Here is a 72089-nt window from a genome sequence, read left to right on the forward strand (position 1 = left end):
GATAATTAAGTTCATGAGTCTTAAGTTTCCTAGACTCGAAAGCTATGGCCCTACCATCCTGCATAAGAACTGCCCCTAAACCCTCTAGGGAAGCATCTATACAAACCATGAAGACAGTTGAAGGATCTGGTACAACAAGGATAGGAGCGCTAGTAAGTGCCTTCTTGAGTTCCTGAAAGGCCTTCTCGCACTTCTCTGTCCACTCAAATTTCTTCCCTTTACACTGAAGAGAGGTAATAGGGTGTGCGACTCTGGAGAAACCCTCGACAAAACGTCGGTAGTATCCTGCTAAACCCATGAAACTCCTGACCTCCGTCACACTAGAAGGCACTGGCCAATCCATAATAGCCCTAATCTTTGATGGGTCAACTGAGATCCCATCACCGAAAATAACGTGTCCAAGGTACTTGACCTCAGACCGAAAGAAAGCACACTTCGATAGGCTGCCAAACAACTGGTTATCCAGCAAACACTGCAATACCTGTTTCAAGTGCTCCTCATGCTCCTTCTCATTCCGAGAATATATCAGTATATCATTGAGGAACACAATAACAAAACGGTCCAGGAAGGTACGGAACACCCCATTCATGAGGCTCATAAAAACTGCTGGGGCATTCGTAAGTCCAAAGGGAACTACGGTAAACTCATAGTGACCATATCTAGTGCGAAATGCGGTCTTGTGGATATCACTTTCCACTATTCTCAACTGATGGTATCCTGACTTCAGATCTATTTTGGAAAAGACTTTGGCACCCTGAAGCTGGTCAAACAAATCATTAATCCTGGGCAAAGGATATCGGTTCTTGATGGTTACTTTATTTAGCTGCCGATAATCCATACACAATCGTAGAGATCCATCCTTCTTCTTAACGAAGATGACTGGTGCACCCCACGGGGATACGCTAGGAGGGATATGACCCTTCTCAAGAAGTTCCTCAAGCTGAATTTTAAGTTCATTAAGCTCATTTGTGGTCATTCTATAAGGAGCTCTGGAAACTGGCTCGGCTCCTGGTACTAGGTCTATATGAAAATCAATCTCTCTGCGGGGAGGCATTCCCGCTAGCTCTGAAGGAAATACATCTGAATATCCCTTAAGGATAGGATGGTCATCGAGCGATGTTTCTTTTTCCTCCTCTTCCTCTCTGTCACTGATAGTGATAGCAAAAAGATGACATCCCTTCCGCAAGCTTCGCTTAAGCTGCATTGCGGAGATCATACGAAGAGACACGGACCTCTGAATCCCAGTGATAACTATGGGTGAACCATGGTCATCCTCACACTCGATCTTTTTCAGGCAGCAATCCAGCTTAGCTCTGTGGGCATAAAGCCAATCCATGCCAAGTACGATTCTGTAAGATCCAAGTGGAGTCACTCAAAGGTCTACTAAGGTGGTGATCTCGCCAATCTGCAGCTGACATGCCCTAACCTCTGATTCCACTGACACTCTAGCCCCTAAAGCTAATTCCACTTCCCAACTGACACCTTGCTTAGTTGCCACTAGCCCGCAACGCTCCACAACCGATGGAGATATAAAGGAGTCAGTAGCTCCTAAATCAAACAAAATAGATACATTGTTACCTCTGATTATACCTGAAGATTCGATAACTGTGGCCTGATGATCAGCCTGGCGGTTGTCAACCGCTGCGAATACTCTATGGGACCTGCCCATATCACCAACTGTCGGCTCTGAAGCGGCCATCCGCTGACTCCCTGCTACCTGTCCCTGAGGGCAATCCCTTGCCAGATGCCCCATGGCTCCACATGTAAAGCAAGCACCCCGTGCCTAGAACTGGGCACCCTGAGGCCTAGAGAAAGACTGACCTCCTGTCCTACTGGATCCACTGTACCCACCCCTAGAAGACTGCTGAGTCCCCGTCGGCTGTGTGTACTGCCCCTGTGCTCTCTGATCATGTTTCTATCCCTGACTCTGCCACTGCTTCGGCTTGGAGCCCTGCGGATACTATGGAGGCTTCTGCCTCTGGTTCTGTGGTGTCTGTTGTGGAGGAGGGGGTTTGGAGAACCCCTGAGAATTTCGGTTGTTCCCCTTCCAATGTGGTTTCTGGAATCCATAAGTTTGAGGTGCGGGATTTCGGTTCTGAAACCAATCCCTATTGTCCTGTGGTCTAACCTGAATTTCCTCGGCAATCAGTGCCTTCTCAACAGCAACCCGAAGGCTCTCTGGAGCAGACATCCTAACAGGCCCGGCTATTCCGGCATTCAATCGCCTGATGAAGTGGTTTACAAGAAGTTTCTCATCCTTTAAGTAATCTACATATGGAAACAACTCAAAGAATTTACTCTCATACTGGGTTACTGACAAGCCTTTTTGTTGGAGATCATGAAATTCGTTTATACGACACTGCCTGAAGTGCTTTGATAGGTACCTCTCATGGAACCTCTCAGTGAATATCTCCCAAGTGAGTGTATCAGGAACTAATCCGCATTTGTACTCTTCCTATCTCCACCAGGTGGAGGCTGTCCCTCTCAGAAGATGAACTGCAACATGTGCTTTCAAGTTGCTCTCATAAGAACGCAATGCAAAGCACCTCTCAAGACTCAGAAGCCATGTCTCGGCCTCTACTCCATCCGTAGAACCTCCGAAGGATGGTGGTTGGAGGCGCATGACCTCCCTGATGAGATCCCCTGGATCTCGACGACCTCTCTCAAAATAAACTGGTTCCACCGCTGGAGGTGGTCCTGGCATATGCACTGACTCTGGCTCATTTCCACCCTGACTCTCTATAGGAATCGGAGCTGGGCTCCTGCTTCGCTCCCTATCAACAGATCTATGACTCCCAGAGTCATGACTCCTAACTTGAGGGTTCTCTGCTGGAATCATTTCCTGAACAATGCCAATAAGATTCTGAATGGCTGCTAAGAGGTCTCGATTAGGTTCATTTGGCTGTTCGGGAGGTGCTCCTGGGTTCTCCTCTAGAACCGATGCCTCCCTCTCTTCCTCATCGCCTGCTATGTGCTCACGTCTAGGACCCCGTCTGCGCTTGCGAGCTTGTCGCGTCAACGGAGGCATCCTAAGAGGAAAATAAGACAAAACAATTAATTTATTTCTTTTATAATTAAATTTATTTAAATTCAAATTTCCATTAACAAAATAATTTATTTTTTTTAAAATTCTAATGCGAAACATAAGTGAGTAAGGCTCCTAGTGTGGAAACCTTGCTCTGATACCAAAATGTCATGCCCAAAAGTTAGGACAAAAACGGAGCAAATTTTTTTTTAAAAAACATACTAAATTAATTAACAAGTTCACTCTTGCGACAACGTTAATGAAATTTCCATTATTAAATTCGAGCTAATTCTGAAACGAACTAAGCATCGATAAATTGTTAAATTTTAATTGCGGAGAACCTACTGATTTAATTCTGTCTCCAAGAGATATCTAGTCAATAGGTTTATTAAGTAAATCAAACTAAAGGAAATAGGAGTGAAAAAATTTAATTTATTCTCCCATAAGACTATATAGCCTTTTCAATTCTTTTATATTTCTCTTTATAATTTATCCCAAATTAAAATCAGGATTATATAAATATATACATATATACATATTTGAATATGCATATATTTTTATATTTTTAATTTAATTACTAATTCAAAATACTCAAAAATTCATATATTTACATATATATATATATATATATACCCATATATATATATGGATACATATATATATATACCCATATATATATATGGATACATATATATATATATATATATTATATATTTTGCATAATGGCAAATCTTTTAATTCTAAATTTACAAACCATTATATCTTCCTAAATATTGTTTCTTTTTTTTTTTTCCCCAAACCCTAATTAGGGTTCTAAACTCCCCACTTATATATTATCTAATCTAATTAACTTATTTATTTTTAATAACAACTTGCCCTAGCCCCATTCGGCTAGGGTTTTAAACCATATATAATTTTTAACAGTCAATATTTTTGGCTGGGCCGAAGCCCTTGGCGGCCATGGAACCATTTTATCGCAGGTCACGGGGGAAAGGAAGGCGAACTTGGCCGCGCGCGCGCCACTGTGTGAGCGCACAGTGGGCGCCGCGGCACCACTGTGTGCCCACATAGTGGGCGCCGCTGGCGGCTCCCCACTGTGTGGCCACACAGTGGCGGCCGTGGCCGTCCACTGTGTGCCCACACAGTGGGAGCCGCAAGCGGCTCCACTGTGTGTGCACACAGTGGGCGCCGCGTGGTCATCCACTGTGCGTACACACAGTGGAGTCCGCGGGGACCCAAAACATTATTATTTTTTAAATTTTTTTTTTTTTTAAATATAATATATAAAAATATATATATATATATAAATATATATATTTATATATATATATATATAAATATATATATATATATATATATATGTATATATTTATATTTACTTAACTTTTATAATCATAGTTTAAAGGATGAAATTTATTTCATTATATATTTATATAAATTTTTTAAAAGAGAAATTTACATGCAAAATTTTTAAGCTAATTTAATAAAAGGAAAAACATAAAGTTAAATCAGATTATATATATATATATATAATTAATAAGCTTCTAAATCAATGTTATCTAAATTACAATTTAGAACACTATTCAAAGATACATTATAATTTTTCTGGAATAAAGAAATTCATTGATTTTTTTTTTTTTCTAATAAAATATTCAAATAAAACAACTTTTTCCATTTTAAATACTTAAAATCTTTCAGTATATAAAAACTTCTATTTTGCCTCAAGTAAAAATATAGGTAAAATCCAAATGAAAACAATTCTTTTATTCCTTTCCATAATACAAGAAGCTTTGCATGCAACACAAATTAACTTTTCTTTTTCAAATAAATCAGAAGTAGAAATAACAAGCTTTTCTTTTTTTTAAAACATCTCTAAGATATTCTACCAATTTACAGAATGTTTTCTCTGAATAGTCACAACAATAAGACTTCAAGTCTACTTTCACATATTACAACTTGCTTCTCTTTTCTATGAATGAGGCATATTTCTATAACGACTTTTAACAAACATCTGCAACTGAATTTCAAGTATCTTCAATAACAATCTTCTGTATCTCTTTCATGGTTCCTAATCTCTTTTCTCTGAATTTCCTGCATAATAGAAAACACAATATGACCACGGAGTGCTCACCTCCCAGCCTAGGCTAACTGGTAGCCACCCCCGAGCTCGGAGAACCAATTCCTAGACGGGTAACAAACAGGCAGAACACATAGAAAGCAATGCATACAGATATTCTAGTCACATTCCCAACATGGCTTTCACAACACCACACTTTGGTGATGATCATTTTCAAAAGGGTGGTAGTGGACCAAATACCCTAAGGAGAACTGCAAGTATGATACAAACAAGAAGCCACCTCATGGCACAATAAAAAATATCAAGAATTCTCAACCCCTCATTCCTTATGCCCCCCAAAGGCATTCTAGCCTTATAACCACCCTTATGACCCCCATTGTACAAACAGGCCATGCAGCAAGGGTCACACAAAGATCCCTTGTGATCGCTCTCAAAAGAGAGTCTCTCACTCGAGGGCTGTCACTGCTACCACCCTCAAGATCCTCTTCTCTCCCAAGAGTAAGAGATCTTGAGAAAACTCCCAAAACACATCAATTCATAAAACAAAATATCAAAAGATTCCCAAACATAAACTTCCAAGAATACAGATTTCTTACGCCAACAAACTTCCAAACATGAACAAGAAGAAGATATTAAAAGTAAAAATTGAAACCAACCTTAATCTGCCCAAAGGTTATTATGATATCTGATGAAGAGCTGCCCAATCCACAAATCTCTTTTTTTTTTCCTTCTACCCTTATTCAATTTCTCTATTCCATAACATTATTTTCTTTCCAATTTTTCTTCTGTCTCCAAAAATGGAGAGTGGGTGATTACCCTGCTATTCCCAAAAATCTTCCTTAAGAAGCTCACTCTCTGAGTTCTCACAGGATTCTAAAAAAAAACCAAAAAGAAGAAAGAAAGCAAAAATGCAAAAAGACTCTCATTCCAAAAGGAAAAATCTTGATTAGATTTAACTTCTAATTTTCAATTTTCGCTCAACTCAAAAAAGCCAATTTTTAAAGCATTAAAAAGATCATTATAAAGTAGAAACCTACCTAAAATTACCCCTAACCCCTACGTATACCTTATGGGCTTTAGGAAACCCTAATAAACTACCCCTAGGTGTTCATTTAACCCATTTTAAACCCCTCTGAAGTTTATTTTCCGGTCAAACATAAGTTGACCACTCCAAATATTATATTCCCAAAATATTTTTGACAACACATTATTTTATTTAAGATTAATTATAATTAAACACTTTCCCACCAAGAAACAAAATGAAAATATTTAAATTTAAATACACACGTGTCAAGTGACACTAATAAAATACTTTTACAAAAATAAAACATGAAATTGTCTCTTGAGGTTTTTACACATTAAAATTTAATTAACACTTAACACTCATGCAGCATATACTGTTACGAATAAAATACAACACAAACGGGGTGTTGTCTCTCCAAATAGACAAACCCTGGCTTTACGAACATACATAAGTCTAGGTTTGATTCTCCGTAATTTTCCATGGTCACATGGTAAATTTCCTGGGCATCTCAATTTACACATTAGTACTTCCAAATATCCAAATATAATATAATTCAATAATATAACAATGCACATCATCAGTAGCATACAATTTTCATCTGCGCAGATCAAATACAACTTTTACCAAGCAATTTCACATAAGCAATTTTCATCCCAATTCACATAAACTAAACATACATCATAGTTCTATATTTAGAATAAAGTCCTGCAAATTCAATAACGACATCTATCATTGCAATATCATTCTATCTAATAATCATGTAGTGTTCTATCTCACAAAGCATGTAAGTAACTCATCAAATCATAGCAATGTTATCCAAATCCTGAAATCATAAAAGTTCTAAGTCTCAAAATGCATCAAAATAAAGTATCCATAATAGTCTAAAATATAAAATCCACTCAATGTCAGGCTGAGTTGAGGTGAGGCCTCACATCCTCCCCCTCTAGGCATGAACTTCCTCCTGGAGTTCATCAAAGAGGTGAGGGTACTTTGATCTCATACGTGCTGCGTCCTCCCATGAAGCCGTAACCTCATCATAACAATCCCACTAGACCCTAACCTGGTCCAGCTCTCGACCTCGAAGGGCAAATGTCCGGCGTGCCAAAATGAGAATGGGCTCCAAAGCTAGCTGCCCGTCCGACTCCACCTGCAAGGCATCACAATCTAAAATGTGAGACTCATCATAGATATACTTTCTCAAAACTGAAACATGAAACACATCGTGGATGCGTGACAGGCTAGGTGGCAATGCTAAATGGTAGGCAACTGGGCCTATCCTCTCCAAAATATCAAAAGGTCCTACAAAGCGAGGTGCGAGCTTAGAACCCTTTCCATAACGGATTGGACTCTTATGCGGTCGCACTCTCAGGAAAACTCTGTCTCCAACCAAGTAACTACGATCAACCCTCTTTGCATCAGCATACTTCTTCTATCTATCCTGAGCCTCTCTGAGACGCTGCCTAATCAAATCCACCTGCTGTTCCATATCCCGAACTAACTCAGGACCAATAGCAACTCTATCCTCTATGCGATCCCAACTCAAGGGCGTCCTGCAAGGCCTGTCGTATAATGCCTGATAGGGTGGCATCCCCAAAGAAGTGTGATGCCCATTGTTATAGGCAAACTCCACTAAGGGAAGATACTCCTCCCATCGGGTCTGATGATCCATGACGTACATACGAAGCATATCCTCTAACACCTGATTGACCCTCTCTGTCTGACCATCTGTCTCCGGGTGATAGGCTGTACTGAAATTGAGCTTAGTGCCCATAGCTGCCTGTAATGACTTCCAAAAGGTAGAAGTGAAAAGAGAATCCCTATCAGAAATAATCTTGCGGGGTACGCCATGAAGTCTAACAATGTCTCGCAAGAACACCTGTGCTACTGCTGGAGCTGTGAATGTAGTACGAACTAGTGAAAAGTGAGCTACTTTGGTCAACTTGTCAACTATCACCAAGATAGCATCATGGTGACGAGAAGACATAGGAAGACCAATGATGAAATCCATGGATATAGTATCCCACTTCCACTCTGGTATAGCATGAGACTGAAGCAACCCACCTAGATGGCGGTGCTCCGCCTTTACCCTTTGACACTCGAGACACCGAGCTACTATCTCAGCAATGAGCTACCGCATTCCCGGCCAATGATACAACTGCCTCAAGTCAGCATGCAACTTCTTAACCCCGGGATGCGCTGCATAAGGAGCTCTATGAGCTTCCGTGACAATGAACTCTCGCAACCTTTCGGAGGAAGGTACATAAATACGCCCTCTGTGGCGTAACAGTCCATCGCACTCCAAAGAATAATCCTCATATTTCCCTTCTAGAGTAACCTGAGAACGTAATACCTGACAAACCTCTGCATACCATCCATCCTCTGACAAGTGCCAAAGTATACGGTCTCTCAAGTCTGTGCCCATGGATATAGTGTAAACCTCGTGACGTCTCCTACTCAAGGCATCTGCAACTACATTTTCCTTTCCCTTGATGTAGTGAACGTTAAAATCATATTCGCACAAGAACTCCATCCATCTCCTCTGACGTGCATTAAGGTTCGGCTGAGTGAAGATGTACTGAAGACTCTGATGATCTGAATGCAACTCAAAGTGATGTCCTAAAAGGAAGTGTCTCCACCTCACAAGTGCATGCACTACTGCCGCGAGCTCAAGGTCGTGAGTGGGATAATTAAGTTCATGAGTCTTAAGTTTCCTAGACTCGAAAGCTATGGCCCTATCATCCTACATAAGAACTGCCCCTAAACCCTCTAGGGAAGCATCTGTACAAACCATGAAGATAGCTGAAGGATCTGGTACAACAAGGATAGGAGCGCTAGTAAGTGCCTTCTTGAGTTCCTGAAAGGCCTTCTCGCACTTCTCTGTCCACTCAAATTTCTTCCCTTTACGCTGAAGAGAGGTAATAGGGTGTGCGACTCTGGAGAAACCCTCGACAAAACGTCGGTAGTATCCTGCTAAACCCATGAAACTCCTGACCTCCGTCACACTAGTAGGCGCTGGCCAATCCATAATAGCCCTAATCTTTGATGGGTCAACTAAGATCGCATCACCGAAAATAACGTGTCCAAGGTACTTGACCTCAGACCGAAAGAAAGCACACTTCGATAGGCTGCCAAACAACTGGTTATCCCGCAAACACTGCAATACTTGTTTCAGGTGCTCCTCATGCTCCTTCTCATTCCGAGAATATATTAGTATATCATCGAGGAACACAATAACAAAACGGTCCAGGAAGGTACGGAACACCCCATTCATGAGGCTCATAAAAACTGCTGGGGCATTCGTAAGTCCAAAGGGAACTACGGTAAACTCATAGTGACCATATCTAGTGCGAAATGTGGTCTTGTGGATATCACTTTCCACTATTCTCAACTGATGGTATCCTGACTTCAGATCTATTTTGGAAAAGACTTTGGCACCCTGAAGCTGGTCAAACAAATCATCAATCCTGGGCAAAGGATATCGGTTCTTGATGGTTACTTTATTTAGCTGTCGATAATCCATACACAATCATAGAGATCCATCCTTCTTCTTAACGAAGATGACTGGTGCACCCCACGGGGATACGCTAGGAGGGATATGACCCTTCTCAAGAAGTTCCTCAAGCTGAATTTTAAGTTCATTAAGCTCATTTGTGGTCATTCTATAAGGTGCTCTGGAAACTGGCTCGGCTCCTGGTACTAGGTCTATATGAAAATCAATCTCTCTGCGGGGAGGCATTCCTGGTAGCTCTGAAGGAAATACATCTGAATATCCCTTAAGGATAGGATGGTCATCGAGCGATGTTTCTTTTTCCTCCTCTTCCTCTCTGTCACTGATAGTGATAGCAAAAAGCTGACATCCCTTCCGCAAGCTCCGCTTAAGCTGCATTGCGGAGATCATACGAAGAGACACGGACCTCTGAATCCCGGTGATAACTATGGGCGAACCATGGTCATCCTCACACTCGATCTTTTTCAGGCGGCAATCCATCTTAGCTCTGTGGGCATAAAGCCAATCCATGCCAAGTACGATTCCGTAAGATCCAAGTGGAGTCACTCTAAGGTCTACTAAGGTGGTGATCTCGCCAATCTGCAGCTGACATGCCCTAACCTCTGATTCCACTGACACTCTAGCCCCTAGAGCTAATTCCACTTCCCAACTGACACCCTGCTTAGTTGCCACTAGCCCGCAACACTCCACAACCGATGGAGATATAAAGGAGTCAGTAACTCCTGAATCAAAAAAAATAGATACATTGTTACCTCTGATTATACCTGAAGATTCGATAACCGTGGCCTGATGATCAGCCTGGCGGTTGTCAACCGCTGCGAATACTCTATGGGACCTGCCCATATCACCAATTGTCGGCTCTGAAGCGGCCATCCGCTGACTCCCTGCTACCTGTCCCTGAGGGCAATCCCTTGCCAGATGCCCCATGGCTCCACATGTAAAGCAAGCACCCCGTGCCTGGAACTGGGCACCCTAAGGCCTAGAGAAAGACTGACCTCCTGTCCTACTGGATCCACTGTACCCACCCCTAGAAGACTGCTGAGTCCCCGTCGGCTGTGTGTACTGCCCCTGTGCTCTCTGATCACGTTTCTGTCCCTGACTCTGCCACTGCTTGGGCTTGGAGCCCTGCGGATACTATGGAGGCTTCTGCCTCTGGTTCTGTGGTGTCTGTTGTGGAGGAGGGGGTTTGGAGAACCCCTGAGAATTTCGGTTGTTCCCCTTCCAATGTGGTTTCTGGAATCCATAAGTCTGAGGTGCGGGATTTCGGTTCTGAAACCAATCCCTATTGTCCTATGGTCTAACCTGAATTTCCTTGGCAATCAGTGCCTTCTCAACAGCAACCCGAAGGCTCTCTGGAGCAGACATCCTAACAGGCCCGGCTATTCCAGCATTCAATCCCCTGATGAAGCGGTTTACAAGAAGTTTCTCATCCTTTAGATAATCTACATATGGAAACAACTCAAAGAATTTACTCTCATACTGGGTTACTGACAAGCCTTTTTGTTGGAGATCATGAAATTCGTCTATACGACGCTGCCTGAAGTGCTTTGATAGGTATCTCTCACGGAACCTCTCAGTGAATATCTCCCAAGTGAGTGTATCAGGAACTAATCCGCATTTGTACTCTTCGTGTCTCCACCAGGTGGAGGCTGTCCCTCTCAGAAGATGAACTGCAACACGTTCTTTCAAGTTGCTCTCATAAGAACGCAACGCAAAGCACCTCTCAAGACTCAGAAGCCATGTCTCGGCCTCTACTCCATCTGTAGAACCTCCGAAGGATGGTGGTTGGAGGCGCATGACCTCCCTGATGAGATCCCCTGGATCTCGACGACCTCTCTCAAAATAAACTGGTTCTACCGCTAGAGGTGGTCCTGGCATATGCACTGACTCTGGCTCATTTCCACCCTGACTCTCTATAGGAATCGGAGCTGGGCTCCTGCTTCGCTCCCTATCAACAGATCTATGACTCCCAGAGTCATGACTCCTAACTTGAGGGTTCTCTGCTGGAATCATTTCCTGAACAATGCCAATAAGATTCTGAATGGCTGCTAAGAGGTCTCGATTAGGTTTATTTGGCTGTTCGGGAGGTGCTCCTGGATTCTCCTCTAGGACCGATGCCTCCCTCTCTTCCTCATCGCGTGCTATGCGCTCACGTCTAGGACCCCGTCCGCGCTTGCGAGCTTGTCACGTCAACGGAGGCATCCTAAGAGGAAAATAAGACAAAACAATTAATTTATTTCTTTTATAATTAAATTTATTTAAATTCAAATTTCCATTAACAAAATAAATTTTTTTTTTTAAAATTCTAAGGCGAAACGTAAGTAAGGCTCCTAGTGTGGAAACCTTGCTCTGATACCAAAATGTCATGCCCAAAAGTTAGGACAAAAATGGAGCAAATTTTTTTTTAAAAAACATACTAAATTAATTAACAAGTTCACTCTTGCGACAACGTTAATGAAATTTCCATTATTAAATTCGAGCTAATTCTGAAATGAACTAAGCATCGATAAATTGTTAAATTTTAATTGCGGAGAACCTACTGATTTAATTCTGTCTCCAAGAGATATCTAGTCAATAGGTTTATTAAGTAAATCAAACTAAAGGAAATAGGAGTGAAAAAATTTAATTTATTCTCCCATAAGACTATATAGCCTTTTCAATTCTTTTATATTTCTCTTTATAATTTATCCCAAATTAAAATCAGGATTATATAAATATATACATATATACATATTTGAATATGCATATATTTATATATTTATAATTTAATTACTAATTCAAAATACTCAAAAATTCATATATTTACATATATATATATATATACCCATATATATATATGGATACATATATATATATATATTATATATTTTGCATAATGGCAAATCTTTTAATTCTAAATTTACAAACCATTATATCTTCCTAAATATTGTTTCTTTTTTTTTTTTCCCCAAACCCTAATTAGGGTTCTAAACTCCCCACTTATATATTATCTAATCTAATTAACTTATTTATTTTTAATAACAACTTGCCCTAGCCCCATTCGGCTAGGGTTTTAAACCATATATAATTTTTAACAGTCAATATTCTTGGCTGGGCCAAAGCCCTTGGCGGCCATGGAACCATTTTATCGCAGGTCACGGGGGAAAGGAAGGCGAACTTGGCCGTGCGCGCGCCACTGTGTGAGCGCACAGTGGGCGCCGCGGCACCACTGTGTGCCCACACAGTGGGCGCCGCTGGCGGCTCCCCACTGTGTGGCCACACAGTGGCGGCCGTGGTCGTCCACTATGTGCCCACACAGTGGGAGCCGCAAGCGGCTCCACTGTGTGTGCACACAGTGGGCGCTGCGCGGTCGTCCACTGTGCGTACACACAGTGGAGTCCGCGGGGACCCAAAACATTATTATTTTTTAAATTTTTTTTTTTTTAAAATATAATATATAAAAAAAAAAATATATATATATATATATAAATATATATATTTATATATATATATATAAATATATTTATATATATATTTATATATATATATATATATATATATATATGTATGTATATATTTATATTTACTTAACTTTTATAATCATAGTTTAAAGGATGAAATTTATTTCATTATATATTTATATAAATTTTTTAAAAGAGAAATTTACATGCAAAATTTTTAAGCTAATTTAATAAAAGGAAAAACATAAAGTTAAATCAGATTGTATATATATATATATATATATATATATATATATATATATATATATATATATATATATATATATATATATATATATTAATAAGCTTCTAAATCAATGTAAAATATAGGTAAAATCCAAATGAAAACAATTCTTTTATTCCTTTCCATAATACAAGAAGCTTTGCATGCAACACAAATTAACTTTTCTTTTTCAAATAAATCAGAAGTAGAAATAACAAGCTTTTCTTTTTTTTAAAACATCTCTAAGATATTCTACCAATTTACAGAATGTTTTCTCTGAATAGTCACAACAATAAGACTTCAAGTCTACTTTCACATATTACAACTTGCTTCTCTTTTCTATGAATGAGGCATATTTCTATAACAACTTTTAACAAACATCTGCAACTAAATTTCAAGTATCTTCAATAACAATCTTCTGTATCTCTTTCATGGTTCCTAATCTCTTTCCTCTGAATTTCCTGCATAATAGAAAACACAATATGACCACGGAGTGCTCACCTCCCAGCCTAGGCTAACTGGTAGCCACCCCCGAGCTCGAAGAACCAATTCCTAGACAGGTAACAAACAGGCAAAACACATAGAAAGCAATGCATACAGATATTCCAGTCACATTCCCAACCTGGCTTTCACAGCACCACACTTTGGTGATGATCATTTTCAAAAGGGTGGTAGTGGACCAAACACCCTGAGGAGAACTGCAAGTATGATACAAACAAGAAGCCACCTCATGGCACAATAAAAAATATCAAGAATTCTCAACCCCTCATTCTTTATGCCCCCCAAAGGCATTCTAGCCTTATAACCCTCCTTATGACCCCCATTGCACAAACAGGCCATGCAGCAAGGGTCACACAAAGATCCCTTGTGATCGCTCTCAAAAGAGAGTCTCTCACTCGAGGGCTGTCACTGCTACCACCCTCAAGATCCTTTTCTCTCCCAAGAGTAAGAGATCTTGAGAAAACTCCCAAAACACATCAATTCATAAAACAAAATATCAAAAGATTCCCAAACATAAACTTCCAAGAATACAGATTTCTTACGCCAACAAACTTCCAGACATGAACAAGAAGAAGATATTAAAAGTAAAAATTGAAACCAACCTTAATCTGCCCAAAGGTTATTATGATATCTGATGAAGAGCTGCCCAATCCACAAATCTCTTTTTTTTTTCCTTCTACCCTTATTCAATTTCTCTATTCCATAACATTATTTTCTTTCCAATTTTTCTTCTGTCTCCAAAAATGGAGAGTGGGTGATTACCCTGCTATTCCCAAAAATCTTCCTTAAGAAGCTCATTTTCTGAGTTCTCACAGGATTCTAAAAAAAAACCAAAAAGAAGAAAGAAAGCAAAAATGCAAAAAGACTCTCATTCCAAAAGGAAAAATCTTGATTAGATTTAACTTCTAATTTTCAATTTGCGCTCAACTCAAAAAAGCCAATTTTTAAAGCGTTAAAAAGATCATTATAAAGTAGAAACCTGCCTAAAATTACCCCTAACCCCTAGGTATACCTTATGGGCTTTAGGAAACCCTAATAAACTACCCCTAGGTGTTCATTTAACCCATTTTAAACCCCTCTGAAGTTTATTTTCGGGTCAAACATAAGTTGACCACTCCAAATATTATATTCCCAAAATATTTTTGACAACACATTATTTTATTTAAGATTAATTATAATTAAACACTTTCCCACCAAGAGACAAAATGAAAATATTTAAATTTAAATACACACGTGTCAAGTGACACTAATAAAATACTTTTACAAAAATAAAACATGAAATTGTCTCTTGAGGTTTTTACACATTAAAATTTAATTAACACTTAACACTCATGCAACATATACTGTTACGAATAAAATACAATACAAACGGGGTGTTGTCTCTCCAAATAGACAAACCCTGGCTTTACGAACATACATAAGTCTAGGTTTGATTCTCCGTAATTTTCCATGGTCACATGGTAAATTTCCTGCGCATCTCAATTTACACATTAGTACTTCCAAATATCCAAATATAATATAATTCAATAATATAACAATGCACATCATCAGTAGCATACAATTTTCATCTGCGCAGATCAAATACAACTTTTACCAAGCAATTTCACATAAGCAATTTTCATCCCAATTCACATAAACTAAACATACATCATAGTTCTATATTCAGAATAAAGTCCTGCAAATTCAATAACGACATCTATCATTGCAATATCATTCTATCTAATAATCATGTAGTGTTCTATCTCATAAAGCATGTAAGTAACTCATCAAATCATAGCAATGTTATCCAAATCCTGAAATCATAAAAGTTCTAAGTCTCAAAATGCATCAAAATAAAGTATCCATAATAGTCTAAAATATAAAATCCACTGAATGTCAGGCTGAGTCGAGGTGAGGCCTCACATCTCAGTTTTCGCTTGATAAGAGTTGTCTAACTGTTGTTCTACCTGTTTGATTAAGCTCAAAATTGAGCCAAAGTTTTGCCCCCAACTAAGTGTAGGATTTTACCCCAAGCTTAGAAACAAAGTCGTTATGATATATCCAATGATCCAAACCATGGTAAGAAGCCACCTGGGATGTCTACGTATGTATAAAGGCTTTATGATGGTTAGCATTGATGGAAGAATGAATGCAAGCGGAAAAATGCATGAACTAATAGATGGAAGAGCCAGCCTACAGATAGCGTCGGTTTGCTAGGTTTTCACCATCTGTTTTTATTGCACTTTTTCTGATATTTGATTTTTTTGGATTTTTTTGCTTTTTCACTTTTTAGGATTTTTCTGATTTTTCCCTATTTTTGATTTTTCTGATTTTTCACTATTTTTGATTTTTTTAATTTTTCGTTGTTTTTTATTTTTTGATTTTTCACTGTTTTTTATTTTTTTTATTTTTCAGACATAGAACTTCTTCAGGTGCATGCTATTGATAGGTTCCTCGAGTTGATTGTCATCTTGTGTTGATAACTGATATGCTCCTGACCCAAATACTATTGTGACCACAAACGGACCTAACCAGTTTGGTTCAAATTTTTCTTTCTTTTCTCGATCTGCCTGGGTGCATGGATTTTCCTTTAGCACTAGTTCTCCCACTTTAAATATTTGTGGTTTGACCTTATGATTATAGCTTCGACACATTCTTTTCTGATATACCTTTAGATGATCAAAGGCATTGTGTCTGCGTTCATGGATTAGTTCTAACTCTTGTAGTCTAGATACTCTTTGTTCTTCATCTGTGATGAGTCCTTTTAGTGACACACATAGTGAGGGTATCTCTACTTCGATTGGTAATATGGCTTCTGATCCATATACAAGAGATAAAGGTGTGGCACCTATCGGTGTGTGGATACTAGTGCGGTAGGCCCATAGAGCAGGGTTTAGTTGGATATGCCAATCTTTCCCAGCATCGTTCACTGTCTTTTTAAGAATTTTCAGGATAGTTTTGTTAGATGCTTCTGCCTACCCATTTCCCTGTGGATAATATGGTGTGGAGAATCTGTGATGGATTTTGAACTTCTCGCATAGCTCTTGTACATCTTGATTCTTGAATGGTCGCCCATTATCTGTGATAATAGTCATTGGTATTCCATAGCGACAGATGATATAGTTCAAGATAAATGTAGCAATTTGTTTTCCTGTGATGTTTATGAGAGGTACTGCTTCAATCCATTTTGTAAAATATTCTGTAGCTACAAGAATGAATTTGTGTCCATTAGATGAGGAAGGATTTATCTTTCCTACTAGATCAAGTCCCCATTGACAACAAGGCCAAGATGTTGCTAAAGCATGTAGTTCTTGTGCTGGTGCATGGACCAAGTTCCCATGGATTTGGTATTGTTTGCATGTTCTTGCTATCTTAAAAGAATCTCGTTCCATAGTCGGCCAATAGTAGCCCAAGCATATGAGTTTTTTTGAAAGGGTAAGACCACTTGAATGAGTGCCACAAATGCCATTATGGACTTCATGTAAGGCCTTCTCATATTCTTCTTGTTCGAGACATCTTAAGAGAGTACCATCTAGACCTCATTTATACAAGGTATTCACAATGAGAGTAAAATGAGATGATTGGCGAATAAAGTTTCTCTTTTGGTTCTTCGATAAGTTAGGAGGTAGGATATTATCTTTTAGGTATGTGTAAGTTTGACCATAGCAGGAGGAATCATGTCCAATAAGTTGATAGATGGTTTGGGAATTAGGACAATTAAAGGTGGGATGAAACAACTCTTCAACCAGGAATTCATAATGTTGTTGATTTTCCTGTGTCTGCAATAGAGAAGCAAGTGTAGCCATGGCGTCTGCTGGTTTGTTGTCATTTCTGGGGATTTGTTCAAAAGTTATTTCTACAAAGTACTTCTTGAAATCATCAGCTATCTTTTTGTAAGGCATGAGTTTGTCATCTTTAGTTTGATAGTCATCATTGATTTGATTAATGACAAGCTGAGAGTCTCCAAAGACCTAAAGTTTTTTAATATTCCATTCTACAGCCATTTTGATGAATAGAATGCCTGCTTCTGATTTACGTTGTGTTCCTCTATTGATGCTTGCTCTTGATCCATGATGTGTTCCATTATTGATGCTTTCTCTTGATCCCTGATGTGTTCCATTATTGATGCTTGGTCTTGATCCCTGATGTGTTCCATTATTGATGCTTTCTCCTGGACTGATATTCGGGTGATGTATTGTAAGATATGGATCAAACCCTGGAACATCTGTATATGACTAGGTAAAGTTGATTTGCCACCTTTTGAATGGTTTCAAGTATTTTTGCCTTGCTGGTTCTGATAGAGAAGTTGCTGGATGTAGATTAGTTGTGTCAATGATAGCTGCCTCTGTTGGTTCTATTAGGATAGATAACTTCTCTTGATAACATTCAAGTAAGGTGTCAAATCTCCCATCTTCTGGCACCTCAAGGAGGTTTTCACCATTAGATGCATCCTTTATTTTTACTTTTTCTCAATCTAATGTTGCCAGTAAATGGTTTTCAGCATTAGACCTGATATTGTTTTCTTGATTTTCACTTTTGCGACTAGGAGATTTGACATCCATTTGACTTGAAGATATGTTAGTGGAATCCCTGGTGAAAGTTGTTGCAGGTTTGATTTCATCAAGATATAAGGATATGGTATAGTCATTAGGTAAGGTATCAATAGCAGTATGTCCTTCATTTTCCCAGTCCATAGGTTCAGGATAGCTTACGAATAAATGATCTTCAGGTTGAATAGTTTCAAAGATATTAGGGGTCGTGATAGAGATGTCAGAGCTTTCAGTATGTATTTCCATATCTAGAACGATACTCTCATCAGAATGACCTCGTATAAGAAGTTCTTGATCATCCTCGGTTAAGTCCATGTCAATCGCATGTGACTCTGATTCAAGTAGGCTAGTTCCTAACATTTTTTCTACACGTGTGAACTATATCGACTTCTATATCTCCTTCTTCATCCCTCTCAATTTGCTCTTGTTTATTTTTCCATGATAGAAAATATTCTCCATTTCCCCGATCTTTTAGCTGAATTTTTTCTTCCATGTTTGACAAGATTGATGCAAATGATTGTTCCTTGGATTGTGTTCTTGAAGGTGAAATAATGACCTCTTGAGCTGATTTCATATTATTACAACACTGCACTGGATTTGAGTCTACTGATATTGTGATTTCCTTCCCATTGTAAGGGAATTTCAGGCACTGATGATATTTTGATGTAATAGATTGTATATCCTGTATCCATGGTCCTCCCAAGAGTATGTTATATGGTAGGTCCAAGTCTAGAACTTGGCATGCTGTATCTTTTTGCAAAGGTCCCACTTTGAGGGGTAATATCACCATTCCTTTAGATGAATGTTCTTCTTCACCAGATGTTTTGATTTTTATCCTTTTCTAGGGATCAACTGCATCTTCTGAATAGCCTAGAGCATGGACAAGATTCATAGAGCAAATGTTCAAGCTAGCTCCCCCATCTATTAGGACATATTTAACAAGTGTTCTATGAATGAGGACTTCAATTTGCAAGGAAGCGCTATGGGGATTTTGCAATGAATCAATGCTTGGATATGAAGGAGATGAGCTTTGAATAGGATCCTCTGAAATAGGTTTGATGGCCATTAGGGATATCCCTTGGGGAACTTGATCTCTAGATGCATTATTTGGCAAGGATGCTATGGAAGGTTCTTGCAAGCATTCAGGAGGTGTAAGAATAGATTGCTTTGGAGAGTCAATTTTCTTATGGATGGATGGATCATTGTTAGATATAGGTGTATGATTTTGATCTTCTTTATCCAAATCCTTTAGGGATCTCTTTAAGAGGTGCATAAAAGAGCCACCTTTCTTTTGAGATGTATTTAAATCCTTGTGAGGTTTTAACATAGTTGGATTCTGATTTTGAACTTGTTTGATTGCTCTGATATGTTTGTTTGTCATGTGTTCTTGTGTTTTTCTTTGGCATGTCATGTTGATATGATTTTTAGCTATTTCAAATGTTTTTGTTTCCATTTCAGGGATTTGATTGTCTAAAAGTTGTTTTGATAAGTGATCAATTGTCAATTTCAAGGCAATAGAGTGATATGACACTAAAACAAAATTCAAGAGTTTAAAAGTTTGCAAGTTTTTCGATCTTCGGTTTAGGAGTGCAATGATGGTGATTTGATAAGAACCAAGTCCTGTAGGAATGATATATCCTATGATGCGGGACAAAGTTATCCTGACAAAACATTTCAGTTTCATGATAAAGGATGATTGATCTTGATGAGAAACTATGTTTGAGTGATCAGTTTATCAAAGAGGGTGATAATGCACTTTGAGATGTTTAGATCTTGAACTTGTTGGGGGTAAGCACTTGAAAATATTGAGGTGTATATTTTCTAAAGTCTGATTTTGACATATAATACTTGACCAAGCAAACCAAGCAGACAATCTAAGCACGGATTGACAAATAACAGGTGTTTATGCTTACTGCAAATTGATCAAGCAAAACTGATAAATCTGAAACAGGCATGTAAGACACAGCTCTGGACTGACAGATGCATAGTTTTGTATGACATAAGATTTAACTTAGGATGACACAAGATATAAAATAGAATGATAGACTACTATCTTTATGTGTAAAGCAATGTTTCGTATGACATAGAACCTTGACTCGTATGATAGAAGACCAAGCAGTACGACATAATATCTTGACTCGTACGACAGGTATTTTAACAGGTGTAAAAAGTATTTGTTTGTTTGAGTTTTGATCACTAAATTTTGATGTTTTACTTTGGTTTTCCAGTTTTTAAGTGCCTAATTTTTCAATTTAGGGATGAATACACAACAAACACATGATGTGATACATGACTCTCAATCAAGCTAAACCCTAAGGAAGTTGGCTGAGAATGAAAACCTTTGCTTGCTGACTTAGGTACATACCCAATAGCTAATCAAAATACGGCCGCTGAGTCTCACGCAATGGATTCTCAACGCCATATTATCCGACTCCAAACGCTAATGGGGACACGATATGACAAGTGTCTTGGGAGAGTTACTATCTCTCTTGCACAAATATTATCACCCTTTCGGAGGTGAATTGGGTAGCTTCTATTTTAACCGGCACTAGTAAGGGATCCGTTCAGCACGTCGGGGTATAAACTCAATTAAGAGGTCTCCCAACCCTGAAAACCAAGGTTTGATATACCCGAAGGTACGGAGGAGAGCTATTCTCGAGCACTATCATTGCTTTGATTTTCATCAAAAACACATTTATTTTATAATGGGTTGGATTACTTGGTGTTAGCCGTTCCCACTTAGGTCATTCCCCTCTCACTGGCCTTAAGGGCTAAGAGTTAATGACTCCTCGGGAGGGCAAGCCTGCTAAAGAGATGCACTAATGAAAGCAAAATATGAGTCTAGCTTTCTAATCACCAAAATGTCATGCTTTGTGAAGTGAATCTATACCTGCAAAGACAATGCACTCAATAAATCATTACAAGCATGGTTAGAAGATTTAAATCAAAGAAAGATAAAACCATAGCTAATCGACTTATTGCCTCCTAGTAAATGCGAGTATGAAAAATGCTCTGAGATTTGATTATGCAAATTCCAGTGACTTGACTACACTTAGATGGAGGATTTGAATGCTGAAAATGCATGATCTAGCAAGAATAGCATTATTAAGCTATATGAATCTAGAAAATGAGCTAGAATTAAGATGCAATTAAGCTAAAATTGAGCATGATAACATTGCTAAAGATGATAAGCTATAGTAACAATGCAAATGATGAATCAAAATGATATGAATTGGGACCCATATTTCTCCAAAATGAGGTCTATTTATAGGATTTTCCAAGGCTAAGGGTGATGTGGCAAGAATCAATGGTCAAGATTAATCTAAAGATATCAATGGTTAAATTGGAGGAGGATGGCAAAGGGGTTGGATTAAAGGGAACATTTGTCATCTCTATGGTGACAAGTGTCAAGAGGCTTCTAGAAGGGTTGGATGAAAGGGAATGTTGGTATTTTGGTATGGTTTTATCATTGATGTCAACACCTACTAAAACACTAGCACTTTGGAGATCCAGAAGCATTCACCGGCAAGCAAGTAACTATTGCACAGTTATTGGTATATGGTTCACCGGCAGGATATAATGATCACCGGCACTTGGAATTATGTGGAAGACACTTGATAATATCGAAGACATCTTTTGGACATCTTGTTATGGAGTTTTGTTCATCGGTATATTCATATTTGCATATTTTCTTTTACTGGCAAATAGGTCCAGGGTTACCTAGGGTTACACCGACAAGTTTATCTTTTTTAGATCAGCATGGCACGCTAAGGAAATGATTAATTATTGTTGTAAATGCATTAAGCCAACATGTTCAATTGATTATTGCATCAGATATTATATTGTTGTAAAATGTTTTTATTGTAATATCTTGTAGAGCCGACCTACTAAAATTGGTCTTAGGTTATGGTATAAATGTAAGATCTTAATTGTAAGATTGAATGTGGGAATGCGAAAAAGAATTGTGTGAAGGTATATGTGAGATTAAGCAGAGCTATACATGAAGAAATCATTTGAAGGTGAAGTTAGGTTTTTGTGAAAGCATATTAGCATTACACCGGTACTAAATCCAGCATATGAAGATGCTATTTTGTGCAGTACATTCTTATTGGATTTAACCATCCAACTATAGTCAGTGTGACTCCCATTTTGTAATTGAGCAGTGAGCTCTAGGCTGTTGGCCTTTCTGCATGTGCAGACCCCATTTATGTACACTTACTATCTGTAGTAGTATCATCTGATTGTGGGTAAGGTTTCCCACCATGGTATTTCCCCTTACAGGGTTTCCATGTACAAATATTGGTGTCATGTGTTGCGGATGACTTTGTGTTCATGTTTCATGCATTAATCTTTACCAGTATAGATAATAACTGTTAACACTGTCTACCGACATACTTAACTGGTTTACCGGTATTAAGCATTAAGTTGGTTAAGTTGTTTTTGGTTTAAAATTAGTTGATGACTGATTCACCGCCCCCCTCTCAGTTGTCTCCGAGACCTAACAAGGAACACTTAGTGACAAGTGTCACAAGGTTCTAGAAGATGTTGGATGAAAGGGGACATGGTGGTAGGTAGAATGGGTTAGGTTTAGGAATGGTTAGGTTTAGGAGTGGTAGAAGTTAGGAGAATTTGAATTTAAAAATTCAAATAATAGGAAAAAGGTTAATTAATCTCAACAACTCATGAATTTGATTTGTTTTAATTAATTAGAGGATTAGAAGAAATAATTTTGGATGAGGGAATTAATTAATTTGAATTAATTAATCAAAGGGGATGAAATGAACCTATTAAATAAATCCTTAGATTTATTAATAAGTAGATGAAATGGGAAATTTAATCAAATTGCTTAGTGAATTCAATTAAATTGGGGAGGAGAGATTAATTAAATAACCGCTTATTTAATTAATTATCTTCAAACCATTTTTAGGTGTATACACAACTAGTTACAAATACCAACTTATCCAGCTACCCCCCTTAAGAAGTAGCTCTCCTTCATCAACACCGGAAAAAGGTTTCTTTATAAATTATGTCGGTTTGATGCCAAGCATCAACTATCTAAGTCTCTACTGGTGAGGGTATAACCTCAAGCTGCTCTCTGAGATATTAAAAAGTTTCTTTAGGCAAAGGCTTAGTAAAAATGTCTTCAATCTGCTCTTTAGTATTCACATAAACCAATTTCACATCTTTTGCTTCAACATTCTCTTTCAGAAAATTATATTTGATAGAAACATGTTTAGTTTTAGAGTGAAATACGAGATTTTTAGATATGTCAATTGTTGTTGAATTATCACAATAGATGATTATAGGTTCTTTGCATTTTACCTTTATCTCCTTCAACATTTTCTTAATCCATAATACCTGAGTACAATTAGTTGTTGCTGCAACATATTCTGATTTTGTTGTTTATAATAATGTACAACTCTGTTTCTTGCTCAACCATGAAATCAATCTACTACCAAGAAAGAATGCCCCATCGATGGTGCTCTTTCTGTCATCTACATCTCATGCCCAATTAGCATCAGTGTATGCACATAACTCAAAATTTTCATCTTTAGGATACCATAAACCAAGATTTGTCATGCCTTGTAAATACCAGAAAATCCTTTTCACTATCGATTCATGATTTTCTCTAGGATCACTCTGAAATCTTGAAACAATACATACTACATTCATTATATCAAGTCTTGTTTGTGTCAAATATAGTAAATCTCCAATCATGGATTTGTATCTTGTCAGATTAATAGGAGTTGAATCATCCTTCAATGATAGTTTGTCAGTTGTTGTCATAGGAGTACTTATCGGTTTAGAGTTTTCCATACCAAATTTCTTCAATAATTCCTTCAAGTATTTTGATTGACATAAGTATACCTTTATCAGTTTGAGAAATCTGCAATCCTATAAAAAAAATTATTTCCCCAACCATAGACATTTCAAATTCTTTCTGCATTTTGTTAGAAAAGTCTTTAAACAATCCATCTTCTCCTCCAAAAATGATGTCATAAAAAAAAGCTTCAATAACCAAAATATCTTCATTAGTCACTTTGATATATAAGTTATTGTTAGCATTACCTTTAGTGTAACCAAGTTTTATAATATATTTACCCAATCTAGCATACCAAGCTCTAGGAGCTTGCTTCAATCCATATAAAGCTTTCCTTAACCTACAAACCATATATTTATCATTTGTCAATTAAAATCCATTAGGTTGTTCAATGTAGACTTCCTCTTCCAGATCACCATTAAGAAATACACATTTAACATTCATTTGATAAACTTTATAGTTCTTGTGTGCTGCAAATGCAAGAAATAATCTAACTGTTGGCATTATGTGAACTGGTATGAGGACATAATGACATTGTGTGTTGTCATTGATGTCAATATGATGAAGAGAAGAGAACTGTTATAACATGGTGAACTGGCATATGGTTATGGGAACCGACACATGGAAGCTTTGTATGACTACCGGTTGGTAGTCTCAACTTCAGGGTTTCCGATTGAAGTGCTTCAAGCCTGTGTGGCTCAACCGATGACTTTGTGTGATGAGTTAGCATGGTAATGAAGAATAGATCGTGTTGCCACATAAGCCTTGTGTGCGTGAAGGATCTTGCATGAAGGAGATTGTTCCTATCTACCTTGAGAAAGTGTGAAGTCTGTAAATGGTAATAACATGTGATGGGTTATCAACCGCCATGAAATCGGTGGAAAACAAACGATAGAGAATGTCTTGAGATTCGATCAAGACTGTTGCATTTAATGCAGTGTGCTCAATGGTCAGGATTGAACCGTTTGAATTCCTTAACCTAATAGGTTTAGGGTTTAGGGTTTATGCTATCGACCTATCTTCTTTCCCTATAAGGTTGATGTTGTGTTTCATTCTGAGGTTGTTGGAAAAAGTTGTGTGTGTGTGTATCCAAGAGAAGAGATACATGATTCTTGCTAGACCAGAGGAGAGAAGTGATACCTACAGAGTGTAAGTGTAGAAGGTGAAGAGGAGCTAAAGCGGATCTGCATTGGCATTGAGTGTTACCAGATCATTGAAATACCTGTTGATCTCTAACCACCTCAATAGTTGGAAAATCCCTTAACAGGGTAGCTTTAACCGACTTGCTATAAATCCTTTAATAGGGTGACTCAAACCATTAAGTTCTTGAAATCCTCTAACAAGGTAACCTTTAACAGGGTTTAACCCTTAACCGAGTGATCCCTAATAGGATCGGTTCCTAACAGAACCTATTGTATCAGTCTTTAACCGGACAAGGCTCCTAACAAAGCGGACTTCTAAAGAGTTCAAAAAAAAGCTTGTGGGTATTCATCCCCACCGTGGTTTTTCCTAGTTGGGTTTCCACATGAAAAATATGTGTGTCATATGTGATGTCTTCTTCATGTGATGCTATGTTGTTTTTTGTCAAGCGGTGAATCATATTGATCTAGTTGTTTATATATACATCTTTGATGGTAGATTACTTGTTCATGCATTAGGGTGAAATGGAAATGAAGTGTTAGATTGTATGAGAAGATAAGTGTCAACCGTTTTATGCTTGTCTCAGTTATTCTGGGTTTTGCCAGTTGTACTCTATTTAAAGACTGGTGTTATTGTTTGTCTGTCAACACACAGTGTCTGCTAACAAACCGGTTTAAGATTATGTTTTTATCTGTACTAATTCACCCCCCCTCTCAGTACCAGTTTGGTACTATCCGTTCATCATTGAGTTATCAATTGGTATCAGAGCGTCCTCTAGGTCCTCTGTGTTATAAGCTTAACCACTTGAGGTAAAGATCCTAGTCTAATGATGAAGAGGGAAGGTCCAAAGTTTAACAGGGAAAAATTCAGTATATGGAAAGACAGAATGAAGATATACATCAGAAGCATGGGTGCTCAACACTAGAGCTATGTTGAGAATGCCTATGTTTCCCCTATCGGTACTCTCACTGATGACCAAAAGAGAGAAATGCAGGAGAATGGGCAAGTCATGGAAGCCCTAATTAGTAGTTTATCTGACATTGAGTTTATTGATGTCCAAGATAAGGTAAATCCCAAAGAGGTATGGGATACTCTTTAAAATATCTATGGCGGTGATGAGCATGTTAAACAAGCTAAGGAAGAAAGCCTTAGAGGGAAGTTTGAAGACATGCGGATGGTTGAAGGTGAGACCATTCAACAGTATGGAATAAGAATCAAAGCCATTGTTGGAGATATCAAGAGTGCAGGTAGTAAAATGGAAGATTCCACTATGGTAAGCAAAGTCCTGAGATCCTTATTACCAGTCTATGCAATAAGGGTTGCTGCTATTCAGGAGCTGAGATCAATAGATAAGACTAAGGTATCCCTAGACTCCATGATTGCAAAGTTGACAACCTATGAGCTAAACAATTTTGATGGTAGTGTTCAAAAGACTGAATCAGCTTTCAAAGCTTATGTTGTACCATCAAGAAAAGGAAAAGAAGCTAGCACTAGTGGTGAACCAAGACAGAGCAGAGAAATAGATGATGAGGAGATTCTGATGGCATTTGAAGCTCTTCTTTCTAGGAAACTTCCTAAGGGAACCGGCAAATACAGAGGTAAGCTTCCTTTGAAATGCTTTTCTTGTAACTGGATAGGACATATTGTTGTAAACTGTCCTAATGGTGACAACAAGGACAAACCGGAAAGGTTCAAGAAATTCAAAGGAGGAAACTGGAGAAACAATTTTGTGGCAGTCGATGAAGGTGTCACAGATGAGGAATCAGAAGATGAAGAAAATGAAGATATTGTGTTTGTTGTTGTCAAGGAAGATGTGTCAGACAAGAAGGCTCTTGTCTCCTGGTTTGATAATTCCAATGAGTGGATTATTGACAGTGATTGTTCTCACCATATGACTGGTGACCAGAGCAAGTTTCTATCCTTGGAAGAGTATGATGGTGGTGTGGTTTGTTTTGGCAATGATGCACCATGCATGGTCAAAGGCAGAGGGTCCAACTCTCTGAATGGAAAGAGTAGTGTTGACAATGTGTATTGGGTTGATGGTCTCAGACACAACCTTCTGAGTGTTTCCCAGCTAAATGATAGTGGTCTCACTCTGGAATTCAAGAATGGAGTGTGTAAAATCAAAGGAAAGAATGGTGAATTGGTGGCCATCGGCATGCAGACCAAAGGTAACCTATTTCAGCTGAATGCAAATATAAGTACATGTCTTATGGCTAAATTTGATGATAGCTGGATATGACATAGGAGACTCTGCCATGTAAACTTTTATAACATTGTGAAGGCTAGTAAGATCAAGGTAGTTAGAGGGTTGTTGGTGCTAAGCAAACTGGATAATACCTTGTGCAGAGAGTGTCAATTGGGGAAAATGTCTTCCTCAACCTTTAAAGGTAAATCTTTCACTGCTTACAATTTGCTTGATCTTGTGCATACTGATTTGTGTGGTCCTATGAAAACTAGGAGTGTGCAGGGTGATACGTACTTCATGATTCTCACTTATGACTGCTCAAGAATAATGTGGGTCACATTCTTGAAAGATAAGTCTGAAGCTTTTGTAAAGTTCAAAGCTTTCAGAGCATTAGTAGAGAAGGAAAGTGATAAAAGAATCAAGTGCCTGAGAACTGATCAGGGAGGGGAATTCACTTTCAGTGAATTCAACAAGTACTATGAAGAACAAGGCATCAAGAGACAATTGTCTGCCCCCCGGACTCCACAATAGAATGGCCTAGCAGAGAGGAATAACTGGACTGTGGTTGAAGCAGCTAGAACTATGTTGATTCAAGGAAAGGTAGCCCACACCTTTTGGAGAGAAGTGGTGAACACTGTAGTCTATACAATGAACTGGGTACTCATCAAGAAAGGTAAGGATAAAACTCCTTATGAGTATTGGACCGGTAAGACACCTGTGGTTAGCTACTTTAGAGTATTTGATAGCAAATGTTACATCAAGAGGAGTGAACACCAGAGCAAATTTGATGCAAAATGTGATGAGGGAATATTCCTAGGGTATTCCACCAAGAGCAAAGCTCTCAAGTGTTTCAATAATAGGACTCAAAGAATTATGGAAAGTATCAATGTAAGAGTTGATGAAACCTTTGAGAAAATTGAGGAAACTGGTAGTGAGCAAGAGGTAAATGAACCGGTTGTAACCTTCTGGGAACCGGTTGTCAGTCAACCGAGTACCAGTAACAGTGTTCCTACACTGGTAGATGTAGATGTTGATACTGATGGAGATGAGGATGAAGAAGAAATACAAGAGGAATCTATCAAGACCATTCCTCGGTATGTCAAGTTGAATCATGATCCTAAGCATATCATAGGAGATAAGGATGCAGGAATCCTTACAAGAAGAAAGGTCAGAGAAAACTCATGTATGATCTCTGAATTTGAGTCTAAATCATTCAAAGAGGCACATAAAGATGAAGACTGGATCAAGGCAATGGAAGAGGAACTTGACCAAATAGAGAAAAATGGTACATGGTCTTTGGTACCTAGACCAGAGCATAAAAATGTCATTGGTACCAAATGGGTTTTCAGAAATAAGCTAAATGAGGATGGTACAATGATTAGGAACAAAGATAGACTAGTGTGCAAAGGATATGCCCAAGAAGAAGGAGAAGACTATGGAGAAACCTTTTCTCCTGTAGCCAGATTGGAAGGAGTTTGTATGCTTCTTGCATATGCAGCTTTTAAAAGTTTCAAAGTATATCAAATGGATGTAAAATCTACATTCCTAAATGGTGTACTTGAAGAGGAGGTGTATATAGAGCAACCAAATGGGTTTACCCTATCTAAAGATAGTGGCATGGTATGTAGGCTACATAAAGCCTTATATGGTCTAAAGCAGGCACCTAGAGCTTGGTATGAACGTCTGCATTCCCATCTTATGAAGATTGGATTTGAGAGAACAAGTGAAGATAGCAATATCTACTTGAAGTCTGAAGGAGATCAGATCCTGATCTGTGAGGTATTTGTTGATGACATTATCTTTGGTGGAGATGACAAAATGAGTCATGAGTTTGCAGATGAGATGAAGAAAGAGTTTGAGATGTCATTCATAGGGGAGATTAAGTTCTTCATTAGACTGCAGATCCAGCAGATGAAAGATGGAATCTTTATCACTCAGTCCAAGTATGTCAAAGAGGTGTTGAAGACCTTTGGCATGGAAGATAGCAAACCGGTTGGTACACCGATGGTGACCGGTTGTAAACTATCCAAAAAGGATGACTCAACATTGGTTTATGAGAAGGAATACCGATCAATGATTGGTAAGTTGCATTATGTCATGCATAGCAGACCAGATATTGCACATGTAGTTGGTATTACTGCAAGGTTCTAGAAAAGACCAAGAGAATCCCACTTGGTTGCAGTCAATCGGATTCTTAGGTATCTGAAGGGAACTGTTGATTATGGATTGTGGTATCCATATAGAAAGGATTTCAACTTGAAAGTATACACAGATGCTGATTGGGCAGGTAATGTAGATGACCGGAAAAGCACAACCAGTGGTGCATATTTCTTGGTGGTAGAATGGTCTCATGGATGAGTAAGAAGCAAAGTTGTATCTCTCAGTCTACAACGGAAGTAGAGTATGTTGCAGCTTTCATGAGCTGCACTCAAACAATTTGGATGAAGCATGTGTTAAATGGCTTCAAAGTTCCTGAATCTGAACTGGTAAGTATATTTTGTGACAATACTAGTGCAATTATCATCTCCAAGAATCCGGTTTTACATTCTAGAACCAAGCACTTTGAGCTTAAGTATCATTTCTTGAGGGAAAAGGTTTAGAACAAAGAGATTGCACTGGAACATGTTTCCAGTAAGGAGCAGTTAGTAGACATATTCACCAAGCCTCTCTCAAAGGCTACATTTATGTACTTAAGAGGTGAATTAGAGGTTTTGCCCCTTCAGGAGGTAAACTAAAGGCATATGCTCCACATCAGTCAGGTATTGCATAGTCAATTTTTTTTTGGATTGATGTGTTGAAGGATGCTACTCCTCAGGGGGAGCAGCATAATGGAGTAGAGAAGCTTGTGCCTCCACTTTGGCATTGTTGTCAAAGGGGGAGAAGATGTGAAGCAGAGAAGATATCTGTAGAAATTGGGGGAGAAGATGTGAAGCAGAGAGATATCTTTGTACATTGCCATCAATGCCAAAGGGGGAGATTGTTGGTATTATGTGAACCAATATGAGGACATAATGACATTGTGTGTTGACATTAATGTCAATATGATGAAGAGAAGAGAACCGATATAACACGGTGAACTGGTATATGGTTATGGGAACCGGCACATGGAAGCTTTGTATGACTACCAGTTGGTAGTCTCAACTTCAGGGCTTCTGGTTGAAGTGCTTCAATCCTGTGTGGCTCAACTGGTGACTTTGTAAGATGAGTTAGCATGGTAACAAAGAACAGATCATGTTGCCACATAAACCTTGTGTGTGTGAAGGATCTTGCATGAAGGAGATTGTTCTTATCTAAATCAGGAATGTGTGAAGTCTGTAAATGGTGATAACGTGTGATGGGTTATCAGCCACCATGAAATCGATGGAGATGTCTTGAGATTGGATCAAGACTATTGCATTTAATGCAGTGTGCTCAATGGTCAGGATTCAACCATTTGAATTCCTTAACCTAACAGGTTTAGGGTTAGGGTTTATGCTACTGACCTATCTACTTTCCCTATAAGGTCGATGTTGTGTTTCTTTCTGAGGTTGTTGGCAAAAGTTGTGTGTGTGTATCCAAGAGAAGAGATACATGATTCTTGCTAGACCAGAGGAGAGAAGTGATACCTACAGAGTGTAAGTGCAGAAGGTGAAGAGGAGCTAAAGTGGATTTGCATTGGCATTAAGTGTTGTTACCAGATCATTGAAATATATGTTGATCTCTAACCACCTCAACAGTTGGAAAATCCCTTAACAGGGTAGCTTTAACTGGCTTGTTGTAAATCCTTTAACAGGGTGACTCAAACCATTGAGTTCTTGAAATCCTCTAACAAGGTAACCTTTAATAGGGTTTAACCCTTAACCAGGTATTCTAGCCATCCTTTAATTAGGTGATCCCTAACAGGATCGGTTCCTAACATAACCTATTGTATCAGTCTTTAACTGGACAAGGCTCCTAACAGAGTGGACTTCTAAAGAGTTCAAAAACAAGCTTGTGGGTATTCATCCCCACTATGGTTTTTCCCAGTTGGGTTTCCACGTGAAAAATATGTGTGTCATATGTGATGTCTTCTTCATGTGATGTTATGTTGTTTTCTGTCAAGCGGTGAATCATGTTGATCTAGTTGTTTATATGTACATCTTTGATGGTAGATTACCTATTCATGCATTAGGGTGAAATGGAAATGAAGTGTTAGATTGTATGAGAAGATAAGTGTCAACCGGTTTATGCTTGTCTCAGTTATTCTGGGTTTTGCTGGTTGTACTCTGTTTAAAGACCCGTGTTACTATTTGTCTATCAACGCATAGTGTCTACTAACAAACCAGTTTAAGATTGTGTTTTTGTCTATACTGATTCACCCCCCTCTCAGTACCGGTTTGGTACTATATGTTCATCATTGAGTTATCACTGACTGCCTCAATTCTAGCTACCGGTGCAAAGGTTTCATTGTAACAAATTCCTTCTTTCTGTGAATATCCCTTAGACACTAATCTTGCTTTGTTTCTAATTACCTTACCATCTTTATTAAGTTTATTTCTAAATACCCATTTAGTTCCAATTACATTTTTATTTTTTAGGTTGGGGAACCACTGTCCATGTATTGTTCTTTTCAATTTGTTCTAATTCATCTTCCATAGCCTTAATCCAATGTTTGTCTTCACATGCCTAAATAACAAATGTTGGTTCAATTTGAGAAATTAAACATACCTCTTCATTTGCCAATCTTCCTCTAGTCATAACTCCTTAATACTTATTCCCAATTATCTAACTTTTAGAGTGATTCAATCTAACATACCTGGGTGTGTTCATTTGCTGTCGTTCTTCAATCACTGTGGAATTCTCTGATGATGCTGGTGTGACTGGATCAACATTTTGCACTGGTGCATTCTGTATAGATTCATTTGTGATTATCTCAATTGCCAGTTCAGAATCCATAGACATTGAATTTCTTCTAAAGTATTCATCAGTCTTCACATTTGTACTTTCAATGATTTTTTGCAATCTTTTATTAAAACATCTATATGCTTTGCTTTTAGATAAATACCCAAGAAATATTCCTTCATCACTTCTAGGATCAAATTTTCCAATATACTCATCTCTCATAATGTAACATTTACTCCCAAAATATTCTGAAGTACTTAAGAGTAGGAATATCACAAAACCATAATTCATAGGGTGTCTTACCAATTTTACCTTTGATGTGAACTCTGTTGAAAGTGTAAACCGTTGTATTCACTTCTTCTCTCCAATATACATGAGGTAGATTTGTTTCTGATATCATTCTTCTAGCTTCATCTAGAATAGTTCTATTCTTCCTTTCCGCAACTCCATTTTGCTGAGGTGTCTAGGGTGTTGATAGTTGTCTTCTAATTCCACACTTCACAAAATGTATTGTACTCCTTAGATGTAAATTCACCTCCTTGATCTGATCTTAACCATTTGATTTTCTTGTCGGTTTCATTCTCTACAAGTGCCTTGAATAATTTAAATTTCCCAAAAGCTTCTGAATTCTCCCTAAAAAAAAGTAACCCAACACATTCTAGAATAATCATCAATGATTAGTGTAATACCCTAAAATTGGTCATCTAAACCATGGGCCCCTAATCTCGACAACATCACCAAGGTCCTAACCAAAGGCAATTAAATTAATCTTGAGCACATTATTAATTCTTTAATTATCAAAAATCACATGGCAAATCAACTACTCAACATTAATTAAATATTTATTTAATTAATCAAATCATTTCCAAGAATATCATTTTGATCAATTATCCCATTTTAATTTATTAAATATCCTTGCATATTTAATTAATTAATAAATTTGTCATTCAATCATGCAAAAAGGATTAATTTATTACAAAAGATGAATTAATTTATTACAAAGAGTTGAATTGAAACAAAACAAAAAGAATTGAATTGAGAGAGAAATCAAACTTGAGATATTATTTCTTTTTCTAAATTTAGAATATGAAATCAGAAAAGCAATTTAATTGAATTAGTGAATTATTCTCTAAAATTGGAACTTAAAGCTTTTCAGAAAAAGAAGTTTGTTTGCATTGAAAAAAATCTCTTTCTTGAATGAATCAAATATGTGCATGGAATTATCTATTTTTATCAGATATGCATGGAATTAATTTATTATTATTTTCCAATGCAACTTGGACTTCTAATTTGAATGCATTTCAATTAAACTATAATTGGAATCTATCTCAAGGTTAACTGAACATGATTTCTCAATTATTTTCAATTAATCCTAAATTGAGCTTTTTGTGATTCTCTATAAATTCAGTCTTTAGCTCTCATTCCAATACACCCCAGAGATTTTTTAGAACCCGCTTGGAGATTATTATCACGCTAATTTCGCTCTGGAGTCATTGAAATTATTGTGCTTTTTAGATTATTTACATCCATTTTACATTCATTATTGCTTGCATCCACTGTTGCTTGAATTGGTTATTATTGCTTGAATTATTCATCCATCTCGCATCCATATAGCTTAAATATCATATAGATTAAATCCTTTGTCTTGATGTAGTCTAGTCACTGGTATTGCTTATAAAATCTGAGAGCAATCTTATATCCGCATCTTTTAGAAGGCAATTAGTCGCTTTGCTATGGTTTATTTCTTATTGATTATTGATTACTAACCATGCATATAATGACTTAATTGAAGTGTTGTGCTTGCAGCTACAGGTTCACTTTTTCACACACACATCTCTAGTGACCACCATGGGGCCCGAAGACTACATTTTTTTGGCCTCCAAGACTGACTTCTTTATTTTTTGTTATTTTCCAGGTTTCAAATTTTTTTGGTTTTTCATCCGTACATCTCGTATGACAATTCTTACAACCTGAAACGACAAACTGCAGGTGTCGCACAAATTACGAATATATTATCGTATGATCAGATCCTTTGTCATACGAGCAGAAATCCTTCGTCGTACAAGCCAACATCATCAGCAATCTTCTTTCGTACGATACCGCATCCTGTCTCATACGAGTCAAGTGTTTGTCGTACGATTCTGTATTTTCTGGTAAAAGAGGCAAATTTCATATTTTTTTCATTTTTGATTGATTATTCTAATGACTTACCCTGACTTTTTATCTGTCTATCTCAGAGTTTTTCATAGCCTAACTAGTTTTTGCAGAACGCTTGTCGAAGAATATGCTTATCGCACAAAGACAATATGAAAACTGATTCATTGTCTTTGCAGGTTGCCTGAAGGAGAATCGACTAAACATTGCGTATTCTTTAAATTCATTTTTAGGAACCTAACTTGCTATCTAGTTAAAGAACAAATCTATCTTTTGTGCTTTTAAAAGATTCAGAGAGGTAGGAGAGTATGCTTGTCTTTTTCTAGACAATCAAAAATCGAGACCCTTGAAGCTTTTTCTTTGTTTGAGATTTGTACATCTTTAGCAGGCCTACCCTCCTGAGGGGTCGAAAAACTCTTAAAGCCATTACAGCCGGTGTGAGGGGAACGACCTAAGTGGGAACGGCTAGATGCCAAGTACTCCAACCCACTATAAAATAAATGTGATTTGATGAAAATCAAGTCAACGACAGTGCTCGGGAATAGCTCTCCTCCATACCTTTGGGTATATTAAACCTTGGTTTTCAAGGCTAGGAGACCTCTTAATTGAGTTTATACCTCAACGCACTGAATGAATCCCTGACTAAATCCAATTTAAAATTAGAAGCTACCCGGTTCATCCCCGAAAGGGGGATAATCTTTGTGCAAGAGAGATAGTAACTCTCCCAAGATACTTGTCATTTCGTGCCCCCATTAGCGTTTGGAGTCGGATAATACAGCATTGAGAATCCGTTGCGTGAGACTCAGTGGCCATATTCTGATTAGCTATTGGGTGTGTACCCGAGTCTACAAGCAAATGTTTTCTTTCCTCACCAAATTCCTTAGGGTTTGCATGTTGGGATTGGATTCACTATACATACTACTTATTTTCTGTGTTTTCATCCCTGAAACAAAACCTGAAATACCAAAAATCAATGAAGACTAGAAACAAATCAGTGAGTCAAAATTCTGTCCGTGTCAGAAACTAGTCCATCCTAGGTCAAAACTTTGTCCGTGTCAGAAACTAGTCCATCCTAAGTCAAAACTCTGTCCGTGTCAGAAAATAGTCTATCCTGGTCAAAAACCAGTCCATCTCAGAATTGGTCATACTCAACAATCGAAAAAAACTCAAAATTTCTAGGCTCTGTTCTATGAACAGTCGTATGAGTCTGATAATTCATCGTCCTATATAACATCTTGTGTCATACGAGTTTTTTGGTTTGTCATCCTAAACCCAATTTTGTGTCGTACGAGTCATTTTATTCTATCGTCTGACTCTATATCCTGTGTCATACGAAACAGAACTGCTCTGAGTCTTTTGTCATCCTGCACATGCCCATTTGTCATACGGTATGAGGCAACAACTCGTACAAAACAGAACTATTGTTGTCCTATAGCTGCTAAATTATCGTCCGGTCCGAAAAATCCTATCGTACGAGTCTCTGGTTTTGTCAGAATAGAACAGTCAAACTTGCCTAAAAATAGCTTACAGTAAACATAATACTGGTTATCATTTTCCTGAGCATAAATAGATCAAGATAGTGTACCTCTGCCATTTGCGTTGCACGATTTGGTCAATCACCTTTCAGCTAGTTCAATCAACTACCTATCAAATTTCAGTCACTTAGATAACGTCTTATACAGGATAGATTGTTCCCAAAACCAGACTGAATCTTACACTACGCTTAGAATCAACTTAGATAACATCTTAGATAGGATAGATCATTCCTGAAATCAGACAAAATCTTAGTTGTTTCTCCTAAACAATACTCTAAACAGAACAACTAGCTCTACAATTGATCTTGACCTCTGCATCACAAAACAACTCTAGGTCACACTAATCCATAAAAATGCCTATTCAAACCAAGAGTTCTTGTAAGAAACAAGACAAAGGCAAAGAACAAACCTTCACCTATCAATATAATCCATTCTACATGAAGGATCCACTCACTGACATACCGTCGTCATCAAGTAGACCAATTTTTTATGAACCAAAATCTCCCACTATACATGAGACAGAATACAATGATGGAAACAAATATGACCGTAATATTCCTAAAAATCATAATGACTCCTCATCATGAAGTGAGATTGACAAAGATGCTGAACCTCCAGAAAAATAAATCCTTGATTGTCAGAAAGATAAAGACTTTAGAAAATGATGAAAACTATCATGACCCGAGAAAAGGAAGACTATTTCTTAGAACTAGCAAATCAAGGTGCCAAACTTCCTATTGGATATGATGTTCAGACACTTGTTACTAAAAGGGAAGACTCACCTATAATCATGGTACACAAACAGTTACTAGTTTTGTGGACAGAGCTCACAGAGTTGAAGAATAAGGACAAGTCCCTGAAACAATCTCTGGAAACAATATGTTTGTTTCCATTTGACAAAAATCTACACATGCCTCCATTTCCTTCATGAGTGGAAATCCTAAAATTTGACAAATATGACGGTACCTCAGATCCTCAAGATCATGTTAGGGAATTTAGTGCTTCTTGTATGGAATTCATGCATGATCAAACGTACCTCATGCGTCTCTTCCCAAGGAGTTTAGGGGGTCAAGCAATGGAATGGTTCTCAAGTCTACCCAAAGGAATAAAAAAATTTGAAGAACTAATCCAACTATTTTTACAACAATACTCGTACAACATTCGACATCCTCTGACTATGATCGATCTTTGTAATACTCAACAGAAAACAGGGGAACCTCTTCTTACTTTTCTCCAATGCTAGAGAAGGATGTTCTCTAGGTACCCACGACCTATTCTAGACTCTGAGAAAATGGATATATTTGTCAATAACTTGGTCCCCGAAATGAAATATAGCATACAAATGCAAGTACACCCATCATTTAACAAAATGGTAGATAATGCCATTCGAATGGAGGATGTGCTCATAAAGAAGGGAGATATCACACCTTGGAAAGAAACACAAACAGGATCTAGCTCTAAAGAGAAGAACAAGTATTGGAAATTTGCCAAAGACAACAACAAGAATGTTGTTAATGATGGAGTAGTAGACACTGTCAAAACCAACTCAAAATCCACAATATTCAACCTGGCTAGTGGTACACAAGCACTTAAAGCTGCTAAGATTGCAACAAAGAATCTGCCAAAGAAAACAAAGGAATGGTTCAAAGAAAAGCCTTGGCTTTCCAAGCCTAAGCGTGATTTTACTCCTCTTGAAGAATCATATGAGTTTGCTTTCAAAAATCTATTTGCAAACAACTTGATAACACTACTAGATAACTCCAGACCATATGATCTGGATGTCAAACCAAGATGGTGGAGAGAAAATGAATATTGTGACTTCCATCGAAATAAGGGTCATAACATAAACAATTGCATGAAGCTAAAACATGAGATTCAGGATCTCATAGACGTTGGTAAAGTTGCTATTGGGAATCATCCAACCGATGTTGATCATAAAGCATTTAAAGACCCTTTGCTTGCTTACAAACAAGGTGATTCCTCAAAGACCAAAGGAGGTGCCAAGGTAAATTATGCTTATGCCAGCCAGGACAACATTATCAACATGATTGAACCTTCACACTCAGAATATTGCAATGTGATTATAGTTCAAGATAAACCAAATGAATCACGATATGCAAAATCTCTGACCAGATCTCAAAAGAAAGTTACCCTCCAAGGAGCTAGTTCTTTCAACCCGGCTCAAGAAACATCAAATCCAACAGCCTTGCCAAACAAACCAAAGGAATCAACCTTGGATAAATTTAAAAGATTAACCTCATCATCATCCTCTGGATATAGTGTGGTTGAATAGTTAAAAAGACAAATGGTCAAATTTCAATTTTTGAATTGCTACAGCTCTCATCTGCTCACAAGGAAATCCTAGACAAAGCATTGCTCACTACCAACGTTCCAAAAGATTTAGACATTGATCGGTTTCAGTCTATGGTGGGTCATCTGACTTCACCTCATTATCTGACCTTCTCTGAAGAAAATGACAATTCATTAAATCATCCACATAACCAACCATTGCATATTGAAGCCATGATCCACAAGCATAGAGTTAAATGTGTTTTGATAGATGGAGGCACGGGGTTGAATATCTGTACTTATCATCTGCTTACACAACTAGGATTCTTTGAAAATGTCATTGATCCAAGCAAGAAAATAACAATTAAAGCCTATGATGAAGAAGAGAGGATCTCCAAAGGTCTGGTATCATTACCAATCAGAGTGGGACCTGTAGATAGAGATGTCCTTTTCCAGGTTCTCAATATTGCATTGTCATACAATATATTACTAGGCAGGCCATGGATTCATGAAATGAAGGTAGTACCATCAACATATCACCAATGCTTAAAGTTTCCTTATAACAGAGCTGAAGTCAATATTCCTGCTAATACAAATGTCATCTGTAATGCATTGAAAAAAGGTGCAGATACTTTTGTGCCTCATAATAGGGAAGCCTCTCCAAATGAAGATCCAGAAACATTGATGAAAGACTTAGAAAAGAGATTGAAGATTACAGATACTGGTATGGATGGATACAAGATAGAACTGGTACTATCATTAGTTTCTCTCCCTCCATCACCAAAACAGTTGGGCAAGCCATCAGAGGCTATGAGGACACAAACTTTGGCTCTGAGTACTATATATGATGGTCTCTTCATATAGTCTTCTACCTCCTTCGCGGATGAAATAGAAGAGGATGTTGTGCTTAATTGGCTCTTTAAGGAAGATAGTCCAACTGAGGAGGTACGACATTGTGAGATTTCCTCAAACCAATATGGTCGTGGTTACACAATGATTCAGCGCATGGGGTACTCAGGTACTGGTCCTTTGGGCAAACAAAAAGAAGGTATTACTAAACCGATTCAGCTACAAACCAAATCCACACATGATAAGGCTCGACTGGGATACAATCCTAAAAATACATCAGAACAAAAACATGTTTCTAAGTCTAAAGGCTCGAAAAATATATCGCCTTTAACATTACATGAAGAACACACTAAACAAACAAAAGTAGAGTGTAGAAAAGAGAGAGAGGAATCAATGGTCAAGAAAGAAGAAATAGTCAGTGCTCAAGCTTCGACGGTATCAGCTACGATAATACAAGAAGTTGAGGTTCCTGAGGATATAAGAGATGAAGTTGTGAGAATCAAAGAATTGTTTGCACTATTAAAAGTTCCAGTCACATATACTGGCAGGCAACAAGTAGATGATTCAGAGACTGATTCAAACGAGTATGAATGGGGTCCTAACTATCTTTCAGAGATATCCACTACAGAAACTCCAGAAGAATCTAGTGGTGTCATAGATGATACTCAAGAGCTGATACACATAAAACTAGAGAGGGAAATATAAGAAATTAGAGAAAAGAGACAAGCAAATTATGAACAAGCATTGAAAGAAGGAACAATACCAGAAAGATTCTCATCTATGTGTCCTTATCCTAAAATAGAACAAATCAGTTATAGCACTACACAGGAAGAGTTAGAAGCTCTAGAATAAGAACCAGTTATTAGTCCAGAAGAAGCTGAATGGAGTAGATGACAAAAAATCACAGAAACAATGAGATCATGTCAACAGGTGTGTCAAATACAAATGACAAATGAACCACAATATGAAGGAACTTGTAGCATTAAAGATGTTAGTATTGATACCATACATATGCTTACTAAATCACTTGAAAGAGACTTGGAAACTTCATCCAATAACTCTGATGATTCTGATGACTCTGATGACAGTCTTGTTCATGATGATACCCACTCATCCTCAAATTCTGAATCATCTGATACAAACAATGAAGTTGCCTACTAGTCTTATTGTTGTTAAACCACGATATGACGTCCAGTCCGGTGTAGTAAACGACGTTACAAGTATGTCTATTTGATTAGATCGATTAAATATTAATGTGAACTTTAATAATCATCATCTGATTCTTCCAGGTCTCGAGACACTTACACAAAGTATCATTCTGGAACTCAACTTTTTGATCAGCAATTGTGATAACAATATCGTGAAGGCTCTTGAACCTATCCAAAAATTTTCCCTAGTACATCCCGAATTAATTGACTGTACTTTACAGAATCAACCCATGGATATACCTACTTTTGCCAATGACTATACATTATCCTATTATCTTAATGCAGTCAAACCTATGAACTCTTCCACCAATGAATGGAGTGAAAATATGACTAAAGAGGATATCAAGTATCTTAGTCACAAAAACAAGAAAAATAAAAATAAAAGACCTGATGGTGAAAACCATATTGTGGTGATGTCAGAATCTAAAAAAGAGAAAATAAAGGACGTACCTAAAGGTGAAAACCTCTTTGAGGTGCCTGAAGGTGAGTTACTTGGTATACTGCCCAGTCATTTTCAGGAGCGGTCTTCCATATTGATCGAGCCAACTCAGCCAGTGAATATCAGGAATCAAGAGACACCACAAATTATTCATGTAGCTCAATCACTATCGGTAGAGGAATTGAAGGATTTCACTCAGTTATTCTTAGAGAAGAAAATAAACTTTACATGGATGTACTCTAATATGCCAGGCTTGGATCCTGATCTCATTATGCACCATCTCTCAATCACACCAGGAGTAAAACCAGTTAAACAAAAACTTCGTAAGATGCACCCACATGTCGCACTATTGGTCAAAGCTGAACTAGAGAAACTACTCAAAGCTGGATTTATCAGAGCAATAGATTATGCTAAATGGATTTCCAACATAGTACCTATGTCAAAGGCAGATAAATCTATTAGAGTTTGTACAGATTTTAGAGATCTCAAAAAAGCATGTCCGAAAGATGACTTTCCATTGCCAAATATTGATATGATAGTCAGCATGATAGCTAGGTATGAGATGTACTCACTAATGGACGGATTTTCTGGCTACAATCAGATTAAATTCGCTCCTGGAGATTAAGAAAAGACATCTTTCACTTGTGCATGGGGAACCTTTTGCTGGAATGTTATGCCATTTGGGTTAAAGAATGCAGGAGCGACGTATCAAAGAGAAGTTACAACTATCTTTCATGACATGATGCATAAGAATATTGAAGATTATGTTGATGACACCTTAGTGAAGACTATGAAAAGATCAACGCATATTCAAGAGTTAGGTCCTATACTTGACAGAATGGAAAAGTTCAAGCTCTGATTAAATCCAAAGAAGTGTGCATTCAGAGTGACATCTAGTAAACTACTTGGCTACATCATTTCAAAGAAGGGCATCGAGGTCGATTCTGAGAAGGTCCAAGCTATAATGGAAATGCCACCTCCAAAGAACATCAGTCAAATGAGAAGTATATAGGGACATCTCCAATCCATTAGAAGATTCATTTCTCAACTAGCAGAAAAGGCTCAACCTTTTACAAAAGTATTGGGAAAAGAAATAATATACAACTGGGATCAGTAGTGTGAACAACATCTTCAGCAGATAAAAGAGTACCTGTCTAATCCACCAATATTGATGCCACCTATTAAGGGTGGGCCACTAATCTTGTATATATCAGCAACTGATTCATCACTGGGGGCACTTCTGGCGCAACAAGATGACAACAAAAAGGAAAGAGCTATTTATTACATCAGCAGGACATTGGTGTCTTATGAAATGAGCTATAGTATAATAGAAAAATCATGCTTGGAATTAGTCTTTGCATCACAGAAACTGAGGCACTATATCCTGGCACATTCAGTCAAATTGGTTGTCAAAATTGATCCACTCAAGTATCTTCTTAATAAAGCAACACTCACCGGAAGATTGACAAAGTGGGTAATGATCCTTACAGAGTTTGACATTGAATATGTGGAATGCAAAGCCATAAAAGGATAGGTAATTGCTGATCAACTTGCTGAAGGTCCACTTGAGGATACTCAACCACTACACATCGAGTTCCCAGATGAATCAATAATGCATCTTACTCAACAACCCTGGAAGATGTTCTTTGATGGTTCCTTTACTCAAAATGGTTTAGGTGATGGCATACTATTCATTACTCCTCAGAAGTACTTAATTCCAAAGTCTTATAAAATTTTATTCCCTTACACAAACAACATTGTAGAATATGAAGCTTTGGTGAATGGAATAAAACTAGCCATTGAATGGAAGATTGTTGAATTATATATTTATGGAGATTCTCAGCTAGTCATCAATCAAATCAGCGATACATATCAAACTCAAGATGAGAAATTGATGCCTTACAAGAGGATGGTAGACGATCTCAAGAAGTACTTTGCTTTTGTATCATTCCAACAGATTCCTAGATCAGTGAATAGAGCAGTAGATGCTATGGCTACCTTGGCATCTATACCTGAGCTACAGGAGTCCAATTTTTGCTTTGATTTCCTAGTGGAAGAGTTATATTACCCTGATTATGATTCTTCTGAGACCCAAATAGTTTGTTCTATTATTGGACACGACTCATCCCAATACAGCCACATCTATTCCTATCTATGTGATCAAATTATCCCTGAAAACCTTACTCATAACAAGAAAAGAAACCTAACTCAAAACGCTTCGCGGTATGTTATCATAGCTAATGATTTAGATGAGGTTTGGATGGTACTTTGCTTAGATGTCTAGAAATTGAAGAATCTAAACGTGCATTATTGGAAGTCCATGAAGGTATTTGTGGATCTCATTCGAATGGTTTTACTTTAGCTTGGAAACTATTACAGGCTGGCTACTACTGGCTAGATATGGAAAAAGATGCCATAAAATTTGCTAAGACTTGTGAGAAATGTCAGTTTCATGGAAATTTCATACATGCCCCGGCAAGGGACCTCATACCATTTATAACACACTGGCCTTTTCAGTAATGGGCCTTTAATCTCATTGGTCAGATATATCCGACTTCATCAAACGGACATAAATTCATCATAACTGCCACTGAGTATTTCACCAAATGGGTAGAGGCAGTTCCACTCACCAAGGCAACTGGTAAACAAGTCACCTTATTCATCCTAAACTATATAATTTGCAGGTATGGGATACCTTCATCCATCGTGACTGATAATGGAGGACAATTCAAGAATAAAGATCTGGATGAGCTTTATGAGAAATTCAAAATAAAGCAACACTAGTCATCAGTATATTACCCTCAAGGTAATGGACAAGCTGAGGTGTCTAACAAAAACCTACTGACTATCTTGCATAGAACAGTGAACAAGTCTGGGAAGGATTGGCATCTATAGCTTAATCCTGCACTATGGGCTTATAGAACCAGTATCAGAACACCTACTGGGGCTACATCTTTTTCTTTGGTGTACGGGTCCGAAGCAGTATTACCTATTGAAGTAGAAATACCATCTCTAAGAGTTTTGTTGCAGGGTCTTGTTACTGATGAAGATCATAGAATATCTAGATTGCAAGAACTCAAATTGCTGGATGAGCATCGGCAAGTGGCCTTTGATCATCTCAGAGTGTATCAGAAGAGAATGTCCAGAGGGTATAACAAGAAAGTTCAACAAAGAGAATTTCAAGTTGGTGACCTAGTTCTGAGAGAAAATCCAAAAAATCAACAGTTTCACGATAATAAAGGGAAGTTTGAACCCAACTAGCTGGGTCCCTACATTGTTACTGCAGTATTCGGCTCTGGTGCCTATCAACTCTCAAACTCGAAAGGAGAACAACTCCGTGAACTGATTAACACCATCCACTTGAATAAATTCTTCGCTTAGCACTCTCTGCTCCAACAAACTTGTACAATTGGAAAAATTCCTAAAAAAAAACCTAAAAATTGGAAAAAGTCCTGAAAAAAATCCTAAAAATCAAAAAAAGTCCTGAAGAAACCAAAAAAAAAAAAAAGAAAAGAAAAAAAATAAAAAATAAAAAAGAGAGAAATTGCCCTGGTGAAAACCTGGTAAACAGGAACCTTAGTAAAAAAAAAAAGTGAATCTCTACCAAGTAGGTGAAAACCTAGGAAACAGGCGCCTCTTGTACTCAAGCACTCCATCTATCAACACAATGTTGGCATTTCCCACTTTCAAGCATCTTTTGCTTTCGCTTGTACATATTTTCAGTCACTTTTGTGACATCCTGGTTCGTTGGAACCCTCATGACTTGAAACTGATCAATGTCCTAGTCTTAGGTTACTCGACAAAGTACATTACCTATCCTAAGCAGTGTCAACCAAGTCATTATTCCGTCAGTGAAACCTGGTCATCCACTTCAAATCAGTTACCTGTCTCCTGACTACTACAGAGTTTTTATCACTGAGTTCACAAGCAAAACAACATAATGGAAAACAATCACTAAATAGTTTGAGCTATGCATGAACATTTTCTTTGTGTGTTGTCTTTTAAATTGGTTTTCGATTATTATCCCTCTGAGTAACTCAAGGAAGTCTATCTTGACTAAGAGGAGCAAAGATTGGGGGCATAATATTTTCTTTGTTTTCTACTTGTAGGAATGATCCTGATGATCTGGAAACATATAAATTAGTTGGGTGTCTATGATAGAGAAGAGCATGCGAAAGGGATGCCAGTTATTTGCCATCACCATTAGTGATAGAGAAGAAGAAGAGGAAAAGGAACCATCCATTGACGACCATCCTATCCTTAGAGAATTTGCAGATGTTTTTCCTTCAGAGTTACCTGGTATGCCGCCCCGTAGAGAGATTGATTTTCATATAGACCTTGTTCCAGGAGCCGAACCAATTTCAAGAGCACCATATAGAATGACCACAAATGAGCTTAATGAGCTCAAGATTCAGCTTGAGGAACTCCTAGAGAAGGGCCACATTCGCCCTAGTGTATCCCCTTGGGGTGCACCAGTCATCTTCGTGAAGAAGAAGGATGGATCTCTCCGATTATGCATGGACTACCGTCAGTTGAACAAAGTAACTATCAAGAACCGATATCCATTGCCCAGGATCGATGATTTGTTTGACCAACTTCAAGGTGCCAAAGTATTTTCCAAGATTGATCTAAAATCAGGTTATCATCAGTTGAGGATAGTGGAAAGTGATATCCACAAGACCGCATTTCGCACTAGATATGGCCACTATGAGTTCACCGTGGTCCCATTCGGTCTTACGAATGCCCCAGCAGTCTTTATGAGTCTCATGAATGGAGTATTCCGTACATTCCTCGACCGCTTTGTGATTGTGTTTCTTGATGACATTTTGATATATTCACGGAATGAGGAGGAACATGAGGAACACTTGAGACAGGTTTTGCAGTGTTTGAGGGAAAATCAGTTGTATGGCAGTTTGTCGAAGTGTGCTTTCTTTAGAACTGAGATCAAGTACCTTGGTCATGTTATATCCGGTGATGGGATCTCAGTAGACCCATCAAAGATCAGAGCCATTATGGATTGGCCAGCACCTACCAGTGTGACAGAGGTCAGGAGCTTCATGGGCTTAGCAGGTTATTACCGACGTTTTGTTGAGGGATTCTCTAGAGTTGCTCATCCTATCACTTCTCTTCAGCGCAAAGGGAAGAAGTTTGAGTGGATGGAGAAGTGCGAGAAGGCCTTTCAGGAACTTAAAAAGGCACTTACTACCGCACCTATTCTTGTAGTACCAGATCCATCAGCTGATTTCATGGTTTGCACAGATGCTTCCCTAGATGGTTTAGGAGCAGTACTTATGCAGAATGGCAGAGCTATAGCTTTTGAGTCTAGGAAACTCAAGACTCACGAGCTTAATTACCCTACTCATGACCTTGAGCTTGCAGCCGTAGTACATGCACTTGTGAGATGGAGACATTTCCTTTTGGGTCATCATTTTGAGTTGCACACAGACCACCAGAGCCTTGAGTACATATTTACTCAGCCGAATCTTAATGCACGTCAGAGGAGATGGATGGAATTCTTGTGTGAGTATGATTTTGACGTTCACTACATCAAAGGGAAAGAAAATGTAGTTGCAGATGCTTTGAGTAGGAGACATCACGAGGTATTCACCATGTCTATGAGCACGGATTTGAGAGATCGGATTATGCAGTGATTGCCTGAGGACAGATGGTATTTAGAGGTTTGCGAGGCTATTCGATCTCAGGAAACCTTAGAGGGGAAATATGTGGATTATTCCTTAGAATTCGATGGTTTATTACGCCATAGAGGGCACATCTATGTACCTTCTTCTGGGGGATTGCGGGAGTTCATTATCACAGAGGCACATAGAGCTCCTTATGCAACGCATCCCGGAGTCAAGAAGTTGCATGCAGACTTGAGAGAACTATATCATTGGCCAGGAATGCGACAGCTTATCGCCGAGTTGGTAGCCCGATGCCTTGAGTGTCAGAGAGTCAAGGCGAAGCACAGCCATCCAGGTGGGTTGCTCCAATCTCATGCTATACCAGAGTGGAAGTGGGACACTATATCCATGGATTTCATCATTGGTCTCCCTATGTCATCTCGCCGCCATGATGCCATCTTGGTGACGGTTGACAAGTTGACCAAAGTGGCTCACTTTTCACCAGTTCATACCACCTTCATAGCACCAACAGTAGCATAGGTGTTTTTGCGAGACATTGTCAGACTTCATGGTGTTCCACGTAAGATCATTTCCGACAGGGATTCCCTCTTCACTTCTTCTTTTTGGAAGGCATTACAGGTAGCTATGGGTACCAAGCTCAATTTTAGTACAGCCTATCATCCGGAGATGGATGGCCAGACAGAGAGCGTTAATCAGGTGTTAGAGGATATGCTTCGCATGTATGTCATGGATCACCAGACCAGGTGGGAAGAGTATCTTCCCTTAGTGGAGTTTGCCTATAACAATGGGCATCACATGTCCTTGGGGATGCCACCCTATCAGGCATTATATGGCAGGCCTTGTAGGACACCATTGAGTTGGGACTGCATAGAGGACAGAGTTGCTATTGGTCCAGAGATAGTTCGGGATATGGAGCAGCAGATGGATTTGATTAGGCAGCGTCTTAGAGAGGCACAAGATAGACAGAAGAAATATGCAGATGCAAAGAGGGTTGATCGTAGCTACTCAGTTGGGGACAGAGTCTTCTTGAGAGTGCGACCGCATAAGAGTCCAATCCGTTATGGAAAGGGTTCTAAGCTCGCACCTCGATTTGTAGGACCATTTGAGATCCTTGAGAGGATAGGGCCAGTTGCCTACCGTCTAGCATTGCCACCTAGCCTGTCACGCATCCATGATGTGTTTCATGTTTCAGTTTTGAGGAAGTATATCTATGATGAGTCTCATATTCTAGATTGGGATGCCTTGCAGGTGGAGTCGGACGGGCAGCTAGCTTTGGAGCCCATTCGCATTTTGGCACGCCGGACGCTGAGCCTTCGAGGGCGAGAGCTGGACCAGGTTAGGGTCCAGTGGGATTGCTATGATGAGGTCACAGCCTCATGGGAGGATGCAGCACTTATGAGATCACAGTACCCCCACCTTTTTGATGAACTCCAGGAGGAAGTTCATGCCTAGAGGGGGAGGGTGTGAGGCCCTACCCCGATTCAGTTTGACATTTTCAGTTATTTGCATATTGAGACTATTATGGATGCCTTATTTTATGCATTATGGACTTAGAACTTATATGATTCCATGATTTGGATCACACTGACATATGTTGATGTTTTATTTCATGCATGATGATTATGAAACTTTTGACATGTTACTAGAATAGAATTACATTATGATGGTAAATGTCATTATTGGAAATTTGCAGGATTTTATTTTGATGATAGAAAAATGATGCTTATTTATGAATGGTTCAATTTTGGAAAATTATGTTGACTGCTTATGTGAAATTGAATTTGAAACAAATGAGATATTGAATTACTGTTGCCTAATGTGTGAGTGTTTGATGTGTAATGGAATCCATGTATTTGATTATGTATAAATGTGATTATTTGGAATTACTAATGTGTTAATTGAGATGCGCAGGAAAATTATCCATGTGACCATGGAATTTAATGGAGAACCAAGCCTAGACCGATGTGTGTTTGTTAAGCCGGGAGTTGTCTATTTGGAGAGACAACACCCCATTGTAATGTATTTTATTTGTGAAGTGTATAATGCTTGAGTGTTAAAAATTAATTTGTATGTATATGTGTAATCCTACAAGAGACAAATTCCATGTGTGATTTTTATATTGTGTTTTTATTGTGTCACTTGACACATGTGCTGATTAAGTGTCATTGATTTTGACTTGTCTCTTGGAGGGAGTTTTGTTTCTACCAAAGCCATTCAAAAAACATGAGTGTGGTCCCAAATTGGCCTTGGGTAGGGAGTCTTGGGAGTGGTCAACTCAAGTTTGACCCGTAGGTAAACTTCAGTTGGGTTTCCAAAGGGTTTAATGGACTCCTAGGGTAAGTTTTTAGGCTTTTCCAAAGGTCCAAAGGGTATACCTATGGGTTAGGGGTATTTTGCAACATGTGACTTCTCCCATGTGACTATGTAGTCACTTCAAAAAGTGATATTTCCAAGATGCACGAAAATTCAACTTAGAAAGTCCTTCCTAGGATAGAGAACCTTCCCTTTAGGAGTTAAACTCTCTTCCCCATCTTCTTCCACCTTTTCCCTTTCCAATTTTGGTAATGTGTAAGAGTTTGGGAAGGGCAACCAATGGGAACTCACACCTCACCCAAGGGGTTGGGAAGTGTGTGAGAGGCCTTCTTAGGCAAGAATTTGGAAACTTAGTGAGTAATCACCCACTCTCCTTTCTTGGAGATTATGCTTGCTTTGAAAAAGTTAGTAGGAGTTTAGCACTTTTGGTGGAATTTGGAGAAAGTTAGTGTGGAATTGGACAGCTCATCCCCAACTAATTTTAGCAAACCTATTGGCAGAATAAGGTTGGTTACTTCTTACTTCCTCTTGTTATGATGTAAGTGTTAGTTTATGTTATTTTGTAAAAGAAAAGAGTTGTTGTAAGAATGTGTTTTATGAAGGTTTTGTTGAAGTTAAAAATGTGTAGTTTTCTTTTCTATGTATTTTGTTTTGTGTTCTTGTTGTTTTGGGAGTGTCCAAGATCTCCTACTCTTGGGAGGGTAGGAAGATCTTGGGGTGGAAGGAGTATGACAGCCATGGGTGAGAGGCTCTCCTTGTGGAGAGTGTTCTCAAGGGTGTCCTTGGTGACCCTTGATGCATAGCCTTGTGTATGCATTTGGGGGTCATAAGGGGAGTAAATATGGCCTTGAGCCTTTTGGGGGGCATAAGGGATGTGGGAGTATTTGGTTGCATTTGTATTGCCATGAGGTGGCTTATGTTGTATTGTTTTTGGCATGCATTCTCCCCATTGGTACTTGGTCCACTTCCACCCATGGAAGAGTCACCATGAAAGTGGTGAATGTGTAGCTTGGGAAGGGAAAATTTGAATGTAAATATGTTCCTATGTTTTATTGTGGTTTTTGCATGTTTGTAACCCGTCTAGTGCTTGGTTCTCCAAGCTCGGGGGTGGCTTCTAGTAAGCCTAGGCTGGGAGGTGAGCTTCCCATGGTCAAAAATGTGTTTTATTGCAGGTTTCATGGGAATGGAAAAAGGAGGATTAAAGGATTATGTGGCTGTTGTGTTGCAGAAATGTGTTTCAAAAAGATAGATTCAATGTAATAGTTTGTGTAAAGAATGAAAAGTGAGCATTTGTAGTATTCTCTTTCAAGAAAAAAAAAAGAAAGTTGTATTATTTTCAAGTTATTATAGAAAAAGTATTGTAGGGATTTCATCCCATTTGAACTCATGTTTATTTTGTATCCAAAACTATCTTGTATTTACATTTGTCAATGAAGACACATATTTTACCTACTTGTAGTTTTGCAAAAGAAAATGAAAATGTTAGTTTGCATCTAGATTCTTAATGTTTTGCATAAAGAAAAAAAAGAGAGAGTTATGTATGCACTTTTGAGCAAACTGAAATTTAAAGATTAGATGTTACTCCATTCTTTCTCTAAGTTGTATATGCTACTGTATATTTAATTAAAAACAGTCTTTTATTTGCTGTTTATTGCAGAAAATAAAACTTGTTATAATAGTTTATTTCTTTCAAAAAAATACATTTAGCAATTAGTTTTAGTATTTTGTTACAAGAAAAGGAAATATTGCATTTAGAGTTAGGTTTATTTTGTTACTCAAAAAAAAGGGTTGCATTATTAGTTGCTAAAAGAGAATGCATTGTTAGTTGTTTTCAAATAAAATATAGAACTAGTAGAGTGACAAATAACCTTGCATAAAGAAATATAAATATATATATGTGTGTGTGTGTGTGTGTGTGTGTGTGTGTGTGTGTGTGTGTGTGTGTATTTATATATACACATATATTTATATACATATTTAAACATTTAAATATCACTTGAAGAATATGTTCAAAAAAAAGGAGAGAAATGACCCATTTACAGATCTGGTTTTACTACAAAAGAGATCTGATAAACAAATCCTTTAAAAACATATATCTACTAATATATATATATATATATATATATATATATATATATATATATATATATATGTATATAAATATGTATATATATTTTTATATATATATGCATCCCCATATATATATATATATATATATATATATAAATAAGGAATCTGCCAAAACAGAGACATTATATCTGTATTCATTTACCCTGTATATATATATATATATATATATATATAGATTGGCATTTAAATTTAAAAAGAAAGACATGTAAAAAAGACAACCCATATTATAACCACCGAAGGGATTTAAACCCCGTTTAAACACCGAGCAATACGCAGAAAACAAAGAAAACTGTGCAATGGTTGCGGGGGGGCCGCGGCTCCCGGGTGGCGACGGCCGCAGCCTGCGGCACCCGCAGACTGCGGGCGGCGGCGTCCGCAGCCTGCGGCGGCGCCGACCGCAGCCAGCGGAGCCTCCGCTGCTGCAGGCGCTACCCTCTTTCCCTCCGCCCCGCCTGCCGTGGTTTCTACACAGTGCAAACACTCAAAAAAATGGCGCCCGGTTATTTCAACTACTCGGCTCGGCCCTTCTCCGCCGCCTCCCCTGCACACACACAAGTACGCAACAAAAAAAATATATGGGGTTTCACCCACACTTCCCACGCACGCAAAAAAAAAGAAAAAAGGGAGTTTGGGCATTAACGTGTTCGCCCTAACCCTAATTTTTGGGTTAGGGCAACACTCTCACATTTTAAGTAAACATGTGAGTTTTTGGATTATAAGTCTAAAAAATTCTCATATATGGGGTTTATAACTAAATATATAAATGATTATATAAAACTTATATATATATATATGTGTGTATATATATATATTTATATTTATATATACATACGTATATATATAAGTAGTCTTAAAGTGATATTTAATAGGAATTAAATTAGTTAGTTGTTAAACTAAGTCTTACAATTTTGACAAATGTAGAAGAGGGTCTAATTTCCTTAGGGGTTTAACTTCTTTATTAAATTGGATTCATATATTTGATTTTAGAATTAAGTAATGTTATTTTTCTTTTAAATTATTAATGAATGTAGAAGAATTTTTATAAGAAGAGTTTTTTTTGAGTATTTAGGTAGATTAGAATTAAAAATAAAGGGGTGTAAACACTAAGTTTCTTGTAGGGCCAAGAGGGCCAATTAAGTCCAAGGATATAAAGTATCTTTATACCATGAGGGTTTTTTTTTATTTATTTTAGTAAAGTGTTTTAATAACGAGGATAATTAAACTAGGAATCTTAGTGGATTAAGAAAAATAAGATAAATCTTAAAAACGTTTATATTCGAGGTTTATCGCCACATTTGAGATTGTAATTATTTATTAATGAAGCTTAGTGAATTTCCTTTTTGGGAGAAATTTTAGCTCATAGATAACCCAATTATCTTCATTACCAAATTGATTTTAATCACCTGATCGACACAAATGTAGTAAGATCAAACTAAGTTGCATCATTTTAATTAAGTAAGTCGTTAATTAGTTAAGTATTTTTTAAAAAAAAATTTCCTTTCGTGCCCAAGAGTTGGGCATGACAAAGATCTCTCCGCACCACCCGCCAGTCATCCCATGACTCCAACCCCCTGTACGGTCTCCATATAACAGCTATCAGATCATGGAGTTGTCATCACCAGAAGTCTATCTTGCCCAGATGGGGCTGCATAATATATCTGGCATACCTGTAAATAATCAGCTGCCCTGGCTCTCTACTATCAACAACTATCAACCGACAAATGGGAAGGTGCTCCCAAGCCCACACCTGTAAAATGTACACCCCTGCAGCCATGCTCTGCCCATCTCTATAGACAATCTCAAGCATCTCCCGACACATGTGGGCCAATAAACAAGAGCCCCAACCAAGTCTCTGCGGGGTCTCTATCAACCTCTCCAACATACGAACCCATCCACTCTGAAAACCCTGTTTCCCTCTATCTGGCATCAAGAAGCAACCAATGAAACCTGCTAGGACACATGCCAGCAGATACTCCTCACTATACCTGCCCATCAATATATCCCAACTCATAGAACGAGTCAAGCTATCAGGATCCCTGAATACGGTCCTAAGAGCCTATAGTCTAGGTAACAATGCAGTATCATAATCCACCTTATCCCCAGCAAAAGAGATACAAAGGATCCTGTACACATCCTCGAGAGTGATAGTCAACTCCCCAACTGGCAAATGAAAGGTATTATGCTCTGAATGAAACCGTTCTACCAATGTTGTCAGCATCCCGTGGTTCACACGGATATCAGGTGAGTCAAGCCACACATATCAACATGAGCCTGCTCAACCTCAGACAAATTACAAACCAAAGCCATAGTGGGAGGATATACACATCTGAAGAGCACAGGAGGTAAGCACACCTACAAAAAAAAACCAACAACGATCATCAGAAAACATTCCAAATGAGCCTACAAGAGAAGTTAAACCTCATGCAAATCCAAATTAATCAAATGCAAAAGCAAAATTTCATGTTTCCACTTTCAAAAATGATCATTGTCTTCCGAACGACAAAACACAGACAAACAGCATCTCGTACGAGTCAAGAATGGCTCTCGTATGAGTAAACAGACTTGAACGACAAATTTTTACACATCGCATGACAAAATGGTCTTTTAATAGACCTATCATACGACACGAGGGTTAATCCCATACGACAAATCTAATGGCTTTAAATGATAAAAGACAATTTACCAGTTTCTCATACAAGACAGGATCCTATCTCGCATGATAAACTGCGACACACGACCCAAAACCCATGAAAAATGTGAAAAATAAACAAAAAATTTCAAAATTGGAAACATAAAGAGGCTAAAGATCGATCACTTACCGTTAGCTCATAGTTTCAAGGTCGATTATGATGTCTCTGGTGCTCAAATCGATGCTGACGAGTAGGGACCACCATTTCTCTTCACAGAAGGCTTTTTGAATTTTCAAACTTGGAGGGTTAAAATGATTTGAAAATGACACTTTCATCCTATATATAGCATAAAACCTAATTTTTCAACTTGCTCGGATGGTCATGAAAATTGTACTCTTAGCTAATATGCCTACTCTGATTCCATTTTTGGGATCGAAATCAAAATTTGAGATTGTTTTGCTAGTCAATTTCACAATTTTGACCACTTAGCACTTTTTTTTCATCAAATGCTCATTCTTTCTTCAAATTGCGCTCAATTTCAACACTGAATCTTAATTCAATTTCATTCTACACATCAACATTATAATCAACTCTACGCTCAATTTCTCATCAATCATTGCTGAAATTTTCAAAAAAATCCTCATAATCAATTTATGCTCAAATAAGTTATTTTTTGCCACACAATTGCCTATGCTCAATCCCTTGCTATCTTTCGATTTCGCTCCCGAGGAGGCATACTCACGACCTTATGACTTTACATTTCACAAGTCGAGAAAATTTTTCAAATCTTCATCAAAAGTCGAGCAAAATCTTTCCATTTAAAGAAAATCAATCACTAGGGGCATATCAGTTTCATCGCTTCAAATCAAGCTAATATTTGTCTTTCATTTGAATTAATCTCTTAGCGTTAATCAATTTCATCGCTTCAAATCAAACTGATTATTCATTTAAACTCAATCAAAAGTTTAAAGAGTTTCTTTGATCACACTAAATCTAAGCAGGTGTTCAATATTCGTTTCTTGATCAAGCTGGACGGTTTATTCTTCGCTCATCGTGTCTTGATCAATCAAGTTCAAGATCGATTTTTATCATCACTCACTGTATCTAAGATCAATCAAGTTCTAGATCAGTAAGATCCGCTTCTTGATCAATCAAGTTCAAGTTCGGTATCTTTGTTTTCTATCGTTCCTCAGTTCAATCAAGTTCGGGATCGGTACCACTTTAATCAGACCTCATTCAGCTTCATCGCTTCAAATCAAGCTAAGCACCTTTCTTTTTCCTCTAGTTCATGATCAATCAAGTTCAGAACTGGCATCTCCTTGACATCACACATTCTTTGAATCAACGCGCTGCTTGCACATTAATTCAAAGAGGGGCAAATGTAATACCCTAAAATTGGTCATCTAAACCATGGGCCCCTAATCTCGACAACATCACCAAGGTCCTAACCAAAGGCAATTAAATTAATCTTGAGCACATTATTAATTCTTTAATTATCAAAAATCACATGGCAAATCAACTACTCAACATTAATTAAATATTTATTTAATTAATCAAATCAGTTCCAAGAATATCATTTTGATCACTTATCCCATTTTAATTTATTAAATATCCTTGCATATTTAATTAATTAATAAATTTGCCATTCAATCATGCAAAAAGGATTAATTTATTACAAAAGATGAATTAATTTATTACAAAGAGTTGAATTGAAACAAAACAAAAAGAATTGAATTGAGAGAGAAATCAAACTTGAGATATTATTTCTTTTTCTAAATTTAGAATATGAAATCAGAAAAGCAATTTAATTGAATTAGTGAATTATTCTCTAAAATTGGAACTTAAAGCTTTTCAGAAAAAGAAGTTCAGTTGCATTGAAAAAAAGTTTTTTCTTGAATGAATCAAATATGTGCATGGAATTATCTATTTTTATCAGATATGCATGGAATTAATTTATTATTATTTTCCAATGCAACTTGGACTTCTAATTTGAATGCATTTCAATTAAACTATAATTGGAATCTATCTCAAGGTTAACTGAACATGATTTCTCAATTATTTTCAATTAATCCTAAATTGAGCTTTTGTGATTCTCTATAAATTCAATCTTCAGCTCTCATTCCAATACACCCCAGAGATTTTTGAGAACCTGCTTGGAGATTATTATCACACTAATTTCGCTCTGGAGTCATTGAAATTATTGTGCTTTTTAGATTATTTACATCCATTTTACATTCATTATTGCTTGCATCCATTGTTGCTTGAATTGGTTATTATTGCTTGAATTATTCATCCATCTTGCATCCATATAGATTAAATCCTTCGTCTTGATGTAGTCTAGTCACTGGTATTGCTTATAAAATTTGAGAGCAATCTTGTACTCGCATCTTTTAGAAGGCAATTAGTCGCCTTGCTATGGTTTATTTCTTATTGATTATTGATTACTAACCATGCATATAATGACTTAATTGAAGTGTTGTGCTTGCAGCTACAGGTTCACTTTTTCACACACACATCTCTGGCGCCCACCGTGGGGCCCAAAGACTACATTTTTTTGGCCTTCAAGACTGACTGCTTTATTTTTTGTTATTTTTCAAGTTTTAGATTTTTTTGGTTTTTCATCCATACATCTCGTACGATAATTCTTACAGGCTGAAATGACAAACTGTAGGTGTCGCACAAATTACAAATATATTATCGTACGATCATATCCTCTATCATACGAGCAGAAATCCTCTGTCGTACAAGCCGACATCATCAGCAATCTTCTTTCGTACGATACCACATCCTGTCTCGTACGAGTCAAGTGTCTGTCGTACGATTCTGTATTTTCTGGTAAAAGAGGCAAATTTGATATTTTTTTCATTTCTAATTGATTATTCTAACGACTGACCCTGACTGTTTATCTATCTATCTCAGAGTTTTTCATAGCCTAACTAGTTTTTGCAGAATGCTTTTCGAAGAATATGCTTGTTGCACAAAGACAATATGACTACTGATTCGTTGTCTTTGTAGGTTGCCTGAAGGAGAATCGACTAAACATCGTGTATTCTTTCAATTCATTTTTAGGAACCTAACTTCCTATCTGGTTAAAGAACAAATCTGTCTTTTGTGCTTTTAGAAGATTCTAAGAGATAGGAGAGTATGCTCTTGTCTTTTTCTAGACAATCAGAAATCCAGACCCTTGAAGCTTTTTCTTTGTTTGAGATTTGTACATCTTTAGCAGGCCTGCCCTCCTGAGGGGTTGAAAAACTCTTAAAACCGTTATGGCTAGTGTGAGGGGAACAACCTAAGTGGGAATAGCTAGACGCCAAGTACTCCAACCCACTATAAAATAAACGTGATTTGATGAAAATCAAGTCAACGGCAGTGCTCGGGAATAGCTCTCCTCTGTACCTTTGGTATATTAAACCTTGGTTTTCAAGGCTAGGAGACCTCTTAATTGAGTTTATACCTCGACACGCCGAATGGATCCCTGACTAAATCCAATTTAAAATTAGAAGCTACCCAGTTCATCTCCGAAAGGGGGATAATCTTTGTGCAAGAGAGATAGTAACTCTCCCAAGATACTTGTCATTTCGTGTCCCCATTAGTGTTTGGAGTCGGATAATACAGCGTTGAGAATCCATTGTGTGAGACTCAGCAACCGTATTCTGATTAGCTATTGGGTGTGTACCTGAGTCTACAAGCAAAGGTTTTCTTTCCTCACCAAATTCCATAGGGTTTGCATGTTGTGATTGGAGTCACTATACATAGTACTTGTTTTCTGTGTTTTCATCCCTGAAACAAAAACTGAAATACAAAAAAATAGTGAACACCAGAAACAAATCAGTGAGTCAAAACTATGTCCGTGCTAGAAACTAGTCCATCCTAAGTCAAAACTTTGTCTGTGTCAGAAACTAGTCCATCCTAAGTCAAAACTCTATCTATGTCAGAAACTAGTCTATCCTAGTCAAAAATCAGTGCATCTCAGAATTGGTCATACTCAGCAATCGAAAAAAACTCAAAATTTCTAGGCTTTGTCCAGTGAACAGTCGTACGAGTCTAATAATTCATCGTCCTATATCACATCCTATGTCATACGAGTTTTTTGGTTTGTCATCCTAGACCCAATTTTATGTCGTACGAGTCATTTTATTCTGTCGTCTGACTCTATATCCTGTGTCATACGAAACAGAACTACTCTGAGTCTTTTGTCGTCTTGCACATGCCCATTTGTCATATGGTACGAGGCAGAAACTCATACGAAATAGAACTATTGTCATCCTATAGCTGCTAAATTATCGTCCGGTCCAGAAAATCCTGTCGTACGAGTCTCTGGTTTTGTCTGAACAGAACAGTCAAACTTGCCTAAAAATAGCTTACAGCAAACATAATACTGGTTATAATTTTCCTGAGCATAAACAGATCAAGATAGTGTACCTCTTCCATTTGCATTGCATGATTTGGTCGATCACCTTTCAGCTAGTTCAATCAACTACCTATCAAATTTTAGTCACTTATATAACATCTTATATAGGATAGATTATTCCTGAAACCAGACTGAATCTTACACTACGCTTAGAATCAACTTAGATAACATCTTAGACAGGATAGGTCGTTCCTGAAATCAGACAAAATCTCAATTGTTTCTCCTAAACAATACTCTAAACAGAACAACTAGCTCTGAAATTGATCTTGACCTCTGCATCATAAAACAACTCTAGGTCACACTAATCCATAAAAATGCCTATTCAAACAAGGAGTTCTCGTAAGAAACAAGCCAAAGGCAAAGAAAAAACCTTCACCTATCAATATAATCCATTCTATGTGAAGGATCCACTCACTAACATACCGTCGTCATCAGGCGGACCAATTTTTGATGAACCAAAATCTCCCACTATACATGAGACAGAATACAATGATGGAAACAAAAACGACCGTAATATTCCTGAAAATCATAATGACTCCTCATCATGAAATGAGATTGACAAAGATGCTAAACCTCTAGAAAAATAAATCCTTGATTGTCATAAAGACAAAGACTTTTGAAAAATGATGAAAACTATCATGACCCAAGAAAAGGAAGACTATTTCTTAGAACTAGCAAATCAAGGTGCCAAACTTCCTATTGGATATGATGTTTAGACACTTGTTACTAAAAGGGAAGACTCACCTATAATCATGGTACACAAACAGTTACTAGCTTTGTGGACAGAGCTCACAGAGCTGAAGAATAAGGACAAGTCCCCGAAACAATATTCTCTGGAAACAATATGTCCCTTTCCATTTGACAAAAATATACACATGCCTCCATTTCCTTCATGAGTGGAAATCCCAAAATTTGACAAATATGACGGTACCTCAGATCCTCAAGATCATGTTAGGGAATTTAGTGCTTCTTGTATGGAATTCATGCACGATCAAACATACCTCATGCGTCTCTTCCCAAGGAGTTTAGGGGGTCAAGCAATGGAGTGGTTCTCAAGTCTACCCAAAGGAATAAAAACATTCGAAGAACTAATCCAACTATTTTTACAACAATACTCATACAACATTCGACATCTTATGACTATGATCAATCTTTGTAATACTCAACAGAAATCATAAGTCAGTATGAATTAAATCAAGAACATTATTGGTTTTCTCAAAAACACTTTTGAAAGTTGTTATAACTTACTTTCCCAATTGACATTCCTTACATACTAGATTCTGAGGTTTTACAATCTTAGGTAAATTCCTTACTTCCTTAGATGAACTAATGCAATCAAAATTTATATGACAGTCTTTTATGCCATAACCAACTTTCATCAATATTTGCAATCAAGCATGTCTTTTCAATGTTATTCAAATGAAAGATATTACCTCTATTCTAATTACCAATTGCAACTTCCAAATCATTTCTATTCATGATTTTGCATTTACCATTCTTGAATTGTAACTGAAATCCTTTTTCAACTAATTGACCAACACTCAAAAGATTGTGCTCCAAATCTTCAATATAATAAACATTGTCAGTATTGTGCTTACCATCAAAAGATATAGTACCTTTTCCTCTGATCAAACAAGCTTTGTCATCTCTAAATCTTACTAGACCTCCATTGTATTCTTGAAAAGATAAGAATTTACTTTTATCACTAGTCATGTGATGTGAACATCCGGAATCTATAATCCATTCATCCTTTTCTTCAATTTTAGCTACTAGGGCCTATTCTATTGGTGGAATAGTAGGTGCTGGTTGATCTTCTGTTATTGCAACAAAAGCCCATCCATTGTCTCCTAGTTCTTCATCAAAATCATCAGTAACTCCTTCATCAGCATAGTAACATGATTTGTCTCTTATTCTTAAATCTATATCTCTGATATCCAGGGTTAGGTTTATATGTTCTTTTAGCTTTTTCTCTCAATATTGCATGTTTGTCAGGACATCTAGATGCCATATGACCAATTTTATTACAGTTAAAACATTTAAAAGGTGCTTTACCTTCATACTTACTTCCAATAGGACCTTTAGGCATTTTTCTTGCAAATAGTGCTTCAAGCTCTTCAAGTTCTTCATTTTCCCTTCTAATGTCTTCAATTTCTTTTGCATAGAGTGCTTTCCAATCAAATTTATCAGTTGATGATGAAGATGCTGCAAATGATGATGCTTTGAAAGCCAAATCTATCTTAATTGTAGCAACATGACCAAACTCCTCAAGCTCAAATATTGAAAGTTTTCCAACCAAAGTATCTCTAGATACTGATGTATTAGGCATGGTTCTTAACTCATTAATAGCAGTTACTTTCATCTTGTATGCTGGTAGAAATTCTCTTAAAAATTTAGAAACAATTTCATCTTCACTTAAGGAACCTCCACAACATTGTATTCCCAAAACAATTTCATTAACCCTTTCAATAAAAGCGAAAATTATTTCATCTTCTTCCATTTTTCAAATTTTCATACCTGACCCGAAAGCATTCTAGTTTTGCAATTTTGACAGTGGTATCTCCTTCATTCAATGTCTCCAACTTATCCCAAATAGCTTTAGCAGTAGATAGATCTGATAATCCCATGATTTGCTGATCTGACAAGGCGCTCAAAAGTGCTTCTCTTGCTTTGCAATCATTCTCTTGATCCTTAGCCAATGTAGGTGGATTAGGTTGACCTTGTGTAGGACCAACATAACCATTCTCTGTAATATCCAATATGTCTTTTCCAATGCAATTCAATTGTGTCTCCATTCTGATCTTCCATATACCATAGTTAGTTCCATCAAGTTTCGGACTGTCCTTCCTAAATAGTTAGTTGCCATAGAATCTCCTCAAGTTTTTAAACTTCTACAAAAAGAGGACTGTGCTCTAATACCAATTGTTAGGACCCAAAGGCAACTGAGAGGGGTGGGGGGTGAATCAATTGTCTATTATTTTATCCCAAATACAACTTTAACCAAACTTGAAACTCAATACCGGTAAAACAAACTAAATGTCGATAAACAGATTAACAGTTAATAGTAGTATCGATGAAATTTTATGCATGAAATAGAAAGAGAAACAATATCCAAAACACATAACACAAAGATTTGTACGTGGAAACCATGTAAGGGGAAAAACCATGCTGGGAAACCTTACTCACAATCAGATGATACTACTGCAAATAGTATGTGTTTACAAATCGGGTCTACACATGCATAAAGGCCATCTGCCTAGAGCTCACTGCTCAATCACAAAATAGGAGTCACACTGACTACAAAATGGATGATTAAATGCAATGATAACGTACTACTCAAATTTGCATCTTTAATGCTGGATTCAATACTGGTTAAGCTCTATTTGTCTTTTTCAAACCTTCCTTGAACCTTCAAATGATGACTTCATGAATAGCTCAGCTTATATTCGCATATACTGAATATCACAACCTTATAGTACCTTATTGCCTACCACTTCTATATGAATCTCGCAATTGAGATCTTACATATATACCAAAACCTAAGACCAAATGTGTAGGTCGGATCAATAAGAATATTACAATAAAAATCAATTACAACAAATCAAGATGTGATGCATCATGTCGGCTCAACAACAATATTAATTGATTAAACTATCTCCATAACGTGTCATGTTGATCTGGAATAGATAATGCATGTCGGTCCATAACCTAGACCAATTTTCCAGTAACAACAAATATGTCAACCCGATTAGACCAATAACCAAATCTCAAAAACCAAGTGTCCAAACCATGTCTTCGACATAACCAAGTGATCTCCAGATGATAACAAGTTATCCTCAGTGCCGGCGAACAATATAACCTGTCGGTGAACCAAATACCGGTGCCTGTGCATAAGTCACTGAACTTGCCAGTGAACATAATAAAAGATCTACAGAAGGATAAGTGTTGATAAGTGTTGACATCAATGACAAAACCAAGCAACATATCCATAATACCAACACTTTTTATATTGCATGTGGTATTTTTGAAGTTGAGCATGAAGATGTTTTTGTAGGGTTATTTATTGAAACTTTGCAAGGTACAGCTATTGATTGGTTCTATCATCTTTCTAATGGTTCTATCACAAATTGGGCTACCCTAAAAACAAGGTTTGAAGCTAGGTTCAAACCCATTGAAGATGAGCATGTGCTTTTAGCACAATTGACTCAAATGAAGAAGGAACCACAAGAATCTATGCCAGAATTTATGGAAAAGTTCAATAAGTTGTACAACCTCATTCCAGCTACCTCACAACCTACTTCTAGAAACTTAAAATGTTTCTTTATCAATGCACAATTGTCAGAGGTGAGTTTTCTTTTGCATAGAAATGCTCTTGCAAATTTGGCTACTACACAATAGTTGGCCACAAAAGTTGAAGATGATCTTATCTTTGTCGATAAGATAAAGATAGAGCCAAATGGGTTCAAAAAAAACTCTTCTTTAGGAGCATGATCTACCAAGAGAACAAATCCCATGGTACAGAGGTTGGCTAATGAGATACTTTCCCTTAGAAAGTAAATAGCTCAGGGTGTATTCTCTTCTCCTTATGAAGACATTCCAAGGAGGTTGTATCCAACTACTACTCCTAGTTATCTAGCTGAAAATCAAGATAAGCTTCCTTCATCACCAAAAGGGATTTCTCTTGAGGCACCACCAAAAAATGCAGCAGTGGAGAATTTTGAACCTAAGAAAAGTGATCTTGTTGGTCTCTTCAAAGAGGAGGAAGTAGACATAGCTGCAACTATAATATCTAGTTTATGCAATACCAGAAATCTATAGAACAAAAAGAAAAGAGCATGCCAGATACCATGGACAATACACAATAAGAGGTTGAAGGCTATTTTTCCAAGGTGTTGGTAAAGGAGGACAATCATATCATGAGATGTGAAAAGATGGACATGCATGAAGGTATCAGTCAAGTTGAACAAAATGAGAAGAATGCATCTATATTTCAAGGTCATGAACTTGAAAGTATTGTACATGAAGAAGCTAACAAGGAACTTGAAGAAGACATTTTCACAAGCATAATAGAGGAGTTTTGTTCAAGTTGTGTCAACAATTCTCCCAAGTTTGAAGCTTGTGACCGACATGAGGAAGCAAACTATGCAGCCATGTTTTCACGCAACTCACATGAGGAAACCCATTCTAATCAACATGAGGTTATGGTTGAAGAAGCAGTTGATAAATATGTAATCAAGAAGAGGAAATTTTTTTTTATCCTTTCAAGAGGATATCTTGTACGACATCTAACTTGGTTGGAAGCCAATAATTATTCAAAGGTTCCACTTGTACATGAGCTTGAAGATACACTTGAGAAAGAGGCCAAACATGTATTTTTATCTAAGAAAGAACAGTCTTGGTTCATTGATTCACTTTGGAGTAGCAGCAGTATGTGTGATTTATTTGAGGAGGAAGGTGAATTTGTTCCTTTTTCAAGCAGTGTTGCATCAGATTCCGGTACACTTGTTTGTTCTTTTTTTTGGTTGTGGCTACTTATGATCATGGAAGGAACTACAAGATGCTAAAGAAAGACAACTACTTTGGTGAGCCCATTAATGGTTTCATTTAGTGGGGTTTCCTTGGTCAGTTAGTTTAGGTTAGGTTAGTTTCCTTTATCAATAAGTGCAGTTGCACAAGTTTTTGTCTTCTTTTCGATTGGTTGCTTTGTGCCAGTCTTGTTGGCTGTGTTTTTGTTTCTTGACTCTGTAACCCAATGGATACTAAGGAACTTAGAGTTCTGGATTCTACTCCCTTCAATCATTCCAAATATCTGATGCAAGAGCATGCTTGGTTCTTGGCAATATTGCATCAACCAAAAATATTTCTTTTTGTTTTCCTTCTCTATTTTGGAGTTTCAGTATTTCTTTCTATGTTTCCTGGATTTGGCTCACCAGAACCTGTGGAGTTGGATTTCACTTCAAGACTTGATCATATTCCTTATTCGTAAACCCTGGAGCATTTGGATCATTTCCCGACAAGTTATCGCTATCAGTTTTCATGATAGTTTTTCTATTGCCAGTTGTCTGGATCTAGTTGCATTGGTTATCTACCAGATCCTTTTCATAGCTTTCAAAGCTCTAAGCATTGATTCCAATGTTCCTTGTCATATGCCCGACTTTCCCTTTGATTATCACTTTGTCCTTTGGATTTTTTTGAAAGAATTTCTTTGGTGGAGGCCGATCTTATTGGTTTACATGTTAGGTCTTGTTCTTCAGGTTTTGATGTCTCTTTGGGCTAACCAAATTCCCTTGGATCATATAAATTATTGTAACAGAGCATTATAATTTAAATAATAAGTTAGATACAAAATAGAAGATAGATCTAGAGATTTGAGACCCCACTTGTGACATGTTCTGTATATTGAGCATGTTTTAGCAGGTCTGTGAGCTGGTTTTTGTAACCTGGTTGTTACCGATTGATTGTAATAAATTTTCCTGATATAATTCAGTCTACTCTGCATTGCCTCCATCATATCCTTGAGCTTATGTTGTTTTTACTCTTGCTGACCGGTCCAGACTAATCTCTTTGAGGTCCCTCCTACCTATAATTGCACCAAGTTGTATCAAAGTGAGATTTCATTCCAGAGATTGCATTGTCCTAAGAAATTTTGTTGTGGGGTGGCAGATTGTGGATCCGACCTGCGGCTATAGAGGACTGACGTAAAGATGGTGTGAAGAGGAAATAAGAATGGTGGAACACATGGGAATGCAAACCCTTCTTTGATGGAAATGTTGTGAGGAATTGTAGCTCAGTTGGAGGTCGTTGAGATAGCACAAAGAAGAGGTCAACATATTGAATATGTAAGTGAAGATGAAGAAGAAGAAGCCTCGGTGGAACAAGTAAATCCACTAGCAATCGATCTAGATGAAGAGAGGTTTTTGAGGGTTTTGAGTAGGGTGAATACTAAACTGCATTTTACCTGACCAAAATATGATGGCAATTTGGACTTAGATGAATTGATGGATTGGATCTCAGAGATGGAGAAATATTTTTATTTTGAGAGTACCGTAGAGGAAAGGAAGGTGAAGTATGCTTGTACCTAGTTGAAAGTTCATGCATCTCTTTGGTGGGAACAATTTCAAGTTGATAGACAGAGGATAGGTAAAGAGAATATCAAAACATGGGATCAGATGGTTGCAAAGTTAAAATCAAAGTTTATTCCAACTGATTATCAAGTGAATCTATTCTAGAAGTTGTAGAATTTGAAGCAGAAGGAATCTAGTGTGAAGGAGTACACCGAAGCATTCTACAAGTTGAATATCAGATCAAGATATGTTGATGATGAAGTTGAATAAGTTGCTAGATATTTGAATGGATTGAGGATGTCTATACAAGATGAACTTAGTTTGATCAAGTTGCAGAGTATTGAAAAAGCTTATCAGTATGCCATGAAAGCAGAGGAGAAGTTGAACAAAAGACATGAGCAAAGATAGAGAGGCAGAGGAGGAAGGTTTACCGAATGAATATTTCAAGGAGGAAGAGGTACCTGTATAGATCAGAACAAGGACAAAGAAGTAAGAAAAATGGTAGTTCATACCAGAAGGATGATAGAAATTTCTACTGGAGAAGAGAACTTTATGGTTACTAGAATGAGAATTCTAGAAAAGATGACAGAAAACAATACAAGAGAATGTTTAGGGGCACTTTCTTTAAGTGTGGAGGACAAGGACATTGTGCATTCGAATGTAAGAAGACAGAGAATATAGGAAGAGTAGTTGTAGTGGAAGAAAGCCACACCGAATTAGCTAACAAATCGGAAGATGGAGAATTGTTGATCATGCAGAGAGTTTTGTGTCATAGATGAGAAGAAGGGGAGCCTTTGTAGAGGATGAATTTGTTCAAGACTAGATGTAAAGTATCTAGTAAGTGTTGTAAAGTTGTTATTGATAGTGGTAGCTTAGATAACCTTGTTTTAGAGGAGATGGTGAATAAGTTCAACTTGGAAAGATTGAAACACCCTAAGCCTTGTCAAATAGATTGGATTCAGGATAAATATAAGTTGTTAGTAAGTGAGCAATGTTTGGTAAAATTGAAAATTGGGAATTATCATGATGAAGTCTTGTGTGATATTATGCCTATGGATATTTGTTACCTTTTGCTGGGTAGACCTTGGTAGTTTGATAAATAGGAAATACATGATGGGAGGAAAAACATATACACTATTGTGAAAAATTGTATGAAGAAAAATGTGTTACCTTCGGAGGATCATTTGAAGAGTGAAGTTTGTACGAATGTTAGGATTTGTTTGGTGGATGGAAGGAAATTCCTAGATGGAATGAGATATGAGAATGTGTGTTTTGCCTTAGTTCCTAAGAAGACTGAGAACCTAGAACCTGAAGAAGAACAACTAGAAGAGATTAAGAAGTTGCTGACACAATATGAAGACATCATTTTAGATCATTTTCTTGATGGATTACCACTGGTAAGAAGTATCACTCATTGTATGGACCTGATTCTCGAAGCTAGTTTGCCTAACAAAGCTACACATCGGATGACACCAGCAAAGAATGAAGAGTTGAATAGACAAGTGCAAGAGTTGCTAAAGAAGGGTTTGATCAGAGAAATTATAAGCCCTTGTGTAGTACCAACAGTGTTAGCACCTAAGAAGAATGAAGAATGGAGGATGTGTACCAATTTCAGAGAAATAAACAAGATTGCAGTGAACTATCAGTTTCCTTTGCCTAGGATGGATGACATAATGGACTATTTGAGTGAAGCCAAATACTTTACAAAGATAGATTTGAAGAGTGGATATCATCAGATCAGGATCAAAGAAGGAGATGAGTGGAAGACAACATTCAAGACAAATGAAGGACTATATGAATGGTTGGTGATGCCTTTTGGGTTGATTAATGCACCGAGTACTTTCATGAGGTTAATGAACAAGGTATTGAAGAAATTATTGGGTAAATTTGTTATTGTTTATGTGGATGACATTCTCATTTTTAGTAAGACAAAAGAAGAGCATTTGTTGCATTTGAGACAAGTTTTGCAGAGGTTGAGAGAAGAGAAGTTGTTGATAAACCTGAAGAAGTGCACTTTCATGAAGGAAGATTTAGTCCATTTGGGATTTGTGATATCTACTGATGGATTGAAGATGGACCCTGATAAGGTGAAAGAAATTATTGAATGGCCTACACCGAAAATCATTGGAGAGATAAGATCATTTCATGGATTGGCTACTTTCTACTAGAAGTTTATCAAAAATTTCAATTCTATTTGTAGCCCTATGGTTGAGACAATGAGAGGGGATAAGAAGGAATTCAAGTGGACCACTAGAGCAAACAAAATTTTTGAGTTATTAAAATAGAAAGTAACCAAGAAGCCCATGTTAGCTTTACTAGATTTCAACAAAATATTTCAAGTTGATTGTGATGCAAGTGGACCAGCAATTGGAATAGTCTTGAGTCAAGAAGGGAGAGTAGTAGCTTATTTTGGTGAGAAGTTGAATGATGCTCGGAGGAGATATTCAATGTATGATCCAAAATTCTATGCCATAGTCCAAGCCTTGAAGAAGTGGGGACATTACTTGTTGCCTAAAGAGTTTGTATTGTACACAGATCATCAAGCCTTGCAATATTTGAACAGACAGAGTAAGCTAAATCCAAGACATATGAGATGGGTTGAAATTTTATAGAGTTCCACCTTTGTGTTGAATCATAGAAGTGGGAAATATAATAAAGTTGCTGATACATTAAGTAGAAGAAGAAATTTGCTGATGAAGATGAGAGTGATAGTATTAAGATTTGAGGAGTTGAAGAGCTTGAATGATGATGACCCAGATTTTGTTGAACCTTGGAAAGCATGTAGGGCACCAATTATAACATATAGGAGTAAATGGTTGGATTATTTGATTCAGGATGGGATGTTATTCAGAGGAGCTCAATTGTGTATACCTAGGAGTTCTATGAGGGAAAATTTGATAAAGGAGAAACATAGTGGAGGATTAGCCAGACACTTTGGTGTTGACAAAAAACTAGCCTTGGTGAGTGAGCATTACTTTTAGCCCCAGATTCATAAGGATGTGAGGAAATTTGTGCATAATTGTAGAGTTTGTCAAGATGCAAAAGGGAATAGTCAGAAAGTGGGATTGTATAAGCCTTTGATAGTATTAATAAGACCTTGGGGGTATATAAGCATTGATTTCATTCATGGATTGCCTAGAACACAGAGAGGAAAAGATTATCTATTTGTGGTGGTGGGTAGATTATCAAAGATTGCTCATTTCATACCTTGTACGAAGACATCAGATGCATTGCATGTAACAGACCTATTTTTCAAAGAAGTGGTAAGATTGCATGGATTACCTAGAAGCATAGTTTCAGACAAAGATACTAAGTTTGTTGGTTATTTTCGAAGAACACTTTGGAAGAAGATGAAGACAGATTTGGAATTCAGTTCTACTTTTCACCCACCGACTGATGGACATATAGAGGTAGTAAACCGGAGCTTGGCAAATTTGCTGAGATGTTTAATTGGAGACCAAACCAGAAACTGGGATTTGATTTTAGCACAAGAAGAGTTTGACTACAATAATTCTATGAACATGAGTACTAGAAGGACACTTTTTGAGATAGTTACCAGAGTACAACCAAGAGGTATATCAGAATTGAGAGATATCATTAGTGAAGACTGGAGAAGTTCAAAAGAAGAAGAATTTGTAGATCACATGGCAGCCTTGCATATTCAAGTTAAGAAAAATTTGGAGGACATGAATAACAAGCATAAGGAGAAAGAAGATGAGAAGAGAACACATAAGGAATTTGAAGTTGGTGATAAAGTGATGGTGTATTTAAGAAAAAAGAGATTCCTAGTTGGAACCTATAACAAGTTGCAAATGATGAAGTTTGGACCTTGTAAGATCTTGAGGAAATTCAGTTTTAGAAATGCATATGAAGTAAAATTACCGAATGATTTGAGTATTTCACCTATATTCAATATTGCAGACCTACATCAGTATCATGAATCGGAATTTAGTGAAGATAGTTTACCATATTTGAAGAAATAGTTGCCCTAAAAGGAACTTGCATCGATTGAAAACATTTTGGACAATAGGATTAGGTGTAGTACCTAGAGCAATCAATATAAGGAGTATCTTGTAAAGTGGAAAGGCAGACCAGCTGAAGATTAATCTTGGATTCCCTTTGACCCTAGCAAAGTGAGCGACTCACTTTTTCAACAACCCCGGATTTTTGATGCAAGAGCATTCTCGGTTCTTGGAAATCTTTCATCAACCCAAAATATTTCTTTATGTTTTACAGTTTAAGTATTTCTTTCTATGTTTCCTAGATTTGGCTCACCGGAACTTGTGGAGTTGGATTTGGCTTTAAGACTTGATCATCTTCCTTATTCCCAAACCATGGATCATTTGGATCATTTTCTAGCAAGTTATCACTACTGGTTGTCTGGACCTAGTTGCATTAGTGATATATCAGATACTTTTTGTAGCTTGTGGAGCTCTAAGCGTTGATTCCAATATTCCTTGGCGTGTGGCTGACCTTTCCTTTGATTCTCACTTCGTCCTTTGGATTTTTCAAAAGAATTTCTTTGGCAGAGGCCAACCTTGTTGGTTTACATATTAAGTCTTGTTGATCTCTCTTTGGGCCAACCAGACTCCCTTAGATCGTATAAATCATTGTAATAGAGCATTAGAGTGTAATTAAGAAGTTAGATAAAACATAGAAGAAAGATCTGGAGACTTGAGGTCTCGATGGTGACTTGTTTTATATATTGAGCATGTTTTAGGAGCCCTGTGAGCCAGTTTTTGTAACCCGATTGTTACCGATTGATTGTAATAAATTTTTGTGATATAATTCAGTCTATTCTGCATTGCCTCCATCGTATCCTTGCACTTATATTGTGTTTACTCTTACTGACTAGTTTGGACTAATTTGTTTGAGGTCCCTCCTACTGGTGACTGCACCACAATCAAAGTAAGTTCCCCAGTCAAAGCCAGTTGTTGTCACCGATTTCAACTAGCCTGAATCATAGGACAACCCCTACGAAATTTATTCATTTTGTATCCCATGTCCTCTAAGGTCAATCGACTTATCTCGTAAGTCATGTTAGTTTGCATCTTCATTTTTGTCATTTTTTGTTTTCATGTTTTTGCCTTAATCTTTTATTTCATCTTTTGACTATACTTCGGGTTTTAAAACCCAAAATACAATGTTTCTTGTGTTTTCCTGCATGACGGATTTTAAAACCCAAAGTACAGTTTTGGTCTACAAAGTAATGTAGGTCGGGAAAAATTTGCTAACCTGTAGGTTTGCCTAAATGCAGGTTGGGAAATGTTTCCCAACCTAGAAGTCTTCCCCAATTGCAGGTCAGGTTTTAAAACCTGACCTGCATGTCATTTTTTACACATGTGCAGGTCAGGTTTTAAATGTTGGATTGATGATGATTGTAATGTATTCATCACTTGTTGTCATTGATGAAACACTCTCTCACACACATATGATTACATTGAGTACCGGTGTAACTTCATTGGTTTACACTGTTAACCAGTATGTTTAAGGTCTATCTTTAACTGGTACTCTGTGTCAACTGATATGTGCTTAAGAGATAACATGTGGTTACATAAGTTGACATCAAAATGAAGATCAAAATGAAGATGGAGATCAAGTGAAAGATTTCAGGATAATGGTTCATGCACTTTGTCCCAACCGATTTTGACTTCTCTAACCGGTATCTGATTTTGTGATGAGTTACCTACACTGTTTTCTTGGCGGTCATTTTTGTGATGAGTTATGTTTACTTGTCTAGATAAACTACACCTAGGAAAGTGTGTTATGATTTCCTATGGCCAACATAAGATTTTAATGTCTATTTAAAGACATCTTAGTGAATCATTTGAGACTAATAGAGAATGATGGTATGTGAATACTGATACGCATCTAGAGTGAAATGTTTTGTTGAAGAGAGATAAGTGTTAAGATGAAGAGCAGTGTTGGATGTACTTAGAAGGATCTGATCAAGCAAATATTGTGCTACTCAAAATAGATCAATCCACTCTTGTTGTTTTCTAATCATTACAACAGAATCAAATCCCCTAACCAGGTAAGCTCTAACAAGATGATCCATTAGTTTGGATTCTAAAATCCTCCAACAAGGTTACTCTTAATAGGGTAGTATTATAAATAGGGTATAAGCTTCTAATCAAGCTTGGGATCTCTAACAAGATTATCTCCTAGCAGAGCACTTTGTAAGACCTTAACCGATCAGTTATCCATTACTACAGATAGTTAACTTGTGAGTTCCATCTCACCGTGGCTTTTACCTATTTGGGTTTTCCACGTATAAACACTTGTGTTATGGTGGATGTTCTATGTAATACCCACCCTAGCGGCTTTTCTTGGCATGGACATTATTCGTTATATTTGGTGATATTGGACTTGTTAGAGTAGATGATGAGACATATTTAGTTATATTTGCACCTTTATGGTTCAGTATGTTATCTGATGCATTAGTGAGTTAGGGGTTTCATTGGTTTATGTACATGATTTCATTATGATAATCTTTTCATATGGCTGCTATATTATATATTTATTATCTCAAGCTAACAATGCTAACCCAATCATGCTTGGAATAGATTACTCTATGAGATATATGTAGGATGGGGGGAGGTAGTTGTAGTTACTCTATGGAGACCCACATGATGCCGCACTCCCCCTCCTTGTTTGTCATTTGTATATGGATATATATTTCTATCATTTCAGTGATACAGGATTGTAGGTACTAGGCATCGAGCCCACCTAGCTACACAGGTCTGAGTGTGCCTCTAAATCCTTGAATGTTATTGTTGTAGAGATAACACCAAGGTTCCCACAAGTAAACCTATTGGGCGTAGGTCTCACATTTAGGAAGATCACCCTATCTTGAGGGTTGGGCAATGTCATGTTTATGATGGGTATTGGTTTGAGTATTTTGATTGGTTCCGATTTATGTTGTTCGTAATGATTTTTAAATAATGTTTGATTATTTATTTGATAGGATACCTACACATTAAATTATTTAAGTGGCTTATGTTATGTTGCATCATAAAGATGAAACAAAAGTAATATAGATGTATTATGTTA

Source organism: Cryptomeria japonica, chromosome 2, assembly GCF_030272615.1.
Source record: "Cryptomeria japonica chromosome 2, Sugi_1.0, whole genome shotgun sequence".
Taxonomy (NCBI): domain Eukaryota; kingdom Viridiplantae; phylum Streptophyta; class Pinopsida; order Cupressales; family Cupressaceae; genus Cryptomeria; species Cryptomeria japonica.